At 38.4% G+C, this 72,089-nt stretch overlaps 2 protein-coding genes across 3 annotated transcripts; both read left to right on the top strand.

Moving 5' to 3' along the window:
• Positions 1 to 161: 161 nt before the first annotated feature.
• LOC135733760 (NXPE family member 3-like) lies at positions 162 to 4,564 on the top strand. 2 transcript variants are annotated; one of them, XM_073813760.1, is made up of 3 exons: positions 162 to 1,023; positions 3,145 to 3,482; positions 3,609 to 4,564. In XM_073813760.1, exons 1-3 carry the CDS (start codon positions 966 to 968, stop codon positions 3,768 to 3,770), a joined length of 558 nt encoding a protein of 185 aa, XP_073669861.1. In that variant the 5' UTR covers positions 162 to 965; the 3' UTR covers positions 3,771 to 4,564. The 2 variants fall into 2 exon arrangements, with proteins under 2 accessions (XP_073669861.1, XP_065108622.2); XM_065252550.2 differs by having other exon boundaries at positions 3,576 to 4,564.
• Positions 4,565 to 20,806: 16,242 nt separating this feature from the next.
• LOC135733759 (GTPase IMAP family member 8-like) lies at positions 20,807 to 31,266 on the top strand. Its single transcript, XM_065252549.1, has 3 exons — positions 20,807 to 21,627; positions 21,767 to 21,871; positions 30,314 to 31,266. Exons 1-3 carry the CDS (start codon positions 20,838 to 20,840, stop codon positions 31,264 to 31,266), a joined length of 1,848 nt encoding a protein of 615 aa, XP_065108621.1. The 5' UTR covers positions 20,807 to 20,837.
• Positions 31,267 to 72,089: the final 40,823 nt, after the last annotated feature.

Here is a 72,089-nt window from a genome sequence, read left to right as displayed (position 1 = left end):
TTTGGCAAGAAATGACGCATGGTTTGCGCCGATTTTTGTGCCTCAGTGAAGCGCTGGGTGAAGCGACCCTGGTGAGTCAAGGAGGGCATCCCGATCCGTGTCTTTGATGTCAGTCAGCTTAAGCCACAGATGTCTCTCCAAGATGATCAGGCTGAGGAGGAGCTTCCCTTGATAGACCTGCAGCACTGCCATAGTATGGAGAGCAGATGCGGTGTGGCCATCAGCGGCGTACGACTTCGAAGCCAGTGAAGACGTCAGGCGGCAGGGCTTGGACGGATGGTTCAGCTTTGACCTACAAACACCGGCTGAAGACGGGGAGAGGTGGGTGGCAACAGACTCTTCAAGCAGCGGCAGCTTGGAATAGCCGTGTTTATCAGCGCTGTTGTAAATTAGACTAGTTTTCCTTTTTTCCCCTTATACTACATTTCCCACAATCTTTTGTAGACTGCCTTACCATTTTCAGTGTACTTCATTACCCATGAAGTTTTCCGGGCGAGTAGGGCTTCTTCTTCGGAGCAGCGAGATGTTAACGCTGAAGGAGAATGAAAGAGCTCATGGTGCTCTATCCTGGACTTATAAAGGGGTCAAGCGCCATTGGTCTGTAATTTTTACAGACATTAACCAATAGGCTTTAATCGCGGAGTAAACAGGAGTTTCCCCCATACTGACGCAATGCGAAGTTAACCGTATTGAAAGGGAACACATGTTATATTGCGCACTGTAAACACAATCAAAGCTTTAATACTCAGGAAGAATGAGAACTTTAATTCGGCATTGTGAAAATATAATTTCAACTTTGAGTTTTACTTTTGTCTGCAGATGTAACACAGAAATGTCATCCTGGTTTGCACATACCAGTTCCAGCTGGGTTTTACCTGAATGATGTTTGGAAGTCCTCTGTGTGTAGCACTCGTCAATTTACTACCGAAACAACAACACAATGCCTGAAAGACAAACACATCTACATGATGGGAGACTCTACTTTGAGACAGTGGTTTGACTTCTTGCTGAAAGCAGTACCAAGTGAGATTCTCACTATAAATTAAAAGCATTGAATGTTTACTGGTTCAGTAAGATTAATTATTTAATTTGACTTAAGCCCTATTCGGACGGGATTAGTTTTACAGGGGGACCTCTGAGAAAATCGTGCTTCTCAGAGGTCCTCTGTGTTTTTAATCCCGTCCGAATCGGCCATGTCTGTGTTTTTCTCTGACGACCTCCGTAAGAATTCCAGAGCATACCTACTGTTTTTCGCCGAACTCAGAGGTCCTCTGAGAAATTTAATCCCGTCCGAATGCAAATGTCTGTGTTTGCCCGCAATATCTTTTGAAAACGCGGTTCATTTCGTGTTTTGGCCAACGTGATCTGCCGTAAGGTCTTACTAATGCGCGTATATTGTATTTCCTGAGTCCCATTCATTCAGATATTAATGTTTTTTCACATTCGGCAAAATAAAATAATTAAATCAAGACGAGCTGAATATCATACACTGTTAAGACTGGCCACTGTAATTTCATTAACGTTATGAGAAACTCCGTTCAAAGTTCTTCAGCTCCGGAATGGTAATGTTAATTAATAAAGATAATAAATTGTTTTTATTAATCATTATTTCTTCATAAGATTTATTATAAGCAGCCAGTTATATAAAACACGTAGGCTTCTTTAGTAGGATTTGTATATTTTATTTTGATTTGTTAAAATTAAATTAATAAATTACATGTTCTGTCATAATTTTACATTTAACGAAAAAATATTAAACATTACAAACACGTATCCAGAGAACGTGCTCTTCTGCAACGCCCAAATGCATGAAACAGACACTCCCATCTCTGGAATAGCCTGAGAATTTTAATCCCGTCCGAATCGGTACATAAAATCACAGACGTCCTGGGGGACACGTTGAAACTCAAACGTCGTTTGGAAAACTAATCCCGTCCGAATAGTACTTTAGTCATGGTAAGTGTTGGGTAAGTTACTCAAAAAAGTAATAAGTTAGTAATTACATCTTCAATCATGCAATTAGATTACTTTATTGCATTATTAGATTACTATCTCCAAAAAGTATTTAATTACTTATTACCAGTGTTGGGGATAACGAATTACAAGTAACATGCATTACGTAAAATGATTACTTTTCTGAAGTAACGAGTAAAGTAACGCATTACTTTATAAATGTACACTTAGATATTTTAGTTACTTTTTTTAAGTAATGCAAGTTACTTTTCAGTTTAATTAATTTGATTTAAAATTACTGTCCACAGTTTTTGGTTCGGTTCGGGTGACTTAGCCTATTAAAGTGTTTTAAAATGATTCTATGCTAGGTAACAGGAACAGTGAGATGTTAAGAAGCAAAAAAACTGGTTTTACCTGCAATTCTCTTTATTTTATGTAAATGCAAAAATCATCTTACACATTTCTAGTTTATTGAATAATATAAATAAAACATATAAGATTTAATTAAATAAAGATATATAAAAATGATATCCCAAACTAGGGAACACGTGAATTCTTCCATTTTACAAAAATATACAGATGTAAACATAAATTGGCCATTTTATATACCTGTATGTATACTGGTACTTAACTAAATTCAACTTTACATTGTACATTTTTACAGAATGCTTTCCAGAAAAAAAATATTTTATAAATATTTAAACATACAAATATATCAAATGAAAAACAGACCCTCTGCTTTCAAACAAACAAACAAAACGGGGGGGGGGGGGGGGGTTTCATCCTATCTTCATTTTTTTCTCTTTTTATAACCTCTTAGGGTAGGTTTCTTCAAAAATACCAATTTTTTTAGCAAAAAGCTGAAATAATTTCATTTTTGTAAATGAATTTTGTTGGAGATCAGATTCTGATCAAATTACTGCTTATTGATACTTAGTAAAGTAGTTGTTAAGTTTAAGTATTTGGTTGGATTAAGGATGTAGAATAAGGTTTTGCAGAATCAGGCAACTGTAATTAAATTATTGGGAAAATAAGAGTAATCCCATACTTTACTTTTTCAAGGAAAAGATCATTAAATTACAGTAACTAATTACTTAGTAACTACACCCAACACTGGTCATGGTTTATATGTCGATATCAAATGACAAATACAAATTTTGGGATTATCATTTTTGTTTTTTATCACTGCAGCTTTCAAGCGGATGAACCTGCATGTTCAATATGAGGCAGGTCCTCTTCTAGCAGTGGATGTGGAGAACAACATTGACTTACACTGGAGGGCTCACGGTCTTCCTTTACGTTGTCTGAAAACAGAAGTTTCTAATCTGCACTACGTCAGTAATGAGATTGATGATCTGACTGGAGGACCTCACACTGTTATTGTATTTAATCTGGGGCCACACTTCACAACATACCCTCTCGATTTCTACACCCGCAGAGTGATGAGGGTCCGCAAAGCTGTGCTTGATATGTTACAACGGGCACCAGACACTACCATTATAATCAAGACTGTCAACACCGGCTATAAGGTTAGTTAGTTAATAATATCAAACAAAATCGTTTACAGAGAAACTTGTATATATGTATATTTAGCCTAAGGTGTATTTCTGTCTTTGTAATAGGATGTGTTTGGCAGTGACTGGTATTCTCTGCAGTTCAACAGAATCCTACAGTGGGCTTTTCAGGATGTTGGTGTTTATATTTTGGATGTTTGGCAAATGACAGCATGTCACTACAACGTAGAGAACATTCATCCAGGTCCTGTCATCATCAAAAATGAGATGGACATTTTCCTTTCTTTCATTTGCCCTGAATGATCTTGTCAGGAGTAATGAGGAGGCAGATGGCAGATAAATTACAAACTGTCTAACTTATGGCATTCTAGTGTGGACACCAGAAATAAATTTTAATTTCCATTCAAAAGATATAGATACATCCAAAACCATTTTTACAGTGTAGCTTCTCAAAGCAGGGTTAGGTACCTCTAAGTTAATGCTTCTTTTTGTGTGATATGAATTATTGCCATCACAAAATCATTGAGGAGGGAGTGCCAATTCATGCAGATCAAAACTTTTTTGTTTTACTGTACTTTTCTTCACTGTAGAATAAAATCGCATGCAGTGAGTTACCAGTATAAGCAAATTGAATGCATGTAATTCAAGGTGTCAATTATGGTACAAACGCCCATTTGCATCAATATGTGCATTAACGTGACATACTCTGTAATATTTATTGTAACCGAAAAGGAATTCAGCTTTGAAAAAAAGAAAAAAAGAAACTAATGTGTGAAAAGCTAAAATGCTTAATTAGATAATAGCAGGTTAAAATACCTACAGACAAACAGAACATACATCACTGACTGGTTTTATTAATTAGGTGTGGCAAAACTTTTTTTTATCCTTTTATGTTGTTCTAGGAGTACTCTAATGCAAAAATCAATGTTTGTTTTGCTTGTTTGCTTGTTTTTTTTTTGTTGGCCTCATGTCCACATAATCATCATATGGGCAGACAAAGTTTTTAATTTCTCTTTTATAGTTGAGAGGAATCACCACATTCCTCCTCAGTTATATCAGAGTCCCATCTCAAAGTCAGTTTTTCCAAATTTGGATGATATAAATGACATCATACCACATTGTAGATAAGACAGTCCTGTCTGGTAGAATTCTGAAATAAAAAAACATTGATTATTTTCATGCTTATTATTCTTGATACAAATCAATTCCAATCACATTTATACATTTCAAAGGATTCACCCAAGCTTATTGTGCTCTATTTATAATGGTATTATCACCTATACCCCCACCGACATTCCAAAATAATATCACCTGACCCTCATGCAGCAAACAGATATTTGAGCAAACAAAGCCCAGACAAGAAAACAGGACCAGCTAAGAATATATAATAAACAATAAGATACAGATAGTTTTAAATATTGCCACATAAATACTTTCAAATTCTCAAATAAATTATTGATTTCCTATACTTAATAATCTTAATAGTCTCAATCTAATAATCTCAAAATAGTATCAAAGACATTTGACATCAATATTATATTTTGTGGCTACAAAAAAATTATTAAAAAGTAAATTTTAACAGTTTAGAAGAATAGCTAATTCATGTAATGTGCAAGGTGCACAGGTAAATTTTGTTACCCTTCAGACCCAACATTGTAATATTACAACATTGACACAACAAGCTCAAAATCTAATATAATCAAAACATTCAGCTGTATCTTAAAATATGCATGATCTAGAAACATATCTTATCACATTTTACTTATGTGATTGTTGATTTGTTTAGTCCAGTAAAAAAGGTTATGTTCCTCAAGGCAGGTTTGCAGGTTTTGTAAGTTCACGGCCAGGAAAACAAACCTATTTACAAAGTCTACCATTCAAAATCGTTGCAGGGTTAAACATTAGGACTTTTTTAGTTGTGTAAATGTGGTTTTAAAGATAAAAAACATGTACAGGTATACTTTATTAGATTTTACAGGGTCTGTCTGTTCATTGTTAATGTGAATGTATTATGTTTTCTGTCATGTTCTTGACTGTGTTCCTGCCCGGTTTTTGTACCGTGTTGGATTTTTGTTAATTTGTTAATAAAATCTAAAAACTGCATTTGGATCCGCTACCCTTGTCTTGCTTTCCTGTCACACTGGACAGCAAAGAAAGAATTTCATTTCAATTCAAAAGAGATATGTACATCCAAAACTTAATGGATGAACCATCCATACAGATCCCTATAATGCCTTTTAGCATGTATCAGCACAGTTATTTCCCACATTTTACACTCTGTCATGTAATTTCAGGGTTACTATTAATTCGATAAAAGTAGATTAAAAATAACTAAACAAAATAAATAACTAACATTCATCAGGGATGGTTAAAATTTTGAAACATCATTAATTGGGTGCACTGTAAATAAAATCTGTAGAAATTATAGTATTATTGGTAGCTGTTTATTCAAAGTTAAATGAACAATAAACATTAATAAGTCTCTATCTTTACAGAATAAATTGTATTTTATAGTTTTATTCTGTAAAGAAAAAGATTTGTTATTGTTTAATGTTCATTTAACTTTGAACAAACTGTTGCCAGTAAATAACATAAATTTAAATATACAGTAAAAAAAACGGTAATGTCCTTGAGGGTCACTAAAGGTCAATTTATAGACTATGCTCTGCTTTTAGTGGCATCCCCTTTCACTGTTGGCGAGGCTGAGGAGGAGGCCTCGCCTAAACATTTTTTGGGGGGCAGTATGCGAGATGGCCGCTACTCCCGAACCAGATCCCAAGGTGGCCGCCACGCCTGAACCAGTTCCTCAAGATGGCCACCACGCCCGAATCAGCTGCCAAGATGCCCGCTACGCCTGAAACAGTTCCTCTAGATGGCTGCCATGTATGCGTATATATACACATACATATGTCACGGAGTGACTTTTAGGGCGGAACTAAAGGTGAGAAGAGAAGTTCCGCCCAGACCGAATTCCACAAACACCTGTCACTTCCGGGTAACCCCGGGCAACCGAATCAAAGGTAATGCATAGCAGGTGTGTGCGACGACGTGTCGATCACTGGTTGGGCAGTTCACACGCTGAAAGGAGTATAAAGGAAGCGTGTAAGATACAGGAAGGAAGTCAATGGTTTTTGGAAGGAAACACTGCGGGCGAGACTGTGTGTATGTTGTTACAGGGGCGAGGCAAACAGGCAGAGGCATTAGGATTCGCTAATCGGAAGAAGCGTTGGGAGACTAACAAATCAAAGCAGGTTTGAAGAAAACAAAGCTTGAGGAGTTGAGTACTTACTAGTGTGTGTATGATGTATTGAAGGCTGAGTAGAGCAGTGGTTTTCAAACCCTGGGTCCCGACCCTCTGGTGGGTCGCGGAAATTAAAAACTGGGTCGCCACTCGCCAGAAAGATTTCAAAAAAATGTTACTAAAATAATTTATTCAATTTTATTATAAAAACTATAATAATTACAACACACTTGAATAAAAGCACAGTAAAATATCTTTTAAATACACTAAATAAAAAAATACTCCACCACTGTGTCACATGACCCATGTGCGTGCGCAGCTTACTGTATTAAATTCATAGACAACAGATTAAATTGCGCACGGGGTCACAGCCATTTTTTTAATGATGCAAGGGGAAATAAAAACTCCTAAATAAAAATAAAAATGGGTTTGGTCTGATTTAACAAAATATATATTTTTAATGTATTTGATTGGTTTGTCGAAAGTGAGCGCGGAAATGTTTAGTTGTTTGCTAAGCAAAGCGCCACCGTTACGACACGGTTGAGTTTTGCAGTAAGACTGAAACGTTATGGTTCTGCTGTTATCTTTGAACTATTTTCGCTGCTGAAACCACAAAAACAGTCAACATTGCGTCTAAAATGTAAGTGGCTTAATATTAATTACTTGTTTAGTGAACTGTCATGAAATCTGTCACATTTTCAACCGTGATGTGATGCTGCTTAACTGTATCATGTTATTAAAAACTTCAAATTTTTACCTCAGTATGTTTAACCCACTTTGTCAGTGTTAACTCACTTTGTGTTTGCTGCACTTATTTGTTTAACTTAGCGTTATTACATTATGCACTTTCGGTTGTCATTGAGACTAAAGGATGCAGAATCATTAGCGTGTTTTGGTGATTGTTATTGGCGTTTTATGCTTTGTGTACACCTAAAGACTTTTAAAAGATTTAGAAAAGACTTTATACGATTATCAGCTCACATCTAAAGACTTGGGTTCACAGTTTTTAGTCTCAGACTAAAGATTTTACAAACACTGAATCTTGTAGTGCCACTATTTACAAGACTACAACAAGATTATTTTAGCTTTTTATCATCATGCTCAGCAGTGATTTAACAAAAATGTATGCGCGTGTCCATTGTGCTTTCACACCAGCTGTGTTTGCAGTGCATACTGTGCAGTTTACAGTTTTTCTCAGTCGCTTTGGTACAATTCTCAGATCAGAATTGAAATTCTCAAAAGTACTTGTTCATTTCTCACATCATTGTGTCACTTGTGCACATCAATAAAGCAGTTTCTTATTTCTTTGAACAAGTTGCAAATGCTTTGGTACATCCATGCAAATGATTATGTACAATTCTCTGCTTTTTCCTACATTATCAGTTGCTTATGTCATGTTGAACAAAATGTATTATAATGGGTCTCTGTTGAATAGTCTTACCCCCCACAACATTTAGGCATCAGTTCATAGTACAAGTCTTTACATGCAAAATTATTGAACAAGTTCTCATAATACAGTTCTCATAATTTTGCCGGTCAAACATATTTTTTTATACATTTCTATTAGAAGTTTTTTCTAAATCTGTCCTGACTTGGTAAATTGCTCCCAGGTGAATCTTGACTTTCTCTAACAGACAGAAACGTCCCCAGCAAGCAAAAACTGAGATGTTGAAATGATGGCTAATTATAGACCCAATATAGTCCAGCTATGAGTAACCCACTTCTACCCTAAATAACCTTGAATTTGGTTACATGCCATTTTTGCCCAAATAACTTGAAGATGTATGATATTCCAACAGGTGTTCAAGGTGTTTGCTTTCCATTCTTTTACATGATCTAAAAGTATTTGTATTGTCTATTTTTTGGCTATGGTTAGATGTCTATTAGACTTTCACTGGCAGCCCAAATTTAGCCTTGTAGCCAAACATGCTTGCTGGGTCAGGAGGTATAGGAAGGACTTCAGTGTAAGACAGCACTGCATGTACAGTTTTCCCTAAAGATATTGTTCAATGTTCACATTTCTACTTTTTTTCTTTGGGCTATGCAGTGCTTTTCCTTTCTGTATGGCAATGACATGGTTTGTCAATGAATTACAGTACAAACAGTAAAAGCGTAAATGTAAATTTTGTTTAGTCTCTTGCAATCAAACTCCCACATAACTTACACTAAGGTGTAAATTACAATTTACAATACTTGTCGTCAAAACTTTGGCGATAGTTTACATCAGGAAATCACTTCAGAGTAAACTGTTATATTGACAACGTGACTAAACAATTTGACTGTCTTATCCATGCACAATGACACATTGACTTGTCATTCTGATGGCAATGACTTGTTCATTGACACAGATATTTGAGAGATGAATTTTGAGTAAGAGACTGGCTTTTGCAGGTTATCCATGGTGTTTTGCTACTTGTCCGAATTGTTTTGAGAAATGCACTTACTGTTTTGCAAATTGTGAGTATGATTGGAGAAATGTACCAAAGCGACTGAGAAAAACTGTAATAACAGTATAAAAATCTCAAGTTCACATTACTTTATTTTATATGGATTAATGAGCAAAACCTCTTCAAGACGGTTTTTGACGGTCAGTGTAATTTATATAGCTGTGATTTGTTTAACCCACATTGTTTTCGTGCTGTTCTGGTTCGTGTAATGACAGATATAGACACAATACACAATTATTAACATAAAAAGCCAATGGCACATTATTAAATCTGTTTCTCTTACGTTTTAAGATAAAATAAAAAAAATCACTCAGTGATTGACAGCATGAAGCAGTCGATCGTGTTTCCCGTCAACAGTTGAAGCATAAGATTTAGATTTATAGATGTACGTTATCTGTTAACAGTATTAAGCTATATGAGGACTCATTTGCTGGGCAGAGAGTGAATGACAGCGCAGTCTTCTGATGTTTTTAAATATTTCATTGCTTTCTTTTACATTGCTCAAAGTCATGACTGTTTGAAACACACATTTATGACATTTATGGCGTCACATGTATGACCGCACGCGTGCGGTGTACGTGCTTGTGCTTTAACTTGTTAACATGGGCGCCGAAAAAAACACGCGCCGCTTACGCGTTGCTCACGCTTGCGGTGTGAAGAATGTTAGCACATACCAGAAAACATTAGCACGTTATGCCATTCAATAGAGTGGTAGAGTTAGCATGTTAACACATACAGGCAATATCGCTTCACTTTTTTTCTTTTTCCACTCTGTCGTGGTATGAATGGCAGTTTACATCAAAAAGACACGGCTGCTCTGCCCACCGCTCATCAAGGCGCTCCTCTTTATCCACGGTCCATTTTCGCCTACTTCGCGCTCGTTGTGTTTCCACGTCCGTCGACATGTTTCTTTGTTGTGACTGATGGCTTCCTGTTTCCGGAGAACGAGTTTATTGGTTGTTGATTGTTTTACGTCATGAGACTACGCTGGGACTTGCGATAAAATCAAACATGTTTGATATGAAAGACTAAAGAAAGACTGGCATAAATCGGGTCGCCGACTGCAGATTATCACCTCACAGTTAACGATCGAGACTACGGGAGCGCGCCGAGACTCCAGTTAGATTCCTAAAGACTGCCGGTCTTTAGTCTGGGACTGTGAAAATCCTTTGGTGTACGCTAGGCATTAATCTAACGTTACTTGTCCCTGATAAGTGGACAAGCATTGATGTCGAGCCCTGCGACGTGTTTTTAGACTGCTTCAGTATAAGCTAGGTCCAATCTTTAAGACTCCTCCGTTGTGTTGCGTATGTCAGTTCTTCCTCGTTTTTTGCCCATTTTCATAATTAATGATATTATGAATTGCAGTGAGGTTGATCTCATTTGTGCCCCCTGAAAAAATGAAATGCCCATCCGTGAATTTGTGTCTGGCATCGGGTCTGCTCATTAGGTAATACATACAGATGCGCGCGTGCACGTTTCACTGGGCTCACTCCACTATGACGGCTTTCGGCCCCGCCCTGCTTGCTACTAAGGGGGGGTAGAGTGTGGGTCGCATAATTTTAATTTTTTTAAATTAGGGTCGCTCCTAAAAAAGTTTAAAAACCACTGGAGTAGAGGGACGATCTCAGGGCGGTAATACTACAGCATTGTTGGGCATTTGGAGAGTTGTCCGAGGAGAAAGAGTGATAAGGAGGAGGGAAGACAAACGCTACGGAAACTGTGAGTACAGCGGTTTGTTTACTTTCATTGAGACACCAGAAAACGGAGACTAATCCTGGTGTTGGAGTATTGTTCATTGTTTAGTGGCCCCACCGTGAGAACGAAGCGGGTGGGTGAGCCAGAGGATTAAAGGGCAACGCATATCACCGTGTGGGTATTCGAAACATCCCTATCACTGCCCGTGTCAGCGATCTCAACTCTTCCTTCAGGGCGGACCTTGACTTAGTGCGGAGTATTGGCCTTACAAGTCACTAAAGTGTGTGTATTGCAGTGGGTGAGTGTGCTTTTTGACGTGTGTGCACCTGAAGTCTTGCGGTGCTGTGCCGTGTCTCTTGTTGTCTATACTCGCCTCTAGGTCAAGCAAATCCCTGTGGGCGTTACGTGAGCTGCTGTGGTGGTGGCTATCATCCTGTATCTACCCACCTACAACTCCAGCCCTTGTGTCCAAGTAAGAAGGAAGTTGAGTGAGTACATTGAGTAAGGTATTGTGGGAAAGACCATGCTGTAAAAGGGGAGTAGTGAAACTGATACGAACAAGTCTAATCATCCTGTGTGCACGTCCTGTGCTATGGAGAGAGTCCAGCTGCCTGCCCCTTTGATCTAGGTGCCTGTCTGGCCCGTGGAAGGAACGAGAAGCAGGCGTGTCAGTCTGACCTTACGGAATCAGGGTTGCGGCTCTATCTACACCCCCCTCCCGGGACGACACCGGCCGTGCTCTGCCCATCGAGTAGCAGTTGGAAGTTGGTAAAGACCGTCCTCCCTAGCCCTTGAACGAAGCCAAGGTGACATATGGTTTTTCCTGTTCATGTTTCCGTTGCCAAGCTATGAAACCTTAGAGGCAAGATACAATGATGATATAGTCCGTTGTCTGAAATCGAGCTAAAAGCTATATGTACCTCGTAAGCCCTGTACTGTACGTCCTGAACAGCACGTTCCAGTGAGACGAGAGTATTAGCTGAACCGAGCTAAAAGCTATACTTACCTCATAAGCCCTGTAAGTCCAGACCAGCCCGTTCCAGTGAGATAAAGAGTATTACCTGAATTGAGCTAAAAGCTATACTTACCTCGTAAGCCCTGTAAGTCCCGAACAGAACGTTCCAGTGACATAAAGAGTATTACCTGAATTGAGCTAAAAGCTATACTTACCTCGTAAGCCCTGTAAGTCCCGAACAGAACATTCCAGTGAAATAAAGAGTATTACCTGAATTGAGCTAAAAGCTATACTTACCTCGTAAGCCCTGTAAGTCCCGAACAGAACGTTCCAGTGAAATAAAGAGTATTACCTGAATCAAGCTAAAAGCTATACTTACCTCGTAAGCCATGTAAGTCCCGAACAAAATGTTCCAGCGAGATAAAGAGTATCACCTGAACCAAGCTAAACGCTACACTTACCTCGTAAGCCACGTAAGTCCAGTAAAGCACGATCCAGCGACGACACAGAGTATCCCTTGAAACGAAGCACAAGTAATACTAACTCAGTAAGTCCTGTAAACCCAGGACAGAACGTCCCAGTATTGGTGAAAAGTATTATCGGCACGAGTTGAGAGACTATACTTACCCTGTCATTTACCTGTGACTCTAGGAGCCTTGTGTGTCGAGCTGTGAGTACCTCGAGTCTCCAGGCGAAGAGGCGTCGTCCAAGCGTCCTGTGGAGGGAGAAAAGAAGGAACAAGTTACTTCCAAGTCAGACGTAGTAGGAATATTCACCTTGCCACTTGTGTTCTCAGGAGCTCTGTGCAGTGTGAGGTGTCCATCTCCAGCCCACGGGGAGGGAGACCTCGACCAAGTGCCCTGTAGAGAGGAGTGGAGAGACAAGTCATTCGCCACGTAAACCCAAGGAACATAACCCTTACCAGGTCACAGGTAGTCGCTCTCAGCCTTCCACCTACTCATTGTGTGTTTCCATTTTCTGCCTTCAGGAGAAGAGAAGGGCGCCACGAGTCAACAAAACATACCTGTAAGGAGAAAGACCAAGGGTCCTCCAGGAGGATACACTTACTAGCAGTAGGAACGAAGGAGCTCTGTTTCCCCTCTTCCCCTGTGGGTACACTTACCCTTGGTGCCTGGCCCCTTCCCCTCCTGTGAGACAAGAAGAAAGAGAGAAGACGTGATTTTAGATTCCCCTTTCCCTTCCCAAGACTATTTTAAATAACTTAAATAAAGATTGTTTTAATTTTACTTATCCTTTCTCGTGTGCTTGGTCATTGGGGTATCTTTGGGGACCTCCTCGAGGTGGAACTTAGGGAGGGGCGTCACTCACGACGTTAGTGGTCCGCTCCGACCGGTGACACATATATTCATAAAGAAATGTTAAAAAAAATGTAGACCTTATTTATGTTTAATCATATTTTTGCACATTTATTTATTTATGGATTTACTTATTTATTCTTTTATTTATTTCCATTTCTATAGACTTCTCTTGGCAGCACTGCATTTTAGCCACAATGCCAACAAAAAAGATGCCCAAACCATGGTGTGTTATGGGGTTTGCTACCCAAATGTCTGCAATCATATGGTTAGCAGTTTCAGTTTGATCCAAAATTTCATTTTGAAATTTTAATTTACATTGAAATGCCTCTTATTGCTACCTGTCCCAACTTTTTTGGAATGTGTAGCTCTCATGAAATCTGAGCCAATATTTGGCATGACATTTCAAAATGTCTCACTTTCAACATTTGGTATGTTATTTATATGCTATTGGAAATAAAATATAAGTTGATGAAATTAGTAAATTATTCCATTCCTTTTTTACTCACAATTTCTCCAAGTGTCCCAACTTTATCTGATTTGGGGTTGTATATCAAAATAAAAGACATGAACCTGAAACTTCAAGAAAAAAAAAGGAATGACCATAAAAATACAAGAACACATGACAAAAACCCTGACAACTTACCTGCACTTAGTCACACTCATATAGAGAAAGCCGACATACATACTGTTCACATCTCACACTTGCAAAATTTGGGGTTTAAATACCCACATGCAAGTATGAAAATAAACTACTGTATTTTTGTATTTTTAAAATACTGAAAATAATTTTACAAGGGAGCATGAAATTTCCTTCAAATCTTCAATGAGCTGGACTATTTGATCTATTGCTTCACCATTACATTTTCTCAGATTGAGTCATGCAAAAATCTGACATATGCAACCAGTAACAAAGGGCTTGTATTAGCAACATTGACAAACAAGTCATTCATAAGAAGACAACTATGGCACATGTATTTATAGCAAAGTTTCTAACTAATTAATCATTTGATTGTTATCATAAATATAACAATATTTATATAATAATCAATTATTTATTTATCAAATCATTGAACGCCTATTTAGGAGTTGAAAAAAACATTTTATAATTTCAACAATTATTAAATGATCGATATGTTAATATTGTAAATGTAGCCAGAAAGTTAATCTGAAAGTAGCAACAGAACTTGTCAAGGAGACTTCTTACAAAGTATTTTAAAAATATAAAACAGCGGTTTGTGATGAGAGAGGTTAGTCAGAAATCAGAAGTTAGTCAGAAATCAGTGGACCATTAAGAATTGGTTTTCCATCAGACTACAATGTGTTGGCCCCCTTCTGATTTTCTAGTTTTTAAAGATATTCTAAGATAACACAATATGCAGTTTTTAAATAAAGGCTTTTATTATGAAGGGAAAATAAAATCCAAAGTCACATTGCCCTATGTGAAAAGTGTTTGCCCCTAAACCTAATAACTGGTTGGGTTATCCTTTGCAGCAACAACTGCAATCAAGCGTTTGGGATAACTTGGAATAAGTCTTTTACAGCACCTTTGGTGGAATTTTGGTCCACTCGTCTTTGCAGAATTGTTGGAATTCAGTCACATTGGAGGGTTTTCGAGCCTTTTTAAGGTCATCCCTTATGAAAGTAAAAAATACTCTGCTGCCTTAAAATTTTTTGTTAAATCAACTCAGATTTACAAGTCATGTCAACAGAGTTGAGAAAAGTCAACTTTATTTATATATATTTATTTATAACTTTATTTATATATTATAAGTTATAACAACTCGCCTGTAGTCAGAACAACTCATCTCTAGTCAAGATAAATAATAGTAAGTTGAAATGACTTGTAAATCTGAGTTGATTCAACAAAAAATTTTAAGGCAGCAAAGTATTTTTTACAGTGATATTTACCAATATATTACGTGAAATATATTGTAATATATTGCAATATATTATTTTACTTTCCATTTTCCAATATATTATATATTGGCAATACATGGAATAATAAATAGATGGTATATATATTCTATATATGTGTGTAATATATTGCAGTATATTGCAAAATATACAAATTATTGCCGCTTTCAATGTATTGCACATTAAATATAATATACGTGTTTATATATTTAAAAATATATGCAATATTATATTTATAAATATCCGCAATATTGTATTTTGATTTATATGCAAAAATGTATTAACAATATATGTACAGATATAGTGTCACATGTATGTTTACTATATGGTAGAATATATTTCAAATATATGTAAAATTATATGGAAATATACATGAAATGTATGTAGATATGTGTTCGATATATTGTGATATATATTTTATATATTTGTAAAATTAGATTGGGAAATATGTGAAATATATATGTGCATATATGGGAACATTATTAACAATATATGTACAGATATAGTCTCACATGTATGTTTACTATATGGTAGAATATATTTCAAATATATGTAAAATTATATGGAAATATACATGAAATTTATGTAGATATGTGTTCGATATATTGTGGAATACATTTTAAATATGTAAAATTAGATGGGAAATATGTGAAATATATGTACATATATGGGAACATGTATTAACAATATATGTACAGATATGGTGACACATGTATGTTTACTATATGGTAGATTATATTTCAAATATATGTACTATATGGAAATATATACGTAGATATGTGTTCGATATATTGTGGAATAGATTTTAAATATATGTAAAATTAGATGGAAATACATGTACATATTTATTGTAAATGTATGCGCAATATGTGTACATATATGAGAACATGCACATACAATGTATGAACATATATGGGGATATATACAGTATATGTTCATGAAACATATAAAATATATAAATACTTAAATACTTAAATATGTAAATAAATATACAAACATTTACACCACATATTAACACAGACTGATGGGTAATCTATCAAAAGCCACTTTTGTTTTCTTTTAATCAGGCACAGATACTAAACCCAATTTGAGGTACAGAGCTATATAGGCCTATTAAAACCACAAAAGGTTTTGCATTTTTCAAAGGAAATGTGATTGGCTTAACATTACATTACATAAATGTGTTGCATTGCATTTACATAAATTACATTTTAAACAAAAAATATACAAAATATAAATTAAAGCAACTCAAATTACCAATGTCCATTTCAAACTGTCACCAGTGCCGTTATACAATATAAAGACAATATCTAAAAACAAAATGCACAGACAATAATGAATAAATAAATAATAAACAAACTTTCAAGAAGTTTTGGGAACCGTGGAAAAGCAAAGAAATAAATTGTCAAAAGAACAGTCCGTTATCCTGGTTAGAGTCTATCTTGGTTCTTCACTGATTTAAACGACTTATATAACAATGCCTTTGCTCTTCACCTCGTGTCTTAGCTTGCAGATTCTACTGTTGATGAATTTTCTGACATCAGCTTCCTTGGCCGTAGGAAACTGTTGTAAGACAGCATCTGTGGAGCAGAACAACAAGGATTACTCTCTTCCTCCTCCTGCTGCCCCTCTTGTTCACAAAAATCTTTCCTAGCAGAGATGCAATAAAAACTGGAAAGCACCAGCTCTGAAAACTATGTACCTTGTAAAGCTTGAATTTTCCTTGGGTAGCCTGCTGACATCAACCTCCTTCTTCTTCTTCTTGAGTTTTACTGGCAAACAACTTTTAGGTGCATTACCGCCACCTACTGATTAGGATTGTTGGTCAGGAACATAGATCACAAACTATTACATGCAAAAAGTGCCCTTTTTGGTCTTAATTGCGATATATTTTGAATCATATATACATGTATGGTCTATGCATATATTGCAATATATCTAAGCATATAAAGACAAACTATTAAATGTAAAAATATAGTGTCCTTTTTGGTCTTGATTGCAATATATTTTGTATCATAGGGAACTCTGGCAGCAGGTAGTCCCGATAACTACTGGCTGCCTCTACATTATCCCTTACGTATATAACTCCTAAATAAAAATAAAAATGTGTTTGGTCTGATTAAAATTTATATATATATATTTTAAAGGTATTTGATTGGTTTGTCGATAGTGAGCGTGGAAATGTTTGGTTGTTTGCTAAGCATAGCGCCACCGCTTAACGTTAAGACGACTGAGTGCTGCAGTGAGACGGACACGTTATGGTTCTGCTGTTATCTTTTAACTATTTTCGCTGCTTAAACAACACAAACAGTCAACATTGCGTCTAAAATGTGACTAAATATTAATTACTTGTTTAGTGAACTGTCATATGAAATCTGTAAATTTTCAACCGTGATGTGATGCTGCTTAACTGTATCATGTTATTAAAAACTACAAATTTTTACCGCATTATTAGCCAACTTTGTTAACACACTGTTAACTCACTTTGTGTTTGCTGCGCTTATTTGTTTAACTTAGCGTTATTATGGACTTTTGGTCACCATTGAGCCTAATGCAGAATCATTATCGTGTTTTGGTGTTATTGGCGTTATTGGCGTTTTAATCTAACGCTGTGTTTTTAGACTGCTAGGCTAGGTCCAATCTTTACGACGACTCCGTTGTATTGCGTATGTTCTTCCTCGTTTTTTTGTCCATTATTATAATTAATGATATTATGCATTGCAGTGCGGTTGATCTCATTTGTGCCCCTGCCCCCCTGAAAAAATTAAATGCCTGTCCGTGAATTTGGGTCTGCTCATTAGGTAAGTTATATATACATATAGAGGCGCGCGTGCACGTTTCACCGGCCTCACTCCACTCTGACGGCTTTCGGCCCTGCCCTGCTTCATGCTACTGAGAGAGTGGGGGGGGGGGGTAGAGTGTGGGTCGCATAATATTTCTTTTTTTTTAATTAGGGTCGCTCCTAAAAAGTTTGAAAACCACTGCACTACAGTGATTCTTGGGAATTGGGATAAAACATGTTTACATTTAAAAAAAAAAGTTAGTTAAATTACAAAATCTGAAGGTATATCATTATAGACCAAGGTCCTGGCTGTTCAGCAATTTACTGGTGCAACCTCCCGTTTGTATTTTTTTCATAAACTAGGCGTTTTTCCAGTTATTACTCAAACAACATTTACTTTAAGCATAAATAGAAAAAGTTATGATTTTTTTATTTAATAAACAAATTTTTGTATTAAGAGAGACTATTACTTTAATAACTCAACAGCACTGAAGAAACATATTGTAAGCATATTCATTTAAAACAACTAAAACTCCGTCTGACAGTGGTGAAACTAATCTGACGGTGGTGACATTGGCCTCATTATTCCAAAATGTATACCACTCAAGTCAATGGCTTCTTGCTTAAACTTTATGTAAATATTTGGTAAAAAAAAAAAATAATCCTGTGCACTGTGATGAACAAATCATAACTTCCTAAAATACATAAAACTTGACAGAAAAGACAAAACCTGACGGTGGTGACATCTGACGGTGGTGACAAAAACCTAGATAAAAAATAGATTTTGTTCACATTAGAGTTGTTCACATTAGCCATCTTGTTTCCCCTCTGTTGCTGCTACTTCAGACCTCTTCTTAAAAATGATACATTTATTTCATAATCTAATCTAATATTTTTTATACAAAGATGACGGTGTTGACATGTTATGGTTGTCACAGTAGCACTGTCCAAAAATATGAAGAAGTTTAAGAGAAAAAAGGAAACATACAGGAGCTTGAGTGATCTTGAAGCATGAAGTAGAGCTGAAGGTTTGAAAATGGGGTCCTCAGGAATGCAGTTGACCCTGTAGTTGTCTAATTTTATTGCTTTTTATAAATATCTGACGGTGGTGACGAATATGTGGGACACATTTTGAGCAATCACAAAATAATAGTAAATATTGTTCAAAACTCACTGTTTGTAGTTTTTAATACATATTACAATGTACCCTTTCATGTGGTAAATATATTATTTAATTCAATTATTACTTTTGGCTTTTTTAATCAAGTTGAAATGATTATCTCTTATCCGAGGACAGCTGATTTTGTAGGCAATGGGTCAGCATACAATCATTAAATTAATAAAAAATAAAAATAAACCTATAAAAGAACCTTACATAAGTGCAAAGGACCCCCTGATTATAACATTGATTCTTTTTCTTCATGAAAATGTTATTAATTTCCAACAGAATTAGCACTTTTCTTAGTGGGACATGTTATTGCCAAAGTTTCAAGAATCAGTGACTACTAAGTAGAGAACAGGGCATACAGTATACTTTCTGTCATTTAAGCAGAGATGTATAGTAACGAAGTAGAACTACTTCACTACTGTACTTAAGTACTAAAAGGCAGTATCTGTACTCTACTGAAGTATTATTTTTTTTTCCTACTTCCACTTTTACTTCAGTACATTTTTTCTTTGAGTTTAATACTTTTACTCCAATACATTTTTATGTGCTGCATAGTTACCCGTTACTCTCAAATGTTACGAATCATGATCACATGGTGGTCTGAACCAATTGGAGATAGTGAAGGGCGACCCCTCCCAACCTCTCACTCACAAATATGAGCCAGGGTTGTTGACAAATGTGAGCGAAGAGAGAACCAAAGTGCGCGAGAAAGACAGAGAGAGAGAGAATGCGCAAGAAAGGGCGAGTGTGCGCGAAAGAAGGAAACCTAAATTCAATGAAACACCTTGTACCTTTACCTATTACCATTTTATCGACTTACATTTCATTAATTCTGAATTCTCTATCGCCAGTTAAATTTATCTGAATTATCTGAACATTCATGTCCTTGTACTCCTGCTACAGCCAAAGGAATTGTGAGTGTCCTTTAGCTTAAACATTTGAAATAATATAAACAATATTATATTCAAACTTTTGACTGTTTTCTTTAATAACTACATTATACAATACTTGTACTTTTACTTTCAGTACTTGAGTAGTATATTTTAAAATAAACTACTTGCAATACTTAAGTACAAAACATGTTTAATACTTTAGTACTTCTACTTAAGTGCTGTGCTTAAAGAGCACTTCAACTTCTACTCAAGTCACTTTTTTGATAGAGCACTTGTACTTTTACTCAAGTCTGGGTCGCTAGTACTTTATACATCTCTGCATTTAAGTATGTAACTGATATTGCCTATACCTGAAGAAATCAGTTTGATATTATTGCACATTATATATCACTTGCAAAAATGTTTACACAGGATCCTAAACAAGTTTACTAAAAAATTTCCCATTATTATTACTTCACAAGTTTGATATCTGGACAAAGATACAACAAAACTTGAATTCTAGGATATTTTAATAGTCATGCTTCAGTAAAGTGAAATACAGAATCATAAACTTGTTTAGGCTGAGCTCCAGCAGATGGTGCTCTTGATTTACAGCATATGTGACATCACACAAAAAGAGGAGGAGCATCTTTACTAGAGAATAAAGCGGTTTGTCATTTTAGCAGAACAAGAAAGACAGACTGCACTGAAACTAAACAGGTACACTAATAATTACTCACTTATGGACAGAGATTTAAATGTTTACTGTAGTTTGTTATTTTCTGGAATATTTGCTTTCTTAAAAAGAGAAATTAGAAAATGTTATGTAACTGAATTTCATATTTTAATAGCATTAAAAACTATGTTTCAATAAAACTATGAGTTAAAAACAATGTTTGATTAAATTTGCAGATTTTCTCTCTTTGTCTACATTTATGGGGTTTTTATTTTAACTTTTTCAGCTAAGAGCTACAATGGATGAAGTGAGAATTGTTCTGTTGGGTAAGCAAGGAGCAGGAAAGAGTTCATCAGGAAACACTCTTATGGGTCGTAACCAGTTTCGAACTGCAGCCCACACTGATCGAGTAACTCAGACCTGTTCAGCCCAAACATCCACTATAGGCCAGGAAAAGATCACGGTGGTTGATACACCTGGATGGCCCGATTCTTCATCTGAGACTGAAATCAAGCAGGAGATCATGAAATGCATTGACATGTGCAGTCCTGGACCTCATGTGTTTCTCCTGGTGTTGCCCCTCGGAAGATTTACTTACGAAGAGATAAAAACAATCATCGATATTATGACTGAATTTGGCCCTGAAGCTTACAAACACATGCTACTGCTGTTCACCAGAGGAGACGATCTGGAGGGGAAGACCATTGAAGACTACCTTAAAAATACACAAGAAGACCTAAAGAAAATACTTGAGATGTGTTCTGGATATCATGTGTTCAACAACAGAGACAAAAACAATTACAGTCAAGTTTCTTTTATTTTACAGAAGATCAATCGTATGGTTGAAAACAATGCTAAAAACTGTTACACTAAGACTATGTATCAAAATAAAGATCAACAAAAAGAACAAGAGGCATGGCGAAGAAAAGAAGAGAATTTGGCACAAAGCAAATATTCCACTAGACATAAAAATAGAGAAACAAGACGAGGGAAATACAGTGAAATGAATCAGAAAAGAGAAATACAAAGCCAAATAAAAGAAGTGAGCCAAAAACCAGCCAAAAGACCTGAAGATCATGTCAGATTTGGTCAAAAAATTTATTCCATATGGAGGTTTTTCAGGGATTAGCACAATGCATAGCTTTTTTTTTGAAAAATCACTCCTCGTTGCATGCATAATGTTCAGGGCCAACTAAACCTAAGCCATCTGCATTCTTTCATCTTCAGATATTAAAGAAGGCCAACAGCTGGCTCGGGTTTGTGAGCCTTTGGGCAAGATCATGAAAAAGAGTCTTCACCAATATAAACAGTCCGAGCACTGCAGTTTTCCATGTATTGTTGTTTTTAGTGATTAGTCATTGTTTTTAGGATTACTCATTGTTTTTTTTTCATATAAATCTTCATGAGGCACAGATCAATGCAATGGATTAGCAGTGGTTCAATTTTTTACTTGGCTTGCCAAAATTTTCATCAGCCTCACCACAAAAAGTAAAAAAACAAATATTCAAATGAATTAAACTATAATTTTCTAGTTGGTTTAACAGTAGTTTACTGGTACAAAATTGTATAAAGTAATCAAATGCAAATAACAGTGAATAATCTTCACAGTTTAAATTAAATGTATTGAAGTGAGTGATTTTTTTTGTACTTTGGGTCATTCTTCTCTTGTAGTTGCAAATGAGAGGCAGAAAAATGCTTTGAAAAAATGCTTGTTTGCTTTCTTTTAATAAAATTTATTGTTATGCATTTAAAATTACTTTAATATGCTATATCCATTAAAATTGAACCTTACAGTTTTTTACGATTGCTATGACAGATTTTTCAATACTTTTAACAAGTTTCCAAACTCTTAACACAGTTAGCACTACATCCGCCTACAGTATGTAAGCTATACTATTAACACTTTTCTTGTTGCTTTTACACAAAATTCATATAATTAACACACATTTAAAATGCTTGAACTTCTTTTACACACAAGCTCAAACAAGACCAAAACAATAGATTTTTAATGTCAAATTTACAAATGCTTTCACACAGCATGTCAAAACAGATAACATCATGTGCTAAACCTCACTTATAGTCAAAGTAAACAGCTGTTTGTATGATGAATTGAAACACAAATATATACCCTTTATTTTATTCCACTTGGAATGAAAAACAACTTATTGTACCAATGCAAATATATAAATCACAGCTGATACTTATCTAGGAAACACACTCAGGTTCTTTCAATTGCATGACCATATGGTATACAATAGAGTAAAAGAGGACCTCTTCAGGTCGATCTTGTGTGAAAAAGGAACAATATGAGCAACACAAAAAATAAGATGTATGTCTGCAAGAGTCAGCGGAAGACAAAATGGGTAGCAAAACCACCAGAACAAGGGAGAGATTTTCCACCAGTCCCACCTTTGTTTTTACTTTATTCTGTACATGACAATAATATTGAATATGTTTGTTATCTTGCAGTAATGTCCTGTTGTAAATACTGTAAAGTCTTTACTGCAGCAATTCTGTCTGTCTACTTTTTTTCATAAACTGTACTCTAAGATGGATGATTTACAGTTTTTTACGATTGCTATGACAGATTTTTCAATACTTTTAACAAGTTTTCAAAACTCTTAACACAGTTAGCACTACATCCACCCGTGTAAGCTATACTATTTACACATTTCTTGTTGGTTTAACACAAAATGCATACAATAAACACAAATTTAAAATGCTTTTACTTCTTTTACAGACAAGCTCAAACAAGACCAAAACAATAGATTTTTAATGTCAAATTTACAAATGCTTTCACACAGCATGTCAAAACAGATAACATCATGTACTAAACCTAACGTCAAAGTAAACAGCTGTTTATATGATGAATTGAAACATAAATATATCCCCTGTATTTTATTCCATTGGGATTGAAAAACAATTTATTGTACCAATGCAAATATATAAATCACAGCTGATTCCCACCTAGGAAACACACTCAAGTTCTTTCAATTGCATGACTATATACAGTTTTTTACAATCACTTTGCTACTATTTTCAGAACCTTGATGTCATTTTTCACAACTCTAGACACAAAACTCACAACCAAAGATCAAAATGCACATTTTTCAAAACTCTTAACTCTTTTCTCAATTGCTTGGATACAATACACATAAAACTTGGATCATTTGTTCATTCAACCAAAATCACATGTTCAATATGACACAACTTAACATCAAAGTACTACTGTTTCAAAAGGCTATTCACACATCACATTTCAAATAAGTGTCTATTCATTTTCTTACAATGATCTAACTATCAATCAATACAACTGCCCAAAATGATAAGTAACTGTTGCATTATTCGTAATAGTTGTATGGAAACAGACAAAGAATCTTCCATGTTTACTGAAAATCATGAAAGTTTCAAGATAATGAGGTTCATTGTAACCAATAAGCATGGAGCATGAACCAATTATCACTGTACTGTATAGATGCAGGCCCTTGTAATTGCTTGTCCAATTCTGCCAACTTGTTACTGATGATTGAGTGCAGATTGTGAAATGATGTGACCTATGTTGTGATTGTACTGTAGTGTTTTCATCAATACATTACAAACTTTGTTCAATGATTCCAATGTGTCTGTCGTATTCTCTCTACTACTGCAGAACTTTTACAGATATGGATTTGCTCTACATGTACCATAATGAAATCTGTATCACCAATTTTGTTCTACAATACTTAATGATTGTACAAACAATGACTTAGTGAAACTATCAGTTGCTTGTGTGTGGGTGATCTATAGTTATGTTTCCATGGTATTTCACAGTAAATTTGTGTTTTGAAACAATGATTGTGCAAGTGCAAGATGTCTTTAAAGATGTGAATGCACAATGCAATGTTTTGAACACTAGACAGCCTGTGTTACAAGTGATTACCGTTTTGAGTTTTGTATCTAGAGTTGTGAAAAATGACATCAAGGTTCTGAAAATAGTAGCAAAGTGATTGTAAAAAACTGTAGTATACAATAGAGAAAAGGAGGGCCTCTTTAGGTCGATCTTGTGTGGAAAAGGAACAATATGAGCAACACACAAAAAATATATATATATGTCTGCACAAGTCAACGGAAGACAGGGCAGTTTTCCTCAAGTCCCACCTGGATGCAATAGATGGTGCATTCCCAGACATTACACCTGAACACTGTCAGTCTATAATCAATAAAATCTACTGTCTATTGTATAATGACAGACTTACACATAAACTTATGCAGTTTTTGTTTTTCCATCTTATGTTTGTGTTTTTCATGACATTGTGTTATGATTGACTAACTGTTTCTGTTAGAAGAGAGCATGTGTTGGTGATCTGGTATAAATAGTTGATTCTGAAACATGTTTACAGTGTTTTTGTAAACAGTGTAAGAGTTTAGTTTACAACGTGTGATTTTGAGGATAAAATTAATTGTTTTGCCAGTTGTGTGTTTTATGTGTGTTGGTGCGTTAAGAGTTTAGAAAATTTGTTAAAAGTATTGAAAAAAGTGTCATAGCAATTGTAAAAAACTGTATTTTTGTCTGGAATTTCCGCAGCAAAACAAACATAATGCATGCATTTACTAAACCCAACTAAACAAAAATATAAACACGTTTTTAAAAGAAACTGCAGTGCAAAACTCAGGAAAGACTCACACATAAAATAATGCAGTTTTTGTTTTTTTCCATCTTATGTTTGTGTTTTTTATGACATGGTGTTATGATTGACTAAATGTTTCTGTTGGAAGAGAACATGTGTTGGTGATTTGGCATAACTAGTTGATTCTGCGAAATGTTTACAGTGTTTTGGTAAACAGTGTGAGAGTTTTGTTTACAATTTGTGATTTTGAGCATGAAATTAATGATTTTGCAAGTTGTGTGTTTTAGGTGTGTTGCTGCGTTAAGAGTTTTGGAGACTTGTTAAAAGTATTGAAAAATCTGTCATAGCAATCGTATAAAACTGTAATAAAAAAAATATTTTAAATAATTATTAAAAATTTTATAAAACACTGGTGAAAAATCCACTTATTGCCTAAATCCAGTCTTTTCTAAAATAGAGGCTGCTATGATGATTTCAAGATTATGTGACATTTAGGAAATACTAATAAGTATGTATTTATCAAAAGTTTGATTAAAATATTTAAAATCCACAAGTTATAAACATAACAACACAGACACTATAAAGTGCGAAACATGAAATTGTCAGAAATTTACTTTAAGAAAATTAATAAGAAAGAATGCACTCATCATGCTCCCCTCAGATCAACCAGCACATGCAATGATCTTTACACACAGGAAGTAGTCCAAATGATTTCCCCATTTTATTAAAGGGGCGACATCCATTGTTGTAACCACCACAGATATATACACAGATATCTTAAATATATACACACATGCACGCACGCACGCACACACACACACACACACACACACACACACACACACACACACACACAAACACACGTGTATATATATATATATATATATATATATATATATATATATATATATATATATATATATATATATTTATTACACGGCTCTCTGGAATGCTTGATTCTGATTGGTCAGTTGAGACATTTGCAGGTTCGTTCTTTTCAAATAATAACCGCTCCAAAATAATAACGCATAGCCGGACTACTTGCACGAGTAAAATCGCTCCGCGCCAATAAAGATCAATAAAGATTACTGTCTGTTTGGCGCCATCTTGTGACAAACACTCGACAACCACGACAAGACACAGACAGCTTACTGAGACTGAACTTAACAAAATAGAGCATGACAGCTACGAAGCCAACACACAAAAAATACAGAATGGGCATTAAAACTTCTCAAAGACTGGCTAAAAGAGAAAAAAATGGAGACAGACAAGTATGAAGCAGAGGATCTTAATAAGGTATTACGATCATTTTATGCATCTGTGCAAAGTTTCGCGGAAGGATAAAAATGTTAATTTAAAACAAATATGCCAATAAAATGTTTCAAATTCATATTCATGTCCAGTTTTTTTTCTTATGTGGCAAGTAGCCGTGTAATAAGCGGGATAATGTAGAGGCAGCCGGTAGTTATTGGGAAATAAGCCCCTTCAGTGTGATACAAGACCCTCCGCTTCGCGTCGGGTCCTGATCACACTGTCGGGGCTTATTTCCCAATAACTACCGGCTGCCTCTACATTATCCCTTACATATATCCTACATATTTTGTTACTAATGCAATCTCTCAAACTCAATTAAATATGCATTTAAAAGCAAAAAAATAAAATAAAAAATGGAATTGTTAACAATTCATGCACTATTAACAATTCCTTTTATTTGCTTTTAAATTAATTGAGTTTGAGAGATTGCATTTGTAACAAAATATGTAGGATATATAAAAAAGGTTTCAGGGGGTGTCATGTGTGTTGTCAAAATAAGTGCCTGCTGTACACGCGTCAAAACCATTTTTGATAAAAGAGATGCTCACGTTCACAAAATACACACAAGACACGAAAAAAAAAATTTTACACAGCAGAATTTGATTTAACACAGATTTACAGCTAAGCCTTAAGTATATAAGATAACAGAATCAAATCAATTTCAATAATTGAAATGATGTAAATACAATATCTGAGGAAATAATTCATAATTATGATTATTTATTGTCAAAATTGTGCAGTCCTGTATCTGTCCACATGTATTAATCAATACTAGAAGGATGTTAGATAAGATGAGGGAAGAATGGATGTGTATTCTGTAAATGCTATCCACTTCTAAAGTCAAATTCTGTGTAATTGTATGAGGATGGTAGGTTCTAGAAACAAACCTCTTACACTCTGAGGCTATTTTGGAGATTTCCGCCGGGATTTGGCCTACCCAATTTCAAAAGCTTCTCATACCCACAAGCAGTGCTGGGAACGTTACTTTAAAAAAGTAATTAGTTATAGTTACTAATTACTTCTCACAAATAGTAACTGAGTTAGTAACTGCGTTACATTATTATAAAAGTAATTAATTACCAGGAAAAGTAATTACTGCGTTACTTAAAAAAAAAAAATATTTCAAATAACTTGAATGCCCCTTACAAAATTAAATATGTTAAATGACTAAAATGGATACTAAAGAGAAATCACAAATTTTGTGGCAGCATGTGACGATGTGAGGTGCTTTATTAGATCAGAATTACTTGCCACAGACGTGGAGAGACTTTTTCTTCATGGGCATAAGTTGCACATTACACAAACATTCCTGCCTTTCACCTCAACAATGGAAAAGTAGTGCTTTATACTTTGTGTTTGGGACCGCTACCTTTGAGCTTGTTGTACTTGCCATCGCCCTGTCGCCGGTGTTTTCGGAGTGATTGATGCGCGATGACCGGGCTGCATGTCAGTGCTTTGAGATGGGGCACAGTCAGCAGCAGTACCGCTGCTCGTTGAGAAGACAAAACGACGCGTATTTTCATGTCAGTCTACAAAAGTCTCCAACCACGCCAGAAAAGATAGCTAGATTTGTCCTATAAAGTCGCTAAAGTGATAGAAAGTTGCTAAATCTAGCGACAAAGTGACCAAGTTGCTCAGACTTTTTAACACTGCTGCTCGCTCCTCGGACTTGGACTGCGCGTGTGGGCGGGCCTTTTTGTGAACTCTGCCTCTGGTTGGCTACCGATGGAAATTAAGCCAATCATCGTCCGTTATGTGTCTCACAACACACACAAGAGAAAAACAGTGTTTGGCTGAGAGAGTGAGCATACGCGGCTGAAAATCACTACAGTGAGATCAATTTTAGTAACGCGCAGCATTTTAATGTCAGTAACGATAACGGCGTTATAACGGGGGAAACAGTAATTTATTTGATTACTCGTTACTGAAAAAAATAACGCAGTTACTAACGCCAATTACTTATAACGCTGTTATTCCCATCACTGCCCACAAGCAGAGGTGTACATACAAAAGTTTGTATCATTTTACAGGAAACCCTTTGAAATTTCATAAAACACTGTTAAAAGTGCTCAACATGGTTATATGTGTTGTCAGTCCTCTAATAAACACAAAAATAAATAGGCGCTTTTTGATGTTTTTTTTTTAAAAGTCTGTATTTAAAAGTGTATAACTCTGGCCCTTAGTGGTAACGAAACCTGCAGACAGTTTTGTTTGATTCCAGCTTACATGATTATCAGCTTACAGAGGAAAAAGGAATTTTTTCTCTATCATAATAAATGCAAAAGTTATTTTACTCCAACTGATGGGAGGAATAATACCCTTTTTGTATAAAATTTCTGCCTAAAAACATTTGAAGTGCTACCATAACCACATACAGTGGAATAAATGAAATTTCTTTATATCATTTTGCAGAAAACCCTTTGAAGTTACATAAAAAGCTGCTGTTTGTGACAAATATTGTTATTTATGTTGTTTTTCATATGATAAAACACCAAATGTTCTTTTTTTATGTTGTAAATACTGTCTTTGATAGTGTATAACTCTGGTTCTGGGTGCTCTAGCAGACTGCAGACACTAAACACACAAAAAAAGAATGAACTCTTTAGCATGTTGCATTCAAAAGATATTCTTATTTTACTGAAGGGTGTGAAAATACATTTTTCATATAAATATAAATTTTTTGTTTTGCACATATAATAAATAGCAAGGGATTATTCATACACACAACCAAAGAAAATGCTGTGAATGGACTCATTGTTTAGAGTAGGACCTAAGAGAAAAGATGATGTATCATTTGTGGCTATATGTGCTATCTGAGGCAGTCCACACTCAAGTTTCTCATAGGTTTACAAAAGACCATTTTTTACCTCAATATTTATTCGACGATTGTTGGATACGTGTTAATAATAGAGCAAAATGCTGTAGCCTCATTCCTGAGAGTGAGAGCTTTCATTTGATATAAGACTTGCCCATGTTTGTCATACTTGAAAAATATGAAATAAGTGAATATTAAATCATATAAAAAATTGTGGGGGGGTGATAGTGAAAATTAAGTGTAAATAACTTTCTTACAGTAAAACATCTCAAAGTGATGCATATCTGCAGAAGGTAGAGACTCTAAGCTTTCAAACAGTATCTCATATGTGGTACTGGGTCCATGACAGACCATTAAAAATTAAAGGAATATTTTATATTAAGTCAAAATAAGATAATTCTGGACCCGGTACAGGGTCCACAGAGTCAAACAAGTTTGATTAGTAGCAGAGATGTGTGTGTTGCTTGTTTAAAAATATGATTAATCTAACTTTAATAGTTTTATATAGCAAAAACCAAAATGTGTTTAGTTGTGACCGGTCTCCCATGCATTACATGATTTAACAAGAGCTGAATTTACAGTAATTTGTTATTTGTAAACGTAAAACAGAAACTAAACTGAAAGTATAATGCCCTCATATAGGTTTTACAAATGAAAAAATCATAATATCATACAGGTGGAAAAGAAAATCATTTGATAAGCTGAGAGACGTGAAACCCAAACAGGAAAGATGTAAAACCTGTTTTAGAAAAGATGCATTTCAGTGCTATGCTCTTATGAGGGCATATCTGTTATATGACCTTGAAGTTTTTTAGTTTCCGTTTCAGATTGCAAGGTGTTTAAGGGCCATGCTATTCACATGAAATGGAATGGAACAAGCCCAGCCCTTATAAACTCACTTCTTTCTGGTTCTTTGTCATACTGAGTGAACATGGATCCACAATCTGAAGGTTTGTAGCAGAAACAGATGAACGAGTAAGAGGATACATTATTAAGAACTAGATCTTAATGTTTTATATGTTAATGTTTTTTCCTCAGCAAAAAAGACTCGTATTGTCCTGGTTGGTAAAACAGGGAGTGGGAAGAGTGCCACAGGAAATACAATCCTTGGAAAGCAGGTTTTTCAACAAGAATCAAGCTCCAAGTCAGTGACCAGGCAATGCAAGAAGGCTACTGAAATTGTTGGTTATAAAGAAATCACAGTGGTGGACACTCCTGGATGGTGTGATACGGAGCTATCTGATGAAGAGCTTAAGGAGGAAGCAGTCAAGTGCATCGACCTGGCCTACCCTGGACCTCATGTCTTTCTACTTGTGTTAAAGATTGGTCGTTTCACCAATGAAGAGAAAAAAACAGTCCAGAAAATAAGGGATGTCTTTGGTGAAGATTCCAATAAATACACAATGATCCTGTTCACAAGAGGTGACGATCTGGAGGAAAACAAACGCATCAATGACTATGTAAGTGAGGCTACAAAAGATCTTAAAGCTTTAGTTGAGGAGTGTGGGGGCAGATATCATGTTTTCAACAATAGAGATGAAAACCGTCACCAAGTATCAACACTCCTAAAGAAGATCCAAGATATGGTGAAAACCAACAATGGCCAGTGCTTTTCTAACACGACATACCAACTATTACAAAAATACAAAACAAGAGAAGCTGAGTTAAAGGAGCAAATCCAAGCTGCTGAGAGGGAGAAACAAGCCAAAGAAGAAAAGTTAAAAGAACTGGTGAAGGAGAATCAACACTACAAGAAGAGAGAGGCAGAGCTAGAGCAACAAGTACAACAACAACAACAACAACTACAACAACATAATTATGTCAGAAAATTGGTTGAACAGTTTACAATGAAGTCTACAGAAGACACGCAAAGGCAAAAAGAAGAAAGTGGAAAACTAGCTGAACTAAAACGGCAGCTGGAAAAAGAAAAGGCTGAAAGGGAAGCAATGTATAAGCTTCTACAAGAAAAGTCAAGTTGCTGTATTTCATAAAAAGCTAAAGAAACAAGAAAAAAATGTTTTCAGAATTACACATGATGTATCTTACACTCAAAAAATTAACTTTCACTTTTGCCAATTTTACTTAATTCTTTCATGTTGTGATAACTTAATAAAAAAAAATCAATTTAACAATGAGAACTTAATTTAATAAAGTTTATTCAACAAACATTTTTTTGTCAGCTTTACTTAAAACTTATTTTTTCAGCCAACATAACATTGTTGCATAAAAGTAACAGATTAATAAAACCAATACAGATTTGCATTTCATTGGCTGAGGATTTTGCAGTGTAGTATGGGTAATTTTTGTTCTGGCACCCGGTTATAGAAGTGTAGCACCATTAGTACGTGAATAATAAATGGTCAAGTACGAGTCAGTTAACTTGTTCTTCAATATTTGAGAACAAAACAAACAAACAAACAAACAGTTTGAAATGTAATATTGCATTTGATAAACTGTAATAAAAAGGTCTATATGATACGTTGTATTGAGCAGCTGCACTTTGATTGATTGATTCTGTGTTATGAACTTAATTAAATCCTAATTAAAGGGGGTGGAGTTTATAAAATGGCATTATTCAATTTTTTCTCATTATTAATGACATTTTTCATGTACATTTAACAAAATTTTTATTTGTTGACTCTACTAAGGTTTGTTGAGTTTACTTAAACTTCTTTTGTAAAATGAACTAAATTAATGTTTATTGAGATTACTTAAACAAATTGCTTGGAACCTGTTGACGTAATATTTTTAATTAAACCTAACATTGAATTTTTTTGAGTGTAATGGTAAATGATTCTGCATTAAAAAAAAACAGCCACTACCAACAGTGGCGTGTTTACCCAACACGCAAACCACGCAATTGCGTAGGGCCTTGCGGGCTTGGGGGGCCCCCTACTGACCACAAGGTGTGCGAAAGTATGTTAAGTTTATTCAGACCCAAATCTAAGGCACGAATAAAGCACGCGCGAGCGAGAGATGTGCAAGTATACACGCAGAATAATATATGCGCATTATAATATATGCGCGCATCCTCGCGAGGGCACATATAGTATGGGAAGCCGAACTCATCAAAAGAAGGACGAAACTGCGCCACTCGAGTGATCTGCTCTGCGCGAACCAATTATATTTGCGGCTATGGCGTTTTATCAGACCCAAAAGTCGCGCGCACAAAAACCTCGCGCGAGCGAGAGATACGAGCGTGCAGAACACTATTCGCGCGTGGACAAGCGTCCTCGCGAGCGCGCAGATGAGCGAACTCTACGGGACAGCGCACCTCTGCACAGCGCGCACAAAAGCAGCCACACAAGTGCTGGAATGAGCGTATATCTAGCGCCAAGGTGGTCTGCGCTCTCGTCACCTGTCGCATCTCGCCCGTCATCTCCTCCTCTGGAGTCAGAAGTATCTGAGGCTCTTCGTGCCATTCACATATCGGGGTCGCTGAACACAGCGGCAGACGCGCTCTTATGAGCAGTGCGCCCCGGCGAGTGTCGACTCTACCCCCGGTCAAGGGCGCCGTAAGGGGGGGGAAAGTTAGGACGATTCTAAGGGCCCATGAACTTTTGAGGGCCCCAGTCAAGGACTGTGCCGCACACGCAACCCCCTTAAGCTGAGCCCTCTTAGCTCCGCCCCGTCTTTACTCTGCGTTTTAGCGCCGTCTTCAATCCACGGTCTCACAGTGCGCGTGAACTTCAGAAGAGAACAAGGTCTGTGTATTTACTGCTATTTCCTATGATATCTGCATATGTGCACTTCCTTGCTATAAATGCAGTTTACACAATGTGACGCTGGAGCAATACAATGCAGTTTTCTTTCCACTGTAATAAGTCTTCGCTCTGTTCACCCCAGTTTAAAAAAACACAAGGTGATTTACGTTCCCTGTTTTGTTATAATTCTAACGCGAAGTCAGCCCCTATAAGCTGTTTAAATTAACGTAGCCCGTATAAGCTAATTAACATAAACTAGAAATGCGATCGGTTACACACTAGTTTTGTTTTGTAACGCAATATGCCAAGGAAGGATTTTTATGCAGTCGTAAATCGAGTTGGTTGTGATAAAACTGAAATGCAACTAAGGCTAAACTTGTCAAATTATGTATATTAAAGCTTCTCAACTTGCAACAGGGTTAAGAAATCAATGGAAATCTATGTCGTAATCTGCTATAGTTGTCATTCATTTAATTTTAGAGCCCCGTTGATTAAAAAACAGTCTGAAGAATCATTTAATAACAGTATAGCTGTTTTCTTACTAAACCCTAAACTAAACCCTAAACCACTTTTTTTTTGTTAATGATCTGTAAGAATGGGGTTTTATTAGTGCTGTTCATTGATTTTAGTAAGTTTTTTGACATTTGGATATAAAGTGTTTCAATACTACAATATAATGGTGTAAAAACGTCTGAGTGCTGCCCTCTTCAGGTTGAACGGTGGCTACTGCAGTTGAATTTTCCTATTGAATGTTGGGTCCAAAAATGCCTCGTGATGTAAGCAGGTTCAAGCTCATCACGCCGCTTTGGTCAAGCATTGTTGACCCAGTCTTATGTACATAGAAAAGATGCATTGTTGTTGTTCGCCATTTTTAAATGTTACAATGTCGTGTGTGTAACAGCTCAAGTATACAGTATGTCACTAAGACTGTCTCTGAAAATCAGACTAAAGCCTCAAATCTGAGATAAAAAGCATCACAGTTTAATTTCAAGCATTAATTTCACTATGATTTCAATCGCTGACATGACATTACTCAGTCAACATTAAAGATATCAAGTTTATATTTTCACAAATGTTCTTTACATTATATAGGATGATTTTATGTGGAAAACAGTAAATCACAAAGAAATACTTTAGCTGGGTTTTCACAGGCATGGTCACATTTATCTTTAATCTTTAAGAATGTTGCATTTTCTCTGAATATTTGATTTAATGTACTGTATTTTTCAATTAAATTTGCATTGCACAATAAATTATCTTAGCTGCAGACATTTTAGGTATCTATAAATACTGATAACTGTGGTCAAAACAATAGCAAAATAAATAGTTCTGTATTATTAAATTACAGACAAAGATTTTGAATAGCTACAGTAGGTTGGATTGTATGTTTGGTACGAAATGGGTATGGGGGGTCTGACCCCCTATTTTTTCATAGGGCCCAAAATTGCTAGCGGCGCCCCTGCCCCCGGTCGGTTCAGCTGATTTGAAAATGTTTCGGCAGAGCGCAGTTAGATCTGTTTGCCTCTACAGAGACAACCCATTGTCGCCTGTTTTATTCATTATCCGAGGGAACACTCGGCGTGAATGCACTGGCACACAGCTGGCCGCGGGGTTTCCCCCAGTAAGCTTTATTGCGCAGACACTGTGCAAAGTCAGGGAGGATGAGGAGCGCATTCTATAAGTTGCGCAGTACCGGACAACTAGGAATTGGTTTTACAGAGTTCACTCTCCTCGTGACAGTCCCTCCCTGGCTAATTCCCTAGCACATTATGGCATTCGCGCCCCGATCTGTGAAACCTCCATGTGTGGTCTTTGGACGGGGCGTGGAGGTTTTAGGTGATTTACCACACTCGGTATCTAACACCATCTCTGCAGCACGAGCGCCGTCTACGAGACAGGCGTACTCGCTAAAATGGAATCTGTTTGTTGATTGGTGTGCTTCTCACGAGAAGACATCTGAGAATGCTCGATCAGACTCGTGCTTATTTATCTTGGACAGAAGGCTGTCTCCCTCTACATTAAAGTAGATTTCACTGCGATATCCGCGCACCACGCTCCGATAAACAGTAGGACAATGGGTCAGAACGACCTGGTTGTTAAGTTTTTAAGAGGCGCACGAAGGCTGCATCCTTCTTGTCCTCCCTCTATTCCTTGGACCTGTCCGTGGTGCTGAAAGCTTTACAGGACGCCCCCTTTGAGCCTCTGCATTCTTTGAGTATAAAGGTTCTAACTTTGAGAACTTTAACACTCCTTGCTTTGGCTTCGGTAAAGAGGATAGGGGATCTTCATGCATTTTCGGTCAATGATTCGTGCCTACAGTTCGGGCCCGCTGAATCCAGCGTAACACTGAGACCCCGGGCCGGCTACGTGCCCAAAGTTCCCACTACTCTATTCAGAGCCAAGTGGTGAACTTCCAAGCACTGCCTCCGGAGGAGGCAGACCCAGCCATGGCTTTATTATGTCCGATGCGTGCGCTACGTGTGTATGTAACTTGGACGCAAAGCTTTAGAACCTCAGAACAGCTCTTTGTTTGTTACGGTGGTCAGCAGAAGGGGAATGCTGTCACCAAGCAGAGGAAGTCCCATTGGATTGTGGACACTATTACCTATGCGTATGAAAAGCAGGGTATTCCTTGCCTGTTTAATCTACATGCACCTTCTACAAAAAGAGTAGCATCATATTGGGCATTGGCTCGTGGTTCCTCGCTAACAGACATCTGCAGAGCTGCTGGCTGGGCGACACCTAACATGTTCATTAGGTTTTACAGTGTTCGTGTTGAGCCGGTATCCTCTCGGGTTCTTTATTCCAATCAGAAAAAAACACTAGAGGCTCGTGTCGGCTTGCAGCCTCTATTTTGGTGCTCCACAACCGCACCATTATGGAAGGCCTTTGTAGCAAAAACGTTGCAAAATAGCGTTTTTCACTCCTCCACTGCCTTGACAGCGGATGTTGCGGAGCTTCTGCAGTAAGCCTCTCACTAGATGTTTCCGTGTGAACCTAGGTTAGGTTAGGCACCCGCATTGCGCCCCCTGTGGGTCTCTATGCGTGTATTTCTGTGGACATTCTTACCACATTCCCCTAGCGGAGCACGCTCCGCGTTCCCCTAGTATGAAATACTACTAAGAGGGTTTTCACGTTATGCTTTAAGCTCTCATGATGTCACCCATGTGGCAGTGGCGGAGCCAGAGGGCTAATTGGGGTGGCAATTGCCTATTGGTTAAGCTGACACACAGCTCCTTCGTGCTCCAAAACATAACGCGGCAGCACACACAGGAACAATGAAGAGCGTTTTGCTGGTATGTATGGCTTTTATTGGTATTAAATTAAACATAGTACTGTTTTAACGGCGAGTAAGGGAAGCACTGTAGCACTGTAGTGCTTAGCATTAATACTGTCGTTAGCAAATGTTCAGCAAGAATCACAGACATTAGGTAGGCTTATTCATATTGGCACGTGTAATGCAGCATATTGAACTTAATAAATCCACCGTGGAGATAGTACAGGGATGTAACTGCGCGCTTTTCGGTGCCTCGCGCTTTTTTTCACGTCAGTTTGGGTGACTTGGGTCTGAGAGGGTTGGATTATAATTTCACAAAGTCATCTGAAGCCATTCCATAGCTTAATGTGAGGGACAGAAGTCTATTTACATCATTACATTAAAGTTTACGGAAACTCGTTCCCTCCTCCCTTAACATAACATGTCTAGATGTCTTTAAGCAATTTTCCTTGTGTTGTCAAATAGGCTAGACCTCAATATACTCAGATTTTGTCGTATTACTTTAGTATGTGTATCATTATGCTGCGTTCCAGGGGGGGTTTTACAGGGGCGTCATGCACCAATTTTTTTTAAGGGGGCACAGTGTGCAAAGTTCACAGAAATTTGCGCATACACATACATCAAACGAATTATATTATAGAGCTTTCAGTCTTTTCCATGGCACTTACATTTCTAACATTCTAAACGCCCCTGCCATAGTGCAAAAACCTCCAAAATAAAAGTGTTGACTAACTTTCATTTCAAATACTATTCAATCGGATTAATGACATATGCATCATATTTACATCTGAAACGGCATGTGTTCTATTTACGTTTTCTTTAACGACTTGTTTAATTCTGTCATTAATGCATTTTGCACAACAACTGCATTATCCTATGAAATTAATGTAATTTACATCCATAAGTATAAAAACAACGAAAATGCCATAAGCTATAGCCACGTGATTGATTTTAATGTTCAATAATGATTTTAAAAAATATGTTTAGATACAATTATTAGAGGAACGGATTTTTGCATAAAATTTTACCTTATATGTGAACATGTGTGATTCCGCGCCCCCGTGAACTCTGGCGAACTTTGGCGTTGTGCCAAGAAGATGAATCTAGAAATCTCTACTAATCAGTGGCGGCGTTTCACGAAAACCTAGGCTATGGTATGGCAAAAATTCTTCGTACAAGAAGGCCATTCTCAAATAACTAATCTATAAAACCACATATGTGTACATATTCCACCAACCTGTACAAAAGCATCCTACGACTGCACGGATGTACACTACTGACAAAAATACGGAAGCAATACAAATGAAACAACAACAATAGAACAATAGAAATCATGATTATTTAAAATGCTTTTCAAATAATTCTTAACTAAGCACAACTCCAGCAACAGATAAACTAAAACAAGATAATATCAAAACAAAACATACTGTGACATCCCTTCACAAATCTTGTCACGACAACCGCCAAAACCACTTATAAACACACAATAAAGACTTTTAAATTATGTGATAGAGCACACATAGTTATCCAACACTAAATAAAATTCTTAGTAAAACAGAGCTAAATGCAAAAACAAGTCTTACCTTTTGTCGTCGTGCAGCTTTTATTCCACAAGTGGCCATATTCAAAAATGCGCGCAAAAAAATAATACAATTCACTTCGGCTGCGTTACAATCCCCAGTGGAAGAGAACATATTTATTTATCCACAGAGCAAATCATTTTACTTCTGGAATAATGTATGCAATATGCAAAGCGCGAGTGTGGGGGAAAACCATGAGTCTGTTTAAATGTTAAAACAAAAAGAATTTTACTTGCGAAAATAAAGATTATAAAAGCAGCGGTCATCATGAGACCTCCTGCAGCGCGAACCCCACTATAGATTGTGTTAGACTTCAAGCTGCGCTGTAAGAACGACAGGCTGATGACGTCAAAGTACCGCGAGGGTGACTCGAGGAATCATCGGAAGAGTTTGATTTCAAACCGCTGTCGCGGCACGTTGATGTCATCCGCTTGTTGGTTCCAGTGTCATAACATGAAGTCGAACACACGTGTAAATGATACTTATTAGTGATGTACCAATGTTTAGATATGTTCTACTGAAAATATTTTAAATTATCTTTAATGAGCATCATTATAGCCTGTTGATTTCTGGTGTTTTGTCTGAATGCTAGGGTATGGCAACTGCCATACGCAAACGCCGCCCCTGCTAATAAGGTCGAGCAGCAACATCTAAGCTCGTGGGCGCGCTCAGACGCTGACGTCTGCGGCTGCGCCGACTGCCTCCAGAATAAAGTAATGTACACGATCAAAGCACTATCAAAACTCTGAAAAGTGACACGGATGCAGCAGAAAATTGATAATTTGGGCATTTTAAACAGATTAAAAGATTAATGGACGTTTTTTTTATTTTTGAGGTTGCTTGCAAAATCCATTTGGCTCAAAAATCCGAGGGGGCACGTGCCTATGCGTTCCAGGCAGCCTGTAACTCGTGTTTTTACAACCTTCTACCGGTGAAAGTGCACTGAAACGGCAGTCAAACCCGTGACTTCCCACCCGTGAACTCATACTAGATCGATGTACTCCCAGTTCAGAGTCGTGAGTCGTGGTTTTGAAGTCGTGAGTTACGGGTTACAGGTTGCCTGGAACGCAGCATTAGTAACGGTGTACTTATGGTAAATAAAAACAAGCAAATTGTTCCAAATTTTGGTTTCTTCATGAGTTGTGTAACCAAGTTTTCCTTTAGGGACAGCAGAATGAAGAGAAAAAGCAATATTACCAACTTCTTTCTAAAGAAGCAAAAGTCAGGTGCAAATCAGGACCAAACAGATCCTATTTTTGCTGTATACTTAATACATATAGGCTATAATTGTGTACATTTAGGAAAATAAACAATTTTAATTTAATCTATATACATTTTGTGGAAAATAATTTATTTTTAGTGTAATTGAACACTTTGTATATTGACCCCCCAAAATAATACCTTGCCACCCCTTTGCCACCACAGTTTTAAAAGTCTAGCTCTGCCACTGCCATGTGGTAGACCCCCTAGAGGGTAAGTCCGCAGCCTTCTAGTCCCACCTGATGAGTTCGCTTCCCAGTTCACCTAGTCACTGTCGTGGGTTAAGTAACAGGTAGTGACTGGCCTTCTGCAGTAAGCCTTAGCATCCGCCCCCTATGTGGAGGCCGGATGGCTTTTGCAGGCACTGGAAGGGTTCAGCTTCTGTGGCGCTTTGGTAGGGTTTCCCAATACATCGGTCATGACGTGACGTCGTCGCGACCGACTGAAAGGGAACGTCTTGGTTACTTATGTAGCCCTCGTTCCCTGAAGGAAGGGAACGGAGACGTCACGTCCCGTCGCCACAGTTCTGTTCCATTGCTGAATTAGGCCGTGCACTGTTGCCAGCTTTCTCAGCGAAAAATCAAGCTAATGATATTGCACCTGATCCTTGTTTAAATACCCGAGCGGCGGGGCGGCGCCATCAGATGCAAATATCTGCATGCCAAGTTCATTGCCGTGTTAGTAGTTCTCAAAGTAGATTGGTCCCGCGAGGCGCGTTCCCAATACATCGGTCATGACTTGACGTCTCCGTTCCCTTCCTTCAGGGAACGAGGGTTACATACTGTAATATTTGTCCTTATTAATAAGCTGCTGCCACCACCTTTAATTATTGTAGCCAGTATGGTCTGGCAAGAGAAGACAACACACCACCTGCTTCAATCACAATATACAGTTTTAATAATAGAGGGGACCAGAAGGACAGGATTAACCTAAACTAGACAGCCGTAGAACTACACAGTAGCTACTACGTGCATTCACTCATTTCATTGGTGACAACACCCACAATCAATTACAGTGGCACTTCAAAACTTATTTAAAACATCAAGTTCATACATGTGCAAACAAAAACAATGGCTACTCACGGCTGTTCCTTAAACCTTTCTAGATTTAGTACAACCTCTCCTTACTACCCCCCCTCGATCACTATAAGCACAACTTTATTTAATACATCAGTTAAATAAATACGTCAAAAAGTAGAAACATTAAAAAACATCACTTAACTCGCCCACAGCGACGTTGCCCCTCCCAATTACTGGGGGGGGGGTTCCCACACATTCAGAAAAGTACACAATGTCACTGCGGTGTGTCGTCATCACATCATAACTCACGTGGACCTCGGGGAGTCATTCATAAACTGGGAGGTATGAACGGTATCGCCGCGGTGGTTCGTCACATCAGCATTCACGTTTGCATAGGAGAGTAATTCACAAATAGAAAATCCCGCCGTAAGTCCGTTTGCAAAAGGCGAAGTTCAGCCGGGCTCGTAATAATATTAGAATTCGGAATAAGCACAGTAACGACGGCACTCCTAAATTCCCATCTCTATCTAATCTTTCCCCGCACCCGCTCTCTATCTATCTTCATCGCCGGCGGCCCTTACCGACCGCGAACGACACCCCCCTCCCAAACAAAAGGTGAGTACCGCCGTCTTGTGATCCACACTATCACTGGAACCGAGCCGCTCGCATTGTCTTTTCCGCTCCTTTTAAAACTTCTCCCACACCATCTCTCAATGCACGGCGCGCGCCCCGGTGTTTCTCATTTCTTAATCAGTCTCATTAATTAGTTGCCAGGGCAATATCCAAAACGCCAAACACTACACTATCCCCTCCCCCAATGGAACAGACTCGTCCCTGAGTCATACTAAATCCATCTCATAGTCCTGTGTCCACCTAGGCTGACGTCGCTCTCGCCCTGGCCGTCGCAACTTTGGCTGATGCAACGGCACCATAAAGCCCTCCTGCAGTCCATCCGGTTCTTGTTGTATAGCCGGCCCTTGGACAGGCTGTTGCTCAGGACCAGTAGCCCCTGATGCTGACCCTTCCTTTGGATCTTCCGTATTACGAGGGGGAAGTAGTGCTCTTTGATGAACCCAACTGGCCCCCAATGGGACATCCGGCTGGCCGGCCACCCTCCGACTTGAGCATTGAGACTCAGCTCCCTCTTGAGGAAGGACCAAGGGTACAGCGGTTTCTGAGAGAGAAGGAAGAACATATGGTTTAAGTCTGTTCAAATGCACCACGATCTCTGCCCCCCTATCTCCTGACACCAAACGATACAATACATCCGAGACACGTTCCACAACTTTAAAAGGGCCCCGATAACGCCTTTGTAATTTCGGGCAAATGCCTTTTTTCTTTGCCTTATTCCGTACCCACACCAATTCCCCCACAGAATAGAACTGAAAATTAGCCCGAAGATCAAATGACCCTTTCTGCTGTCCAGAGGCTTTAGCCTGATGTCTCTGTACTGCCTCTACTACTGTGGACAATGTGTCCGCCAACCCTGTCACATATTCACTTGCGGACACAAACTTTTCAAGATGACCTACATTCAGCATCACGTCCAGAGGAAGAACAATTTCCTGTCCAAACAAGATCTTGTAAGGTGTAAACCCTGTACTGGCATGGACACTACTCCGATAAGCCATCAACACATATGGCAACAGGCAGTCCCAATTAGATTGATTCTCATCCACAAACAAACTTAACATCGACAGCAAGGTACGGTTAAACCGCTCCACCAAACCATTCGATTGTGGGTGGTATGGGGAGCTACGGGTCTTACTCATATCCAACAGTCGGCACAATTCCTTAAACAGGGCCGACTCAAAATTTCGCCCCTGGTCAGAATGAATACTACGGGGAGTGCCAAAACGACATATCCACTCCTCCACCAGGACACAAGCCACTGACTGTGCCTCCTGGTTGGGAAGGGGAAAGGCCTCAGTCCATTTAGAAAAGTAATCGCTTAAAACAAGGATATATTTATTTTTCCTAGGTGTCTCTGGTAAAGGTCCCAAGATGTCCAAAGCGATACGTTCATGAGGACGAGATGTAACTGAAGAATTCATTGGAGCACAAGGGGCCTTCCCATGTGTCTTTTGTGAAGCACAGTCAACACATTGCCTACACCACTGTCTTACATCTGCAAACCAACCTGGCCAATAGAAACGATCTCTTACTTTCTCTTGCAATTTTTGAATACCTAAATGGCCTCCCGTAACCGAACTAGGCAGTTGATTTAACACAGATGCCACCAGCACCTTAGGGAGAACCACCTGTACTTTGGAAGACGCATCGGAGTAAGGAGGGGGCACTCGTACCAACCGCTGGTCTTCCAACCGCAATTGGTCCCAAACACAGCTATACTTCCTCAGGGCAGGATTCTGTTGTATTTCAACTGCCTTATCCACTGGGTCCTGTCTAAGATTAATTAAGAGGGCCAATTCTGGGTCATCTCGCTGGGCCTGTGCTAAATCATCACCCACCCCCACCTTAGTTCCCTTCAGCACCACCTGGGGGCCCTCCTTAACAACACACACTGATATGGCTGGACCTTGAATCAAACCCTCTTGCTCCTTAGCTTCCCCATAAGCTGGTAACCGTGACAAGGCATCGGCATTACTATGCTGCTTCCCAGGACGATGTACAATTCTGTACTGAAAACTTGCCAATTGCTCCACCCATCGAGCTAATTGTCCCTCTAACCCCTGGAAGTTATGCAACCATCTCAAAGAGTTATGGTCTGTGCGCAACACAAATTCCTTACCTAACAAAAAATGCTTAAAGTATTTTGTGAAAGTCACCATTGCCAACAACTCTTTCTTTGAAGTAGCATACTTGCGTTCCTCTTTAGTAAGGGCCCTACTTGCATAGGCAATTACTCGTTCTAGTCCACCCTCCTCTTGTGAAAGCACAGCTCCTACCCCCACATCACTAGCATCAGTGTCCAGTATAAAGGTTTTATTGGGGTCAGGATAAGCGAGCACAGGGGATGTAATTAATCTAGCCTTAAACTGATTGAAGGCTACCTGACACTCCTCACTCCACCTAAATCTCCTCCCCTTCTCGGTCAACTGATGCAATGGACGTGCTATATCTGCGAACCCCCTTACAAACCGTCTATAATAGGAGGCCAAACCTAAAAAACTCCTAACTTCAGTCTGCGTCCTAGGGATAGGCCACCCCCTCACTGCTTCCACCTTTGCAGGGTCAGCCATAATTCCTTCCGCAGAAATGACATGCCCTAGATACTGGACACGGGAGGAAAACAAATCACACTTAGAAGGTTTTACCTTCAGATTTGCAGCCTTCAACTTAGCCAATACTTCCCCCAATCTCGATAAATGCTCCTGAAACGAATGACCAAACACTATAATGTCGTCTAAATATACTAAACATGTAGTCCATTGCAAGTCAGCTAAGACCAAATCCATTAAGCCCTGAAAAGTGCTAGGTGAGTTACAAAGGCCAAAACTTAGGACATTAAATTCAAATAGCCCCTGTCTTGTGGAAAAAGCAGTCTTGCACTTATCTTTAGCATCTACCTCGACCTGCCAGTAACCACTGGCCAGATCCAGGGTGGAAAATAGTTTTGCATTAGTCAAACTATCAAGGGCATCATCTATTCGGGGAAGGGGGTAGGCATCTTTAGCTGTAACATCATTTAGCTTCCGGTAGTCTACGCAAAAGCGCAAACTACCATCCTTCTTTCTTACTGGGTCCACCGGAGCGGCCCATGGACTACATGAAGGCTGTATGATCCCATTTTCCTGCATTTGGTTAATATAATCATGTACCTCTTGTTGCAAATGCAATGGAACCCGACGTGGAGGTATCTTAATTGGCTTTGCATCCCCTGTATTAATCTGATGCAAGGTCAAGTGGGTTTGCCCTAGGTCATTATCTCCAGTGCTAAATACGGAGACGTACTGCACCAGCAACTCACGGATGGCCTGCATTTCAAACATAGACAGCCCTTTTGATCTAACCCGAGCTGCATTAAGAGACCATCCACGGACCCCTTTTCAGGCACCTCTAACTCATTTTGTTGGCTAAAAGCCACTGCTTCAGAGCCCACTACTACATCTGTAGACAAGGTCCCAATATTTGTCCCCTGTCTAAGGGTGAGAGGGTTATCAGTTACATTAACTCTTTCACCACCAGCGTTTTTAAAAAAAGTTGCCAGCCAGCGCCAGCGTTTTTCATGATTTTCACCAAAGTTTAATGCCTTCCAGAAAATGTTCTTCTTTAAATAAATAAACATACAATATACCAAATGAAAGAACAGACCCTCTGCTTTCAAACAAAAAAAAACGTTTCATCCTACCTTTAGTGGTTCTTTTGCAATCAGCTTTTGAATATGGGTAGGTTTTTACAAAAACGCCATATTTTGAGCAAAAAGCAAAAATAATTCCATATTTGTGACGGACTTTTCATAGAGATCCCATTCAGAGCGATCTTTAAAACAGACACGGACATGCAGCCGCTTGCCATAGGGCAATACTTCCGGTTTTAAAAAGTTGCGGAAGGGCGCCACCTGGTGGATAATAGCGGTATTGCGGAAAGACGGAAAATCTCGTCATTGGCGGGGAAGCGTTTTCTCTTAATTGACGAGATATCTCGTCAATGGCGGGGAAAGAGTTAATCACCCTAACAGGAACAACCCCTTGCCCCACATTACAAACAACTCGAGCCACTAAAAGGTCACAGTGTTTTGATAAAGAGGAGGAGGGCTCCACCATCCCCGCTACCTGTCCTGCAAGGAGCCCTTCTACTACCCCAGAAATAATAGCCTCACTACGCGGCTGTATTATGGAGTCTGTTTGAACAGTGACCGCCTTAGGCTGTCCAGCATCAATCAATAAAATTAAGGGGAACTTCCTGCCCATGACTGAACAGCACTTTTCCCTCAAATCAACGATCGCCCCATACTTTAGCAAAAAATCCATCCCCAACAAAATGTCAGGAGTAGTTATGTCAGCTACAAGAAACTCATTTATTAACGCTAGGGAACCAAACTGACAAATAGTTTGCCACCGGCCTAGAATGTACATAGTGCCCCCATTAGCGGCAGAAGCCTCCCCCCCATAATCAAACAATTTACACCCCCCCCTCGGTTAACTGTAACCACACATGCTTAGGAATAATTGAGGCCTGTGCCCCGGTATCCAATAACAAATGTACATCAGACCCACCTATTTTAGCATTGAGATACACTCCCGAGCTGGGTTGGTTACACCGGGCCAATCTCGTGGACTTCACTAATGAGGGGGCAGGCATTTGGCCCTCTGTGTCCGCCCCCTCTAGTTTCCCTGCAAATAGGGACAATTTCGACGTAAATGGCGGTTACACCCACACTCCCAACAGGCCTCTCGCTCACGAGAGGGCCGGTCCATAGCTCCACCTATCTGTCCCCAAGCCTCCTGAGAACCATTTCGCCTCCCAGATGGTGGCCTCTCAACACAAGCCTGTAGTGACTGAACTGTCTGCTGCAAGGTTTTTACTTCCTGCCTTAACCCTTCAACCACTCCCAAAAGTGTCTTCATTTGCTTATTATCTGTAACATTTTCGGCCACCACCCGCACTTTAGTATCTGCAACAGAGCAGTTCCGCTCCAAACTTCGAATCAATTCTAACTCAGAAGCCAAATTAACGGCCTCTTCTAAGGTAGATGGTTTTGCACTGCGAAGCTGGACACGCAAATCCCCACTTCCCACATGTTCTATAAAATGGTCACGAGCAAATAGATCACGTGTATTATTATCCGCAGAGGGGTAAGCTTTAGTAATCAAACGACGCAAAGCATTCCCAAACTCCCTTGCAGTCTCACTATGCAATCGCCGACGGGCTAAAAAACTAGCCCGGTTCCAATCATCACTATCACATGGCTCCAAACACCTCCCTAATGATGCTTTTAATACTGCATAACTGCTTCGAGACTCCGCGGATAATCCACAATAAATGTCTCGGACCCTACCAGATAACAATAAGGAGAGGAACTTCAATTTCAAGCTATCGTCCCAGCCATTCACCTCTGCGGCCATTTCAAATTGTCCTATCCAATCTGACCAATCACGATTGACTCCTGTAAATGTTCCAGGCATAAAAACTGGTCGTGTTGTTGCCATCCTAGACGCCAAACCTTGCCCTACCGGCACCCTATCATGAGAAGCTGATGGTGTGCTATCCCCCTCCTGGTCTAACATAACGGACACAAATATCCCACCGCTGCCACCAGTGTAATATTTGTCCTTATTAATAAGCTGCTGCCACCACCTTTAATTATTGTAGCCAGTATGGTCTGGCAAGAGAAGACAACACACCACCTGCTTCAATCACAATATACAGTTTTATTAATAGAGGGGACCAGAAGGACAGGAATAACCTAAACTAGAAAGCCGTAGAACTACACAGTAGCTACTACGTGCATTCACTCATTTCATTGGTGACAACACCCACAATCAATTACAGTGGCACTTCAAAACTTATTTAAAACATCAAGTTCATACATGTGCAAACAAAAACAATGGCTACTCACGGCTGTTCCTTAAACCTTTCTAGATTTAGTACAACCTCTCCTTACTACCCCCCTCGATCACTATAAGCACAACTTTATTTAATACATCAGTTAAATAAATACGTCAAAAAGTAGAAACATTAAAAAACATCACTTAACTCGCCCAGAGCGACGTTGCCCCTCCCAATTACTGGGGGGGGGGTTCCCACACATTCAGAAAAGTACACAATGTCACTGCGGTGTGTCGTCATCACATCATAACTCACGTGGACCTCGGGGAGTCATTCATAAACTGGGAGGTATGAACGGTATCGCCGCGGTGGTTCGTCACATCAGCATTCACGTTTGCATAGGAGAGTAATTCACAAATAGAAAATCCCGCCGTAAGTCCGTTTGCAAAAGGCGAAGTTCAGCCGGGCTCGTAATAATATTAGAATTCGGAATAAGCACAGTAACGACGGCACTCCTAAATTCCCATCTCTATCTAATCTTTCCCCGCACCCGCTCTCTATCTATCTTCATCGCCGGCGGCCCTTACCGACCGCGAACGACACCCCCCTCCCAAACAAAAGGTGAGTACCGCCGTCTTGTGATCCACACTATCACTGGAACCGAGTCGCTCGCATTGTCTTTTCCGCTCCTTTTAAAACTTCTCCCACACCATCTCTCAATACACGGCGCGCGCCCCGGTGTTTCTCATTTCTTAATCAGTCTCATTAATTAGTTGCCAGGGCAATATCCAAAACGCCAAACACTACACTACGTAACCGAGACATTCTGCATTCTAATTTAATTCGCAATATCCATATCCATACATTCATACTTTATCTTATACTGTATGCTATAAACATTTATTGTTTCTATTTGCTTGCTTAACAGTCACTACAGTAATAGCATTTACATGGCAAATAATCTAAATTTCATTTTTAATTTAAAACAGCAAAATTCAAAAAGTAAAGTAGTTTGAATCCCTGAATTTGCTAATAATCTGTATTTTTTAATATAAGGATACATTCATGCAAGCACTAAACGTGCAATTTTACTGAGCACAAACTCACGCCTTCTTTTATATTATTGTTGGAAATGGAATTCTGCTCAGCTCTGTAATGTGATGGGTTGAATTTGTGTTCGTCTTAAGAAACACCCGACTTCTTTCATTTGATTGGTTAAAATTCTTAGCTTGGAGTCGTTCACGGCGGCTTTTGTGAACAGAAACTCCCACCCTCTTTAATATTTTTTGTCCACACTTTGACACTGATGTGCATTGTTAGACCACTGCACTAAGGGACTGTGTGTTTTGAAGGAGGCAGAAATTAAAGCAGAGTTACAAGTGGGTCCAAAAAACACAGTATTGTAGCATTAATCGTTATTATTATTGATCTATAACTTGCGTAGGTTAACTGGCCCACATTGCTCCAGATGACCAGTTCGCTCCTCCTGCATCCAGCTAAGCTATAGCTCGGGTATACAAAAAATCTCACCGACCCACATTTTTTAAAAATGGTCTGACCTATCTGGCATTTGCATTGGGACAATAACAGTAAAAACTTACTTAAATAAGAAGGAAGAGAGAATATCCATTTTGTTATAATATTGTAGATAATATTTTCGTGTGTCTGTTGTAGTGCAATCAAACAAAGGAGACAATGCTGTAGCGACTTTCATCCTGCACCTCAAAAACACAAAAACATTGCTCTGGTCTTTCTCATTTCAGTGCACTCCATAACACAAAACATGGAAAATGTTTGCTGTAATAAGTTTTCATTGTAATAAATTTATAGTAAGTTACTGACAAACAGCTGCCAATAATACTGTAATTTCTAGAGACATTTTTAAAAACAAAAACAAAAAATCACATTTGATCAGGGTTGGAGTCAAACTTTACAGGGCACCAGCCCACCAGGGTAGGATTTGAGGAACCCTGCCATAGAAGAACCAAAGCTAAATGGTTCCATAAAAAACCTTTAAAATCTAAAGAAACCTTCAACTAAATGATTTTGAGCAACCAAATTTTTTTATTTTTTATGCATGACTGTATGAATAAAAATGCTTAAAGGGTTTTTTACAGTAAGAGTGTATTTAAAAATAGAGTGTAGATAAAAATATCTGAGCAATATAAAAAAAATCAAGAGCCAAATAATTGTACAGTCAAGATCATTTAATCCAATAATGACAAAAACAAGCCATCTACAGTATATTAGTCATGCTCTTTAAGTAAGTTTTTTAATAAAAATCTGATTATGTTCACTTAAGAAAGTCATATACACTTAAGATAGCATGAGGGTAAAAATTCACATTTTGGTGAACTATTCCTTTATGCCAAGCCAACAAAATAATCCTTGTTATGAACATGTTTAGACTAATCTTATTTAGTACACTTAAAGGCGGTTACCCAGACAGGGTTTATTCTAGTACCAGACTAAAATGCATGTTTGATCTGCCTTAACCTCCTAAGACCCGAGCTTTGGTTTGTCTTTTTTTCAGATTTCTTCCAGCTATTTTGGGGTTAGCAAGAACCAATAAATATAACCAATATTTGTCTTTGAACATGAAGCAGTGTAATTGTCCACGTTTGTGTACAACAGGTTCACAGAATTAAGTATTAAGGTGCAAAAAAAAAAAGTGATGTACACATATGGGGACATCCAGCTCTTAGAAGGTTAATATAAAAACATCTTGCACTGACATATCTTAACATATATCACTGTTATTGTTTTGTCGTAATATGCACAGCGGTATTGGTTATTGTAAGGTATGTTTGTAAAAACTTCTTAAATGTCCTAATGTATCTAAGGACTAGTCCTGGATTAAAGCTGTCCATGAAACTGCCCCATACAGTATACATTTACTTTTCCCACTAAATTTTTTACTTCTTTACCTTTTTTTTGAAAGAAAATCTCAAAGTTGATTTTTTATAGTATACATTTGTCACCTCTCAAGAAACATGCAGTAAAAAGAAAATAAAAAGTTAATACCTTAAAATCAGAGACAGTCAACTATGATACTGAACACAAGAGTGTTTTGTAAAATATGATGACCCTTAGAAACTGTTAGCATTGTGTGTTTTTGAGCTCAAAAAATGCTTGGCCTTCTGTCATTTTCTCTTTGTGATATCGGGATGGTTCAGTTGCGTAGACAAGAAACTAGAAGGCAACAAAATAAAATAAATAAAAACTGAATATATAGGTGGTACGTGGGATACTTTTTCACCTTCATCTCAATGTCATAATTCATCTTGATCAACCTGAATCCACCCTACACTTACAGATGCATGCAATGTCATGCACTTGAAACTCACACCACCATCAAGTTGTTATGGCCAACAACACTGCATCAAATACTGATAAAATCACAAGGACATCAGAAGAAATGTTTTTCTCTCATGAACACGACAGTGTTTATACAATATATAATAAACACTGCCAAAATACACTCTATAAACAAACAATGCTAAATAGCACTTAAAGTGGTTCACTGGCTCGTAAATTAATCATAGGGGAGCCATTTTAAGTGTCATATAGCACCTATGTAGTACCTGTGTAGAACCCTATAGTACTATATAGAACCATATCTGGTGCTATAGTGGTGCTATATCGCCATCTGGATGGTTCTTCATAGGTGCTTTATAGGTGCTATAGTATATAGCACAAAAAACACATACATCCAAACACTCAAATGGACAGACAGTTAAAAGCACACATAGAAAGGCACATTTCACAAAGCGTGTGGACACAAAATCTCATAAAATCTCAGAAATATCATACAAAATTTTCTGTTATTATGTCTTAAGTGAACAGTTCAGAAAGAAATCAGATGTTCTATTTATTATTAGAAAATATTAAGCGCACACTTTAAAAAGGATTTATGATCTTGGCTTTAAGAAAAGCATTTGATACCATAATCACAACATTTTAATATAAAAAATGTCAAAGTATAACTTATCTAAATGATCTGTCCAGTGGTTTGACTCATATTTAAAAAAATCGTAAACAAGTGTAGTTTTTAACAATATCAGGTCATCCTCTACATTTTTTTAAAATGGGAATCCCTCAGGGAACCATTTTAGGTCATATTCTTTTTAGTATTTATATTAATGATCTTCTGGAACTTTTTCCTGATGTGAATCATCAGATGAATGCTGACGACATGGTTATTTACTTTAGAAAAAAGAAGAAGCATTTCTCTGGGTCATTTCTGTTTTTAAACTCTATGATACTATCACACATTTCATACTGATTGACAGTTTGGTCTTAGACAAGTCACTCAATAAAAAAATCGGATTGAACGACATTGAATGGAAGTCAATGATGCCCTCTTGATGGCCGCTCGAACTCTGCGCTGGCTTCACCCCCACGCTGTTACGTTAAGCGTTCTATGCGCCATCCAGTCATTTATATAGATCAGTGGTGTTACCACAGTAGCAGCGCGACCGTCAATGTAGAAACAGCTTGGCCAATTTAACACACAAGCGGAAAAGACACAGCAACTTGTTGGGTATGTTTTGAGTAGACCAGCAATGATGGAAGTAAATAAACAGCGACTAATGTTGCAGTTTCAGTTAAATCACTCCCCAACTTGGTCCATCTATGTTCTTACCGTCGCAAACAGAAATACCCATGACGCAGTTTTTAACTGACGGGAGGGGTTCTAGTAGACCAATCACAGTGTTTGCGGTACGTGTAGAACAAAAGATAATGCGTGTCACTGATTAAATCAAACAACTAAACATAGGTGTCACAGGCCGGAGCGGACTCAGATGCTATGGAGTCACGCCCCTTCCTAGTTTCCACCTCGAGGAGGTCCCAAGCCACCCCAATGACCACACACACAGAGTACAAGTAAAGTTAAAACAAGCTTTATTAAATTATTTAAAATGATTTTCAGGGAGGGGAAAGGGGAACACACACAAGGTAAGTAGTAGGTGGGTAGCTAGGCCTTCCTCCGCTCTTTCTGCCGGCTCGTAGCTGTGGACACAGGATACACTTAACTGGTGACTAAGTTTTTCCCTCTTACAGGTAGCTGGTAGCAACTGGCACGGTAGGTACTTCTCAGGTAAACTGGACTCGTAACCTTCTCCCTTGGAGGATTTGTGACTGTAACACAGGGTGACACTTTACAGATACCTGAGGCTTTTCTCTCTTACAGGTGGCTGGTAGCAGTGGATACGGTAGGTACTTTTCAGGTAACTGGGCTCGTAGTTTTCTCCTTTAGAAGATTCGTGGCTGTATCACAGAATGACACTTTACAGATAACTGTACTTTTCTCTCTTACAGGCGACTGGTAGCAGTGGATACGGTAGGTATTTCTCAGGTAACTGGGCTCGTAGTTTTCTCCTTTGGAGGATTCGTGGCTGTAACACAGAATGATACTTTACAGATAACTGTACTTTTCTCTCTTACAGGTGGCTGGTGCAGTGGATACGGTAGGTACTTCTCAGGTAACTGGGCTCGTAGTTTTCTCCTTTGGAGGATTCGAGGCTGTAACACAGTGGTGAGTATAACACAGGTGACTGGAAAACTTTTGCCCCTGACTCTTCAGGTTCTCTATCCTCAGAAGTTTCTACCTCAAATGCTACTCGTGGGCGATGGGCTTACGATGGACTAACAGGTATACAGTAGATAGATTTACTCACAGACCTTTCATGGTAAGACGTCTTCATACAGGCCTTTTCCAGAGGCCTCTGATACAACGGGGGAATTCGACACTGTCACAGTCGAGCCGAACGCTGCCCTCTCCTTTCTTCCACGTATGGTTCCAGAGATCTAGACAGGGGCGAACTTTTGAAGAGGCTCCGCAACAGGCAAAGTTAATCCACACCGTGCTTGGACAGCAATACAACTTCCTTCATACATGTGAAACCACCTTGAAACTCTACTCACGTACAGTCTGAGCTCCCGGTACGATTCACCACCGTCTCCACAGAGCCCAAACAATTTCCAGAGATGGAGAGGGACGTTTCACCTGTTTTCACACAGCGGCGCTGGACAGCATATAATTAATGAACGCTTCACCAGCCATAGGTCATTGGTTCTCCCACGGCTAACTCCAACCTATAATGGCTTCTGACAACATAAGCACAGTTCCACTCCACCATTGCATTCCACTGCAATACGTCAAGTGCACACACATTCAGCAAAGTCAAGGACTCACCCACAGCACTCCACACACTTTAAGTGAAAAAGATAAGGTCAGGCCACGGTCTTCATGGAACTTGCCTGGGGACCTATTGGGCGTTGCAATGGTGAAGAACCAGTAAATGGACGTAGCTGCCGCGACTGCCTTTCCTCCCAATATTGATATGTTTCCCGGCTCACCCACCACTCTGCTCCATGATAGGGCTGCTATTCAGTTCGCTGAGGACTCACAACACATGAATAATGCACTTTCAACAATAGCATCCAAATTTAGGCTCCTTGTACTCACAGTCAATGTTAACACTCTCTCCTTCGTTTCCTTCACCTTCAAACTGGCAGGTTTCTCTTCACGCTGCACGTGATCCAGTAAGTATTCATCCAACTGTCATATAAACACATCTATGAAGCATGCATGTCATTTCGTCCAAAACAACAAGGAAGTTTCAGTATACTCAGCCCAGTAATATATATGTATCCTTCTTTCTCTCTTCGCCCAGCAAAATATCCTCTTCCGTTACTACCAGACGTGGCTTTACCCAGATCTCCGCTCTTACACCACAACAGCTTGGTAAGCACCTTACCGATCGAGCCCAACGAATCGACTGTACTACAAAAACACACACCACTAACCTCGGGTTTCCATGCTCTCTTTATACTCCTTCCTTTCCTCTCATCATCCAATCCCCAATCGCCACGTTTATTACACACACCTGCACTCAATCGGCTTGATGTTCTTCGCGGTGTTCACCCGGAAGTTCCGGTGTTTCCGCTTACCCCTCTGGGCGGAAACCATCTCCGGGCGGAACCAATCTTCTTCGTTTTTGGTTCCGCCCCATGTAATCGTCACCGTGTGACATCGGTGCAAAGACACCAAACATTATCCCACCCGAAAGCCTCAAAAGTCATCTTGATCGAGCAAATGTGTCCAGCTGCGAGAGCATAAAGAGAGCTGAGCGACTGTCCGTTCCAGTCTTTACTCGCATGAAGCTTTTCCGCATGCACCTATTTTTCCACATATTCTATGCTCTTTCTCTTTACCTGAGCTCTAGGGTTTTTACAGAACTAACCCCGAAAAAGCCGTGATCGGATTGGGGTACTCAGAGGTAGGTTGTCCATTAACAAAATGCTAAAATATTTTTAAAGTATGGCAGTCAGCCTCAGTCTTGCCTTTAATCATATTATTTTACGTTCAAATATATGCATTATGAACAAAAAAGTCATTTATTTCCAAAAAATGATGTGCCAAGTAAGCTAGCTAGCTAAAATTAAGCAAAGATATGTGTTTTTGTTAATTCTGTCGACATTTAGGCCTATCACACTGCTTGATCCACTTCCAGCGTTTCTCATTGGGTTTTATGTTTCGTGAAGGGAAAATTAAACTACCCCGTCCAAACTTTTTACTAGGTATCAGATTTACACAATCCTTATGCACAATGCTTCAGCATGTTTCCCTTGCTTTAAAGCTTGACAGACCTCCCGCACCTTGTTACGGTTGCTAAACCATGATTGGCCTGTGGCGGTTTTGGGCGTGGTTTACAAAGGGTCAATTACAGGTTTCCAAAAGGCTAAAGTTTAAAAATACAATTTAAGAGTAGATTTAAAAATGTTCAATGAAGGAGCAGACCTCACATGATATGGGAGACCATTCCAAAGTTTGGGCCGAGTCACAGAGAAGGGCCAATCACCTTTTGATTTATAACAACACCGTGGCACCATTAAGAGCAAGTCATTAAGATCTCAGATCTCTAACCGTACAGTATAGCACAAGAAGATCACTTAGGGTGGCAAGAAAAAGTATGCAAACCTTTTGCAATTTCATGGTTTTCTGAATAAATTTGTAATAAAATGTAATCTGATCTTCATCTAAGTTAGGGGTATTGACAAACCTAACGTGTCTAAAAAAAAATCACACAAAAAATATGATATTTCATGTCTTTATTGAGAACAACCAAAAAACCTCAGTGCTTGTGGAAAAAGTATGTGAACCCTTGAGTTAATGACCTCAGAAAAGCAAATTGGAGTCATGTTTTAGAACACCTGGAGTCTGGTTAAGATTAAGGGCCCTATTTTAACGATCTGAAATGCAAGTATGAAGCGCAAAGCGCAAGTGAGTTTGTGGGCGGATCTTGGGCACTGTTGCTATTTTCCCGGCGGGAGAAATAACTCTTGCGCCGGGCGCAAATCAATAAGAGGTTGAAGTAGGTTCATTATTCATAGGTGTGGTTTGGGCGTAACGTCAAATAAACCAATCAGAACGCTATCCAACATTCCCTTTAAACGCAAGGGCGCAAGTTCCATGGCGGGTTGCTATTATTATGACGGATTTACCAGGCGCACGCCAGGAGCGGTTCACAGCCGAGGAGACCGACGTTCTTGTAAGAGCAGTCAAAGACAGAGAAGCCAAGCGCTACAATGATGTCAGGAGACGGGGGAATCCCAAGCTTGCCAGCATAAATCGTGCACGCCGTGTAACGGGAGGTGGATCTGCCTCAGGACCCGTCGCCAGCAGAGGACATCGCTGCGTCCACCCTCACGCTGAAAGGGTTTGGGGGCTTTGAAATCGGACCCAAGAAACGCAAGCAAGGTCCAACCCCAAAGTACTCTTACAAATCAAGTTCATATACATTAAGGTTTCTTATGAAAACATTTTAATTATTATTTACATAAAATAAACGTAATACAGCCACACAACAAACGTATGAAAATTATTTTAATCGTTATTTGCATGAGAATTTTTTAACGCAGCCACACAATAAATAAAAACTATCACCACAATGCTCACCACTATGATTTCCCTTATCTCGTGTATTAATATTTTTTCGTGTAACAATTTATGATTTGCAAAAATAACTGTTGCATCTGTGTAGATTAGATAAGCAAAGTGTATGCACGTTGTGCACGCTATACATTATGGTCAAGCATGCGCCCTTAAAATAGCATATTGAACCACGCGCAACGCGCCACTGACTTTAAACTTTTTTTTCTGGTCAGTGGCGCAATTGTTTTTTGAAACTGCAAAATAGCACCAGGGATGGTTTGCGCCAGAACACGCCTCCTTTTTTGCATTGCAAATTTCTCTACAGCTAATTTGACTGATAAAAAAACCTCAGACTTTTGGAGTTTGCCCTGCACAAGAACATGCTTATTTAAGCCATGCCTCACCAAAAAGAACTTTCAGAGGAGCCATGATCAAGAATTGTTGCTTTACATAAAGCTGAAAGGGGTTACAAAGTAATTTCAAAGACTTTAGAAATTCAACAGTCTACAGTTAGGCAAACAATCTACAAATGGAGACACTTTGTGATTGTGGCTACTCTACCAAGAAGTGGGCGCCCAGTCAAAATGATACCAAGAGCACAAGAAGACATCAATGAGATAAAGAAACAATTACGAATGATAGCCAAAGATTTGAAGGCATCATTGGAACTTACTAACATCTCTGTTCTTGACTCTACAATACGTAAAAAATTTAATAAGTAGGGAATCCACGGCAGAACACTTCGAAGGAAGCACTGCTTACTAAAAAGAAAGTTGCTGCACATCTGAAGTTTGCAAAAGGAATTGGCAAAATGTTTTGATGAAAGTGTTTTTGAAAACTTAGAAAAAATACACAGCACTATATACATATACGGTATGGTTATATAATTAGAATATCATCAAAATGTTTATTTATTTCACTAATTCCATTCAAAAAGTGAAAATTGTATATTATATTCATTCATTACACACAGACTAATTTATTTTAAATGTTTATTTCTTTTAATTTTGATGATTATAACTGACAACTAAGAAAAATCCTAAATTCAGTATCTCAGAAAATTAAAATATTGTGAAAAGGTTCAAAATTGAAGACACCTGGTGCCACACTCTATTCAGCTAATTAACTCAAAACACATGCAAAGGCCTTTGAGTGGTCTCTCACTTTACAATCATGGGGAAAAGAATGGTCAGGTGGGTGTAGCATATATCATCCCTAAGATGAAAGTGGAAAAGCGGTAAGAATAACAGATCATGTTTCAGTTTTTACAGGAGAATTAATGGGAATTATGATGGCAATGAATAAAATAAATGAAATTGGATTAAATCAGTGTTTCTCAAAGTTTTTCTGCCATTCCCCACTTCGGAGGTAGGGAAGGGTTCCGAGCCCCACCTGTCCCCAATTGCCCTGACAAAATGGTATCAAGTAGGCTTTAATTTTAACTGCTGAAATTTGTTTAATCCCATCATATTTTAAAACATAACAGCATTAAACACTTTCAATAGAGAAATGCGAAAAAAAAAAAAATGTGCAAATGTGAAAAAAACACAGCAACTGTGTTTGCATTTTGTCTCTGACAAAAGTCATCATACTTTCTTTTCGGCTGGCGTTTTGGTTGATTGGGTTGACTGTCTTTCTTGGTTTTCTCTGCTAGTACAGAATCTCCAGTTTTCATTCCTTGTCACAAACGTATCCATTGTTAACTTTTATACCCGCTACCGCCTATACCGCCTCTCCGCATTAAAGTTTTTGTTCCACTTCAATTCTGACTTTAATTCATTCTTGTAGAATATGGTTCCGGGTGACATTTTCTTCACAGTCTGATGTTGCTTTAAGTTAGGCTTATATTTAAATGTATAATTTTGAGTGTATGGTCAATAATTAAAAGAATTAATAGAGATGGGCACAAAAATTACCAAATTTCCTCCCATTTGTCACGCCCAGTGGCGGAGTGGCAATCGGGAGAGTCTGGACTTTTCCCGGTGGGCCGGTAGTGTTTTAAGGCTGCGAGGGCTGGTCTGATAATGGCCGTGCCTTCAGTCTTTAGTCATGCACTCCGGCCACACTAAAACCTATTTATCATATATTTAATATGCTTCAGCGCTCAAAATGTATCTGGCCGCACCGCTCTCTCTATCAAGCCCGTCTCCCCTGGAGTTCTAGATTCAGCCAATCAAAAAATAAAGAAAGTGGCTACACAATAGCCAATCAGAAAATAGGACTGTTGTATCTGGGTAAGATTTAATGCAACAACCAATAAAAAAGCATAGCCTCGCACACCCACAGAGGAATGGAGCTCCGAGCATCACTTTGATAAGCACAAAGTCTGATCTCCTGTTTTAATGTTACAACAAATTCACAACTTTGACACAAACAATGACAACTTGACTGCTGTTAGAGAATGTTTCCCAGATAATCAGCATCAGTTGTCTGTAACTTAGCCAACAGTTTACAGCCTGTTCACTGACAACACCTGCTCAGAACACGTAAGTTAGTTTAAGCCTCGTTAAATTTTCGTTATCACACGATGACTGACATTTTGTCACATAAAACATCTCTCTCCAAACAGGCTTAATAATTTTATAAGCAACTGCTTTGCAACCAAAGTAAGCTTTAGCTTACCTAAAACTAGGGAACTGTTGACTTTAAGATCTTTTAAATAATAATTATTACACTTGGTATTTCATGTTGTTTTGCAGTCATTTTATTGTTATTTTAGATTTCAGCATTTGCTTATTTACAGCGAACCATTTTCTTTTTTCTTTTTTTTTTTGACCACAGAGGGCTGGTGGTCTATGAAATTTCCCAGTAGATTTTTGGGTCCCACTCTGCCTCTGGTCACGCCCCACTTGTAATGTTCCTATTCCCCACCAATGGGACCCGCCCCACACTTTGAGAAACGCTGGATTAAATAGAACTCTGATATGCTCAGATTCAAGTTCAGCTTTGCTTTGTCTAGAAGTTCAAAAATCAGAAACTAGACAGGATATTGTTTTGGAGATATTGCAGATAATGTGTATGATGCAACGGACAAATAATATAGTTCAATTCTTGTGGGTTCCGGCCCATACTGGAATATTAGGTAATGAAGCAACAGACAAGTTAGCAAAACAAGCTAGGACAAATGAAAGAATTGATATGGAAATAATGTATAGTAAAGCAGAACTCAAATTGGGATAATGAACAAAAATGAAGACATTTATATTCAATACAACCAATGGTAGGAAGAGGAAGGATTTCGAGGGGGAGAAGGAAGGAAGAATGTATTATATGAAGATTAAAGCCATTTCTCAAAACCAAGTACGCCGAACTCGGACTTGTGTCCTTCGTTGTTCGAACTTGCAAGTTCAGACTCGGAAGAACGGACTCCTGACGCGAAATGCATTCTGGGAAACTTCGCTGTCATAAGTCCACACAAGTCTCCTCTGATGCATCCTCGATAAAATGGGCGGATCAAGAACACATCCGGGGATTTTTTGTGAACTTGGGCTTGATGCGAACTTTGATTTGGAACAGTACTTGGTCCGCGACTGATGACGTTTCACAAGTCCACAAGAACACAAGTACAGACAAGAACGCATATTGAGAAACGGCCTAAGACTTGGCCATTCAGGTCTTAATTCAACAATGCATGTAATAGGAAAACATCCTACAGGACTGTGTGATTGGTGTGGAATTAGAGAAACAGTGAAACATGTACTTATTAAATGCAATAGATACACAGAGGAAAGGGCTAAACTAATAGAGGAATTTAAGAAGAAAGGTGTACAACAACTAACACTAAAAAAGCTTCTGGATCTAGAGGAAGGGGATGGTTTATTAATTCAATTCTTAAATAGTACTAATTTAATAAATAGAATATAGATAGAATTATTATTATTATTATTATTAATCCTCTTTGGACTGTGACAGACTTGAGCTGTAGATGGAGGAGCTGGAACACGCAGCAACATCGAAAGCCTGAGTCCTGAATGGTCTAGGGGAAGGATTATAGTGTCTCTGATCCATTACCCACAGTAGATGGCGGTAATGCTCTTTTAAGAATGCGAGCCGCTAATAAGCTCAAAGAAGAAGAAGAAGAATCATGGGAAAGACTGCCGACTTGACAGTCGTGCAAAAGACAGCCATTGACACCTTGCATAAGAAGGGCAAGACACAAAAGGTCATTGCAAAAGTGCCTGGCTGTTTACAGAGATCTGTGTCCAATCACATTAATAGAGAGGTGAAGGGAAGGAAAAGATGTGGTAGAAAAAAAGTGTACAAGCAATAGGAATAACCGCACCCTGGAGAGGATTGTGAAACAAAACCCATTTAAAAACTTGGAGGAGATTCAAAAAGAGTGGACAGCAGCTGAAGTCAGTGCTTCAAGAACCACTATGCACAGACGTATTCAAGACATAGGTTTCAGCTGTCGCATTCCTTATGTCACGCCACTCTTGAACAACAGACAGCATCAGAAGCTTCTCGCTTCTAGACTGCTGCTGAGTGGTCCAAAGTTATAAGAAAGAGAGGAGAGGCACACAATCCACGTTGCTTGAGGTCCAGTGTAAAGTTTCCACAGTCAGTGATGGTTTGGGCTGCCGTGTCATCTGCTGGTGTTGGTCCACTGTGTTTTCTGGGGTCCAAGGTCAACGCAGCTGTATACCAGGATGTTTTCGAGCACTCCATGCCTCCTACTGCTGACTAACTTAATGGAGATGCAAATTTCATTTTCCAACAGCACTTGGCACCTGCACACAGTGCCAAAGCTACCAGTACCTGGTTTAAGGACCATGCCATCCCTGTTCTTAATTGGCCAGCAAACTCGCCTGACCATTACCCCATAGAAAATCTATGGGTTATTGTGAAGAGGAAGATGTGATATGCCAGACCCAACAATGCAAAAGAGCTGAAGGCCACTATCAGAGCAACCTGGGCTCTCATAACACCTTAGCACCTGCCAACGCCACATTGCTGCAGTAATTCAGGCAAAAAGAGCCCCAACTAAGTATTGAGTGCTGTACATGCTCATACTTTTTATGTTCATACTGTTCAGTTGTCCAAGATTTCAAAAAATCCTATCTTTGTATTGGTCTTAAGTAATATTCTAATTTTCTAAGATTCTGAATTTGGGATTTTCCTTAGTTGTCAGTTATAATCATCAAAATAAAAAAGAAACATTTGAAATATATCAGTCTGTGTGTAATGAATGAATATAATATACAATATAATATACAATCTATTACCAAAAGTTTTGGGATGTGTGTGTACCTGGTATATAGGAATACCAGTATTTTTGTAACCTTGTGGGGACATTTTGAGGTCCCCATGTGGAAACAAGCTTATAAATCAAACAGAATGATGTTTCTTGAAAATGTGAAGTAGGAGAAAGTTTTCTGTGTTGGTTGGTGTTTGGGGAAGGGTATAGAATATACAGTTTGTACAGTGTAAAAACCATTACATATATACTGCCCTACAAAGCCAAAGCGCAGTAACTACGCATTTAGTCTAAATTGAGTTATGGGTTGAAATGGGCTTTGTGAGATCTGTTGTGTTTTGTGACAAAGTCTCCTGTTTCAATTTTGTCTCATTTCAGAGAAACATGTGTGCCAAAATTGCAGTAACATGTTTGACTGGCTGGTGTAAAAAACTTTAAGGGCATTTTTCTCGGTTTCAGTGTTTGCATAGTTACTGCACCTAGCCTTTGTAGGGCAGTATATATATTTGACATTTTTCTAATATACAAAACTGTATTATATTCAAATGTAAATGAAATAAGTGTTTCGCTTGCTGTCCACAAAGGAAACTTGTTCACAATTCAATGGCACTACAAAGCTAGGAATACACAGGATATCAAGCCAACAAAATCTTATCTGATTCAGTGTACAATTATAGTATACATTTACGTTTCCTACAAAAAAATATTTTTTCCCTTTGTTGGAAGAACATCTAAAAAATGTATTTCTATAGTATACATTTGTAACCCCTCATTCAAGAAACATGCAGTAAAAAAAAGAAAATTTTTAGTAAACAGTTAATGACTTACTGTGGTTGTCAGAATCCTGCCGGATCCTGTTGGTATTTAGATCTAGTTTAGCATGGCAGGGTTCTGACAGTACATATGTTCTATGTGGGAAATGTGTGGTTGTAGTATTGGTTTATTCTGACCACGCATTTCCCGGGTCTCGTCACTTTTTCTGTTCTGTGCACGTTCGTTTTGTCTCATGCCCTGTCGGTTCCTGTGAGTTTTCGATGTTTATAGTCCTGATCTGTGTAATCTGTTTAAGAGTTTATTGTTAGTTTTTGTCCAGTTTAGTATTAGTTTAGTGTCGTGTTTCCCTAGTCTTGTTTTGCCCCCTCGTGGGTTTTGTTTTTCTGTTTTTCCCCTGTCTTTCAATAAATTCCTTTTTTGTAAACGTACGCATCTGGGTTCGTGTTTTGTGTTCCCCAAATCCTGACAGAACGAACGTGCCAGAAAAGAACCCAGTGGACATGTGGACATTCGTCTGGGGGGTCCTCCTCCGACTTAAGAGCACCACCACATCCTCTATCTGCTCCGCGACCCCGAAGGAAGAACAGGAGGAAGGGGAGTCTGGTTCAGCCGCCAGAGCGCCCAGAGGCGCCGACGCAGCCGCCAGAGCGCCCAGAGGCGCCGACGCAGCCGCCAGAGCACCCAGAAGCGCCGACGCAGCCGCCAGAGCGCCCAGAGGCGCCGACGCACCCGCCAGAGCGCACAGAGGCGCCGACGCACCCGCCAGAGCGCACAGAGGCGCCGACTCAGACGTCAGCGCAACCCCAGCCGCGTGCGCAGTCAGCGCAACCCCAACCGACGCACCCGCCAGAGCGAACCGAGGCGCCGACGCACCCGCCAGAGCGCACAGAGGCGCCGACTCAGACGCCAGCGCAACCCCAGCCGCGTGCGCAGCCAGCGCAACCCCAGCCGCATGCGCAGCCAGCGCAACCCTGGCCAAGTTTCCATTGTTCAGTCATGATCCTTCCTGGACTCACCCTAAGTCCCCCCAGACTCTTTCCACCACCCTCCCACCCTGGACCACCCCCTATGAACTTTTGTGTTCCCCCACCCCCCCCTCCCTTGTTTATTATTTTTATTGTCTCACCCCAATCCCACTGTTGTTATTGCCTGTTTGCCCTTGTTAGTCTTTGTTATGTTTTCATGGATCATGTCGTGTATGCAGTCTGTCTTGTCCCATGTTTAGTGTGCTCCCTTCGAAGGCGTCTAGTAGCCGCCTTTTGGAGGGGGGCGTACTGTCAGAATCCTGTCGGATCCTGTTGGTATTTAGATCTAGTTTAGCATGACAGGATTCTGACAGTACATATGTTCTATATGGGAAATGTGTGGTTGTAGTATTGGTTTATTCTGACCACGCATTTCCCGGGTCTCGTCACTTTTTCCCCGATCCCTTACTCGTGATTATTTTCCAGGTGTATGTAATTTACTTTGTCCCTATTTATTGTCCTTGTGTTTGCTGTTCTGTGCACGTTCGTCTTGTCTCATGCCCTGTCGGTTCCTGTGAGTTTTCGATGTTTATAGTCCTGATCTGTGTAATCTGTTTAAGAGTTTATTGTTAGTTTTTGTCCAGTTTAGTATTAGTTTAGTGTCGTGTTTCCCTAGTCTTGTTTTGCCCCCTCGTGGGTTTTGTTTTTCTGTTTTTTCCCTGTCTTTCAATAAATTCCTTTTTTGTAAACGTCCGCATCTGGGTTCGTGTTTTGTGTTCCCCAAATCCTGACAGTGGTACTACTGCTTTATATTATATAATGACATTTAAGAACTTAGAATTGAGTTTATGAGCTATAAAGAATGCTTGTGTCAGGAACTTTGAGAGACAGAACCAAAATGCAGGGGGCAGATGAACACAAAAGACTTGATCCAACAAAATAGAAACAAAAAACCCATGAGGGGGGAAACATAACTAAAACAGGCTTGATAATAAACTGAACAAAAACTAAAACAAACTTGACTTTAAAATAACTAGACACAGGAAACGTTTAACTGGCACGAAATCACAAGGCATGAAAAACAAACCAATTCCACATGACATGACATTTCACACAAAACATGTGGGCTGTCACAATCCTGTCATAACAGGATTTTTGTAAAGGGGATGGTTCAGTTGCATAGGCAAGGTGCATGGGACACTTTTTCACCTTCATCTCAACGTCATAATGCATCAACCTGAATTCACCCTATATTTACAGATGGGTGCAATGTAATGCTATTCACTTGAATGGAAAAACTCCAGCTGTATAAACTCACAACACCATCAAGTTGTTTATGGCCAACAACACTGCATGAAATACTGATAAAATCACAAGGACATCAAGAGAAATGTTTTTCTCTCATGAACACGACAATGTTGATATATATATATATATATATATATTGTATCAACATTGTCGTGTTCATGAGAGAATAACATTTCTCTTGATGTTTCTTTCATTTTCCATAGATAAATCTACTTTCAAAATTTTTGCGAGGGTCTAAACCCTTGTCTGACAACAATCGGAACAACACTGTAAACTGTAAAAAGTTTAGAAAATATAAAAGAATAAATCGGAAAAAATAGTATAAACCAATAGTCAAAGGGACATACTAACGCAAACACCAAACCTTACCCTAAACCGAAGCAAAAATGGTTTGAAAATAGGAAAAAGCAGTTGAATAACCAATCCGTGAGAATGCCACGAAAAAAGACAATCCGTAGCAGCAGGGGCGTCGGACTGGGAGTAAAACCAGTACTGATTACCAGGGCCCCAAAGGAAGAGAGGGCCCTTGAAAAGGCAGAAATATATTATGGGGTGGGGCATGGGGGCCCATCAGGACTGCCTATGCATAGGGCCGGAGATCTTGTGCAATGCCCCTGCGTAGCAGGGCCACGGAAAAATACGGAGATCCATGAGAATGCCACAGAAAAATGACTATCCCACGGAACTTTGTGAGATCACGTTGATTTGAAAATAGGAAAAAGCAGTTGAGTAACCAATCCGTGAGAATGCCACGGAAAAAAAGACAGTCCGTAGCAGGGCCACGGAAAAATGCGGAGATACGTGAGAATGCCACAGAAAAATTAGCAAAAAATTCTGTGACTATCCCACAGAACTTTGTAAGATCAAGTTGCTTCAAAGATATGTTGAAGTATTCAATTTGTCTAAGATATCTATAGCATCTATCCAAACACATAATGAAGTGTCTAGAGAAAGACAAATACCGTATGCTGATTTCGTTGTAAACTTTTAGACTTTTTGCTGTCTATTTCATGGCAGTTTCATAAGGGAAGCAACCTTCTCTTTGCACCATCAAAACATCACTTTATAACTTTCTTACCTCAGTTTTTAGAGAATTCAATTTTTAGCAAAGTCAAAATAACGCAATTCAGTAAAAACACAAACAAGTCATCCATATGCATCAAGCTCTTCAAAGTGCTCTGAAGTTGTTCAAAAGCTTTGGTTAAGGTAAGAAGGTGAGAGAGAGAGAGAGAGAGAGAGAGAGAGAGAGAGAGAGAGAGAGAGAGAGAGATGTTTATGGTGTTACTTGTGGAAAATCCTTGACCACAACTGTTTTCAAATAATTTGCTGATACAATAAGGTAAGCCAACATATAACACTTCTGAAATAATGCATGTTTAATGTTTTATTTTATTCATTTCTGCATTTAATTGAGGGCTGCTCCCATAAGTCCGTTCACGCAGATCCGATCATCCGTATATCAGGACACGGCGCGTTTACATTTGTCACATAAATGTGGCTTCTGTATCTGGATGTGTGATCGGATCCCGTTTTTTTTTACATTTGTCACGTTAGTGAGTATATCTTCTCTTAAAAAACACTTCACACGTTTCGCATTGACACTGCAGCGCGCAGCCTCTGCATGGGTTGTACCATGTGAAGGAGTTTTCCCCTCCCCTCCCATAGAGTTGGTTCGGTCCATAGCGCGTCCAAGAAAACTTTTCTCCGGTAGGCTGGGCCGGCCCTACCGTAACAATACGCGTCTGAGAGGAGGAGGGCGTAAAAAACAGGTTGAAGAAAAAATCCATTAGAGGATGATGCTGATAAATGTGCCAAACTTACAGATTTATTTTCAAGAGGACAACAACAGGTAACTTGAAGAGAAATAAGCCTAGTAATGGTTAGCATTAGCAACGTAATTATTCGGCTAATACCGATGTCAAACTATTTACAAGCCAACATTTTTTTTTAAGTTAAAATATTAGCCTTTTGTGTATACATGACGATTCATAGACTTTGCAAATATTATGCAAGCAGCTTCTGAGCAGCAGATAAGCCATTTCCCCGCTAAAAACGAGGAGGCAATGAGTAAACAATATGAATTAAAGTTATGTAACAATCAGGTTGTGTTCATATAACGCCTTTTGTGTCCCCAGTCAAAAATGACCAGCCGAAAAAAGCTTATAAATCACTTGTTATGCTATATATTTGCCCAATATTGGATTCAATATTTTTGTCAAATTGTTTTCTTTTTTAATTCGGACTGGGTTTTATGTTTCTATTTGCATCTGATTAATCATAGCCCTCATAGCATTAGCAATGCTAATAATTTATCAACCTTTTCTTGTGGAATAGACTCCAAAAAGGGCTGGATTATTTTTGACCCATAATGTGTAAATATTGGACAGAACACGCTGCTGGGTTAAAATTGACCCAATGCTGGGTTGTTTTAACCCAACTGTTGGGTTATTATAATCCATGGTTGCATAACAACAATCCAACATTGGGTTATTTTTAACCCAGCATGTGTTCTGTCCAATATTTACCCATTATGGGTAAAAAATAACACAGACTTTTTTAGAGTGTAGAGGAATATTTTTGTTAACTTCTCATCTTAAGTGAAATATTATTTAACTTTTACCTTATTTGTTGAACCATGATATTAATAGAAACTATAGTAAGAGCTGAACTGTTGCTTTATTTATCCAATTTGAAAAAAGTGCTAATTTAGAATAACACTTTGGAAAAAGTGGGCCGGTCTTGGGTACGAAACTCCCGGGCTGAAAAGTGGCCCCACTCCGGCCCTGTCTCCTAGTCGTATAGTAATGTTATTTACAACCACATTTATAAGTAACTTACTTTGTATAAAACCAACATTGAATAAATGTATTTGGTTAATGTTATTATGGTTTGTAAGTGTTTTCAAGTAACTTAAAATGTGTTAAATGAGATAGAAACTGCTGACTGACCAGAAAGAAGCGCAACATTCACTTTAATATGTCGCCATGGAAACTCAAACATTATAACGATTTATTCAATTCTGCCATTAAATTTTAAATCCCTCCATAAATAGTGGAAATGTTCCTAGGGACATTTTGTGCCATTTTGATTTTGATTTTTAAACCATCTTGACTGTGATGGTTGAATATTGCCCAAACTTGCCAAAGGTTAATAATTTTTGATACATTTTAGAATTTTGGTTTCAGTTTTTTAAATTAGCTTAAAATGGCTAAGCTACGCAAAAACCGACTAATGTGTTCCTAAGGACAAAAACTGCCCCATTGACAACCATTATAACTACCATTTTTGACCCCCCATTTATCTTAACTTAAACTAATACAAACCTTTATGTCAATATATCATTTTAAACTACTGGCCTTGAAGTTTTAATTTTTATACTTGTCCACCAGGTGGCGCTACTTTTTACCATTTCATGCATTCATCAAAATGTCACAATTTTTGCTGTTTTCTGCGGACCGCATAGCTGCTGATTATGGAAGGTTTTTTTGGTCTTTTTTAAATTAATTAATTAAATTACAAAATAATTAATTAAATTATAAAATAAAAAATAAAATCGCAAAATATGTCCCAAATTTGAAAATTAAATGCTAAAATAAAAATTAAAACATTATATTAAATTATTTCATTTTCATTTTTAATGTGATGAAGCATCATTCCGGCCAAATTAAAAAAGAAAATTAAATTGATGATTTGACATTTCATTTTCAATATAATCTTGAGTCAAGACTGACAATATTAAAATAAAAAATCAAGCTTGAAAAGGAATCTGTAAATAAATTTTAAAAAGGGTTTTTATTCATACCCAAGCAATAATTGGGACAAAATTAAAATGTAAAGTTCAGTTTTAATTTTATGTTCTCTTTAAATTATTTGTTTTCATTTTCTTTTTCGTTTTCATTTTCATTTTCAACTTGTATGCAAATTTAATGTTAATCAGTGGGTGGCGTTTATTTTCTTGCTCAAAAAAGGGGATTGGCTAACGCTGCGTTGCCAACTCAGCGACTGTGTTGCTAAAATAGGGACTTTATTGCTACATCTAGCGACTTTTAGGCCCATTTAGACAAACTTAGCGAATGTTTGGATGAATCTTAGCTTCACATCTGTACAGATAGGGTACTGTGTCACTTGTACTGGCCAACGAGTGCCGGGTGGCGCTGTCCCGGTGAAATGTGCGTCTGGTGTCTCTGTGCATGAAGCTGGGCAGTGTAGGAGCTGACGCGTGGATGAGATTCGCGTTCATTGTTTACATTTGAAAGGAGGAACAAACAATAAAAAGTGGCTGGTCCGCTGTTATATATGTACGTATTTTCACACATCTGATCCGGTGAGGCGTTAGCCATTCTCATCAAATGCATACACATAGCACAGTGTGATTATCGTGCAATACATAATTATGCCAAAATCCGTTAAGGACTGGATATCATATGCTCGCAAAATTGGCGTATATATAGCACTATAATCACACTGCGTGTTATTTGCATGCATTTCATGAAAATGGACATGAGTGACCAGTCACTTACTTTTGCAGCGGGCACACTGGCAGAGCAGACCTTCAGCCTTTGTGGCATATTTGTAAGCGGTCCTCATTTGTAACGCTGATTTGTGAGTAGGGCTGTGACCGTACGGGATTTTATTTTACCGTGGTGAAGAAGCAACAGAATCACGCGGTTAGACTGTTAGCACAACAACCCACCCCATATTATTAAAACAACAAATTATATTAGCAATAACAATGTGAAATAATATGTATTTTTATATGTTAACTTTTGTTTTTTATATCTTTTGAATATACAATGATTTATAGACCTTTTATGTCATCGTTTATAACCCATTTTATACAATACATTTCATAGAATAACAACCTGAAAACCTGCAGAAAGAACATGCAGAGTTTAAGATTGTTTCTGATGAGTTGTGCAAAACCTGATTCCTATTTCTTTAGACATTCATTTTCGGTAAACTCTCCGTGAATAGAAACACACTTCTCCAAACATGTTGCAACTTTTAATAATTTATTGTACAAAAAATGGGTTACAAACAATGACAAAAACTGTTCCATAATTGATATTAAACTCAAAAGATATAGAAAATAAATATTATTTAATGTTATTATTGTTAGTATGTTTAATTAGATTTTCTCAAAGTGGATACAAAACAAAATCGACAATTGCATCATTACGTAAATAACTGCGCAAAACTTATGGATACTCCAATCATTGCTTTCAGAAATTCGCTTACAGTAGCTCCAGATATAAGCACAGCATTCAACCAAATAACGAGTTGTGCTGTCAGTATACGCGCTCCTGCCTTCATAACGATAGTTGTCATGTTTGCCCATTTATAGTTTTAAATTATTATTATGGTATCATTATCATCACCAGCACAGTGCTTCTCCTTGAATGAGAAAGCTTAATATGCGCGTGGCTCGGACTCCTTGCACATGAAATTTCATGGGCATGGCTCTGACATTTTCTTGCAGAGATATTGTTATTCGCGCAGGGGTTTAAAACCAGGGAGTGAGTTGGTACAGTTCAAGAAATCAGAGCACTTGGGCATGACGCGCTTTATAAGGTTGCGGCCGTGACATCACCGCAGCTGGCATACAGCAGTGATGCTGTATTACTGTGATATCGTCACAGCCCTTATGTGCGTAGCTCGTCTTCCACGCTTCAGATATGGTCAGAAGAACTGTATGTTGTGTCCAGTGCAGTGTACACAGAAGACTCCGAGAGACTCGCATTTCACAGAGGACGCAAGTTCTGATACTTGTACAGACAACACATAGGCTAAATAAACAGATAATGTTCATTTAAAAGTAAGTGACTGGTCGGTGTATCAGCTCGTTAAACTGACGCCTCACCGGACCAAATGTGTGTACGCACATATATAACAGCGGACCAGCCACTTTTTATTGTTTGTTCCTCCTTTGAAATGTAAACAATGTACGCGAATCCCATCCACGCGTCAGCTCCTACACTGCCCAGCTCCATGCACAGAGACACCAGACGCACATTTCACCGGGACAGCGCCACCCGGCACTCGTGGGCCAGTACAAGCGACACAGTAGCCTATCTGTACAGATGTGAAGCTAAGATTCATCCAAACATTCGCTAAGTTTGTCTAAATGGGCCTAAAAGTCGCTAGATGTAGCAATAAAGTCGCTATTTTAGCAACACAGTCGCTGAGTTGGCAACGCTGCTTCAGCCAATCCCCTTTTTTTTAAGCAAGTAAACGCCACCCATTGATTAACATTGAATTTGCATACAAGTTGAAAATGAAAATGAAAATGAAAATGAAAACGAAAAAGAAAATGAAAACAAATAATTTAAACAGAACATAAAATTAAAACTGAACTTTACATTTTAATTTTGTCCCTATTATTGCTTGGGCATGAATAAAAAGCCTTAAAAAAAATTTATTTACAGATTCCTTTTCAAGCTTGCCTTTTTATTTTAATATTGTCAGTCTTGACTCAAGATTATATTGAAAATGAAATGTCAAATCATCAATTTAATTTTATTTTTTAATTTGGCCGGAATGATGCTTCATCACGTTAAAAATGAAAATGAAATAATGTTTTAATTTTAATTTTAGCATTTTATTTTCAAATTTGGGACATATTTTGCAATTTTATTTTTATTTTATAATTTAATTAATTATTTTATAATTTAATTAATTAATTTAAAAAAGACCAAAAAAACATTCCATAGCTGATAAGATAAACCTTTAATGTTGAAAATTGGTGTGTGTGTAAAATAAGTGTGTCTGAGTGGTAAGGGGGTGGTGGTGATGTTGGGGTGGAGTCGGTATTGAGTGGGGCAGGGGGGCATATTCAACATATCCAAATTCTTCTCCCTTTTGAAGGGCACATTCTGCGTTATAAACTAATTCAGTAATAAAAACGATGAGAGGCCAGAACCAAAACAAAATCAATGTTCATTTTGTTTCTCGCTCATGTTGTTTATGCAAGTACACTGCTATAAGTATGAACAGTATAGCAGAAGTAGTGAAAATGGCAAGGCATTACAGCACACATGAGGCTCCTGAAATAATCATGCACTTCAAGAGCGAGGATGGCTCCTCATCTTCCTCCGAGGATTCTGAGGTCGACACGGAGGCCTCAGAGGTGGAAGTAGACAAGCTGGAGTCTAATTCATTAGAGGGATCTTCAGAAGACTTCTCAGAAGGTGAGAGCGGAGAGGAGATGGATGAAGTGGCGGCAGGATGGACGTCAAATATGGAAAAATCTTCTGGTCTCCCACAAACATGGAGATGCTCCGCTACTTCCCAGCAGCCAGAGATTTGATCCCAGGGCTCACACACTATGCCACTGCCCGAATCAGTGCCCTGACTTCAAGCTTTTCATTGATGCTGATGCAGGAAATCCTGTAGCATATTGGGGCCATGACAAACCTACATGGGAGACAGTCATAGACTGGAGAGATCTTGAGACAGAGAAACTGCAGGCTTATGTGGGGCTTCTCATTCTGATCGGTGTTTACAGATAAAAAATGAATCAGCCCTCAGTCTCTGGAGTGAGAAATCAGGACAGGTCACTATCTGGGCTACGATGTCCCACAAAAGGTTTCACGACTTCAGCCAAACACTGTGGTTCGATTAATGTTAACATATTGGCATTTAAAGGGTTAAAATTTCCACAAATTTAATTAATATTTGACATGTATGTTTCAGGAAGAAGTAGTGTTAAAACATTTAATAGTTTAAAGTGGAAAAAATTATTGATGTATGATATTTTTAGAGCAGTTTTTGGGAAGGTGTCATTTTGGCCTTAGGATCATTTTGGCCTTTGGAAGTGTGAGTTTTGTATAAATTCTGACCCTGTTCAAAAAATAACAATGCATCAAAATCAATGTTGCTACCAATCTTTGACCCATCCTAGGGTCTAATAATAATTATAATCAAATGGTAGTTCAAATGTTTTTTTTTGGGGGGAAAATATTTAGTTTTTTTGTTTTTTCTGTTAAAAAACATGGGTTAATGTAAACAAACTGGCATGTAAAGGGTAAAAATTTCCACAAATTATATTAATATTTCATATGTATGTTTCAGGCAGAAGTAGTTCTAAAAGACTGAATCGTTTAAAGTGGAAAAAAATATTGACATATGATATTTTAGAGCAATTTTTGGGAAGGTGTCATTTTGTGGCCTTAGGAACACTTAAGGAAGTTTTGTATAAAATCTGACCTTGTTCAAAAAATAACAATGCATGAAAATCAATGTTGCTACCAATCTTTGACCCATCTCAGGGTATAATAATAATAATAATCACATGGTGGTTCAAATGTATTTTTTGGAAAATATTTAGTTTTTTTTGT

This window comes from Paramisgurnus dabryanus, chromosome 3, assembly GCF_030506205.2.
Source record: "Paramisgurnus dabryanus chromosome 3, PD_genome_1.1, whole genome shotgun sequence".
In the NCBI taxonomy this organism is placed as follows: Eukaryota; Metazoa; Chordata; class Actinopteri; order Cypriniformes; family Cobitidae; genus Paramisgurnus; species Paramisgurnus dabryanus.
This window is presented reverse-complemented; position numbering and strand designations above follow the sequence as displayed.

Excerpts from the sequence above, each read along its gene's own strand:
- LOC135733760 (XM_065252550.2), top strand. The coding sequence starts at position 966 with ATGATGGGAGACTCTACTTTGAGACAGTGGTTTGACTTCTTGCTGAAA. Across the intron at positions 1,024-3,144 it reads CTTGCTGAAAGCAGTACCAA|CTTTCAAGCGGATGAACCTG; the intron begins GTGAGATTCTCA and ends TTATCACTGCAG. Across the intron at positions 3,483-3,575 it reads CTGTCAACACCGGCTATAAG|GATGTGTTTGGCAGTGACTG; the intron begins GTTAGTTAGTTA and ends TCTTTGTAATAG.
- LOC135733759 (XM_065252549.1), top strand. The coding sequence starts at position 20,838 with ATGGATGAAGTGAGAATTGTTCTGTTGGGTAAGCAAGGAGCAGGAAAG. Across the intron at positions 21,628-21,766 it reads TGAAGATCATGTCAGATTTG|ATATTAAAGAAGGCCAACAG; the intron begins GTCAAAAAATTT and ends TTTCATCTTCAG. Across the intron at positions 21,872-30,313 it reads CGAGCACTGCAGTTTTCCAT|CAAAAAAGACTCGTATTGTC; the intron begins GTATTGTTGTTT and ends TTTTTTCCTCAG.